We start from the raw sequence: 59,555 nt of genomic DNA on the forward strand, positions 1-59,555 counted from the left end.
GGTCATGGGATCCAGTCCCGCATCAAGCTTCTGACAGGGAGCCTGCTTCTCCCTCTGCTGTGTCTCTGCCTCTCTCTATGTCTCTCATGAATAAACAAAATCTTAAAAAAAATCTTTCAAAATGACTTATACCTGGAGTAGGGTTTCTCGACTTGGGCACTGCTGACGTTGGAGCGGGGTCTTTTTCTGCGGGGCTGTCTTGGGCTCTTTGGAGGGCTGAGCAGCATCCCTGGTTCCCCACCCGCTCCATGCCAGGAGCACCCCAGTATGACATCCACAGATGTCCCTAGACACCGCCCAGTGTCCCCTGAGACAAATCACTCCAGTTGAGAACCACTAGTTTAGGGGTCACCAAATCTTAGGTGCTGAGTGGACTCTTAAAAGGCCTCACGGAACTTGGCGGGATGAGCACTGGGTGTTATGCTATATGTTGGCAAATTGAACTCCAATAAAAAAAATTTTTTTTAAAGTATATGGAAATTTTTATAGCAAAACAAAACAAAACAAAAAGGCCCCACGGAAGGGGCGCCTGGGTAGCTCAGTGGTTGGGCATCTGCCCTGGCTCAGGGCGTGATTCCAGGGTCATGGGATCGAGTCGCGCATCAGGCTCCTTGCGTGGAGCCTGCCTCTTTCTGCCTCTCTGTGCCTATCATGAATAAATAAGTACAATCTTTAAAAGAAAAAAAAAAAAAGAGAAGGCCCCACGGAAGGCCGCCCACCAGGGACTGCGGAAGGGCCAAGCAGGACGTGGCCGTATGGACAGGGCCACCTGCACCCAGCCAGGGCGGTCAGCGGAACTCCCAACCCCACCCTAGTGGGACACCAGGTAAGAACACCTGCAGGCTCAGGTGCTGGGCCACAAAGCCTATTGGGTAAAGGGAAGGCGGGGCCTGATGGGGCGTGGCTTGGCGAAGGGGCGTGGCTTGACGCAGCGACCGCCCACAGACGTGCAGCGAGGCGAGAGCGCCGGAGCCTCGCGCAGGGGGGCGGGGCCTGGGGCGCGTGGCGGGGCGCGAGCGGCACGCGGCGCGGGGGGGCGGGGCCCGGGGACGTCACCGCCGGCGGCCCCGCCCCTTCGCGCCTAGGCCGGGCTCGCGCTCTGTGGAGGCGCCAAGATGGCGGCGGGTCGCTGCTCCGGCTTCGCGTGGGGCGCCGGCCCACAGTCCAGGTAACCCCCGCGCCGCCCGCGCTGGTCACGCCGCCGGCCCGACGGGGGCGCGACCCGCGGGCCGGCGTGTCGGCTGGAACGAGGCGAGAGGCGCGCTGGGAGGCCTGCGCCAGCTAAGATGGCCGCGCAGCCGGGAGGCCTGAGGCGGGCAGGGCAGCAGCCCTCGGGGCGGGGCCGGGGGCCGGGGGTGGGGGAGGGGCGGACGCCCCGGAGGGTCGCGGTGGCCGCGGGGGCGGGGACGGCCCTGAGGAGGCGGGAAGACGGAGCCCGGGCGTTGCCGGGTGGCGCACCGGCCTCTGAGGGGCGTCGGGGGAGGGGAGGACAGGTCGGGGCACGCGGGGTGTGCCGGACCCGGATGTACGCCGCGCCCCGCCTCCTCGGGGTCGGCCTCCTCAGCCTCCTCAGTCTCCTCAGCCTCGGGGGCAGGACCCAGGCGGCGCGGCGGGGGCGGGGGCGGGGGCGGGGTCGGCCCCCGCGGGGGGTCCGCCTCCTGCTGCGGCCTGGCCCACCCTCGGTAAGATGGCAGCATTGGGGTTCTGGGAGACGCTTCCCCGCAAGGACGCCGTTTGCGCCCCTGAGACGCGGGGGCCCGCTGCCCCGGGGGCCTGGGCCGCACGCTTGGGTCTCAGCGGGTCGAGCACAGGAGTGGAAAACTAGGGCCACCGCGCACCGCGTCGGGCGACCCTGCCGCCTCTTCCCTCTGGGATCCCAGGGACCGACCAGCGCTTGCTCGAAAGTGAGGGTGCTGGAAAGGGGGGGCTGATGGTTTCCGCCCTTGGAGCGGCTTCGGAGGTGGGGGGTTCCGACGGCGTCCGCGGCCTCTGCCGCACACTGCTCTTACCCCATCCTGTTCCCCCCACACCCTCAGCGCCGCTACCGCCCGCTCCCCGGACTCCCCAGTCGGCTGCGGTGTTGGAGGCTGCGCTTCACCCTCCGCCCGCCTCAAGCACTTCTTCCTTTTCTCTTTCTTTCTTTCTTTTTTTTTTTTTTTTATTTTCTCCAGCGCATTCTTCAGTCGTGCGTGGGAAGTCGCGCGAATGCTAGCGCTGTCTGTTAAGGTCACCTTCTGGGGGAGGGGCCTGCTGGCTCAGTTAAGTTGTGCAACTCTCCGTGTCAGCTGAGGTCAGAATATCACGGTCCTGGGCAGCCCGGGTGGCACAGCGGTTTAGTGCCGCCCGCAGCCCAGGGCGCGATCCTGGAGACCCGGGATCGGGTCCCGCATCGGGCTCCCTGCATGGAGCCTGCTTCTCCCTCTGCTTGTGTCTCTGCCTCTCTCTCTCTCTTTCTGTGTGTGTCTCTCATGAATGAATAAATTAAAAAAATCTTAAAAAAAAAAGAATATCAGGGTCCTGGAATCAAGCCCCAGCGCAGAGTCTGCTTGCTCCTCTTCCTCCCTCCCTCTCTGCTCCCGCTGTCTTTTTCCCTGTCATACATACATACATGCTTAAAAAAAATCTTACAGAGGAGAAACAGAGTATTTACACTGTTAAAATAAGTAGTTGCTGGGCTCCAGCGGGCACATCTGTCATTTATTTGTATTAGCATTGGTACACGTTTCAGCCTGGCTGTTGTCTGTATTCTGATGATTTAGGCGATACCCACCTGTAACTTAGGTTGGGAAACTACCCTGAGTGAAATGTCATATTAGTCTCTACTTTATTTTTTTATTTTTATTTTTATTTTTTTTAGTCTGTGCTTTAGAATTGTCCCCAAGAACATGTTATTCCTTAAGAGAGTAAGGGGGGGGGGCAGCCCAGATGGCTTGGCGGTTTAGCACTGTGGTCAGCCCAGGGCGTCATCCTGGAGACCCCAGATTGAGTCCCACGTCGGGCTCCCTGCATGGAGCCTGCTTCTCCCTCTGCCTGTGTCTCTGCCTCTCTCTGTGTCTCTCATGAATAAATAAATAAAATCTTAAAAAAATAAAAAGGAAAAAGAGTAGGGGTGCCCCGCTGGCTCAGGGTGTGGGACTCTTGATCTCAGGGTCATGAGTTTGAGGCCCACGTTAGGTGTAAAGATTATTTAAAAAAATAAAATCTTAAAAAAGAAGTAAATTTAAGTGAAACTGAAATGGGTATCATGGTAAAATAAAGTGCAGTCTTACAAAATGTTTGAAAGATACCATCTGCATTATCTGAATGACTTTAATTAGACATTTTCTTCTGGGGGAAGTGACTTGCTTGGAACCTTCTGCTGTTAGAGTACATATTTGTAATGTAGTGTGCTATGAGGAAACTAGTTAACAGATTTTGACATTGCACATCAACTTCATGGTAGCATTTGGACAATAGTATTTTCAAAGCCTGTTTCACAAATTGCCAAAGTAAAGACAACAGTTTTTTTCTTGGAGGAATTTTGAGTAGGTTTTCTTGGCTTTTAAGCTTGATAACCATAGCCCCAGATAGGAATATTCCTTACACTGTTGTCCATTATTAGGGTTGGGATTTGAACTTTTTGAGTTGTTGGTCAATAGGAGTTGGATGCACATTCACTCTTGAAGGTGTGAGAAAAGTTTAAAATTGTTGGTAATGATGAGTTTCGTTTATTGTATGTTATATGGTCTTTTAAATTTCCTAAGGCTTTATAGAGTTAGTGCTGCAGGTCTTCAGAGTGAAGGATTAATCCCATGTGGAAAATTGAATTTGACGGTGCTTTTCTTTTCTTTCATTTTTTTAAAAAAGATTTTATTTATTCATGAGAGACACAGAGAGAGAGAGAGAGAGAGAGAGAGAGGCAGAGACATAGGCAGAGGGAGAGGCAGGCTCCATGGAGGGAACCTGATGCGGGACTCAATCCCGGGACTCCAGGATCATGCCCTGGGTCAAAGGCAGGCGCTAAACCACTGAGCCACCCAGGGATCCCCTTGATGGTGCTTTTCATTAGTCCCAAGTGTGGTTTTCAGTGAGAGCAGCTCAGGAACTCCAGCAGGGTTCTATGTGTGTTTAAATCACTTTCGTAATGGAAACATCTAGAACTGGGAACTGAGCTCTGGAAGTCCATACTGGTGGAACAGGACAGGCTGGCCCTCTCTCGTTACATTTCCTTCCCTCTTTGTTTAGCAGTTTTGTGAAAATTCCACCTCTATAGTAGACCTGGCTACCTCACCTTCACATTCTTGTTCAATCTAAATAAAATACCTGCTGGATTTGGGGGTAATACTTGATTTCCCATCAGGAGAAGCTCTATTTTAATAAATGTTGAGAAGCTTTCTCTCTCTCTCTCTTTTTAAAGATTTATTTATTTGAGAGTGGGAGGAGGGACAGAGGAGGAGAGGGAGAGAGAATCACAAGCAGACTCCCTGCTGAGCAGGAACACAACTTGGGGGCTGAGTCTCTGGGCTTGGGAGTTCATGACCTGAGCTGAAACCAGGAGTGGGACTTGTAACCGACTGTGCCACCCAGGTGCTCCACCAGTGGCTTCTTTTTCATTTGAATGTCGTTGCTTGAATCCAGGGTTGGTAGTTGGACATCTGTTGTACTTGCTCATGAGAACCTCACGAGAACCTCACATTGGCTGTCTAGTCCTGCCTTTCACTCTGTTGACAAAGAGGTGCGTGTGTTAGACTAGTGTAGATGTGGCTGTGGAGGTTTCTCCACCCCTGAAAGCAGCAGAAGAGGGCTGGAACCACACGGGACCCCTCGCCAGCCCCCAGACATTGGCCTGTCACCAGTTGGATTTACAGCAATAGACTAGCGAGGCCATTGTGACCCCAGTTGGAAATTCTTTCGCTTGCACTTCTAGGAGGGCGCATACAGAATGCTTTCTCTTTGGCTTACTCAGCATGATCTCATCAAGACAGCATTTGTGAGCACCTGCCTGGTGGACTGACCTTGGGGCCACCCTCCATGTGGGCACCATGTTCCTTTGCAGAAGGATGGAAGAGATGCACTGCCAAGCACAGAATCTGGTTCACCTTGGAGGCTCGGGAAACACCTGTCGCCAGCCTTGGGAGTCCCTGCCTCAGGAATGTGGAGCAGCCCAGTGGCTCTGTCTTGAGGAGCCAGGCTGGCCCTGAGTCAGAGCTGGAGACTCCTGACTGCGGTTTCAAGAAGGTTGCAGTTGGGGGTGAGGAATGAAGTTCTGTCATCTTCTCAAGAGCCCGAGGATTTAGTTTATCAAATCCCTTTCTAGTATGTTGGGATGTTTTCTGGGGTATCTGGATCTGAAATGGGATTTCACTTGGAGGAGCTATATAAGGCTTTCATAATTTAAAAAAAAATCTACTAAAAAATCAGAATTGTAGAGCACTGGCTAGCTCATTGGGAAGAGCATGTGAATCTTGATCTCAGGGTCATGAGTCCAAGCCCCATGTTGAGTGTAGAGGTTACTTAAATAAACTTTAGAAAAATAAAATATTTTTTAAAATCAGAATTGTTATGAATGTGAATGTGTATAATGTATATTTTGAATATAAAAACCTTGCAAACCAAAGTGCCAAATGAGATGACCCCTGGGTGTTTTTTATGTGCATGTACACATAAAATAATATGGTCTTACAATAAAACAGATTTGGAAATGTCCTTTCTGATGAATGTGTTTAGTGACCATATTAGCAGTGGGTATTGTGGTTCACCGTGAGCCATCTAAACTCTGTTCCTCAGTCTTTGAGTTGTCACAGACCTGCCTGGAAAACTATGCCAAGGTCAGGGTGCTGGAGCCGTTTTCTCTCTCCAGCAATTCAGTGAGATTTCCAGCTGCTGGGTACTTGGGTATAATCTCAGTCGGGCTTAGTTTATTCCATGTAGGAGGAGGAGGAAGTAAATGAATAGGTGAAGAGCTGTGTTCTGGAAAAAAGGGTCCAAGGTATAAAAAGAAAATACTGACTGAAGTTTTTCAGCACTGTGATTGCAGGAAAATCTTTTTTTTTTTTTTTTTTTTTAAGATTTTATTTATTAATGAGAAACATAGAGAGTTAGAGGGAGAAGCAGGCTCCATGCAGGGAGCTGGATGTGGGACTCCATCCCCGGTCTCCAGGGTCACACCCCAGACTGAAGGTGGCGCTAAACCGCTGAGCCACTGGAGTTGCCCAGGAAAATCTTTTTTCCACTTTATTTTTTTTTCTCAGACTCTAAATGTTTCTAGTTTTGTGTGTGTGTTCCCACTGAGCATGACCTGTTGAAAGTTATATATGGAAGCCATCACTGCTCCAGCAAACCCAGAACATTTCATTACCTGCTGTAGGTTCCTCAGACCCACCTTTCTGAAGTGAGGTCTACATTCAGGGTTCCCTGTGTTCTTTTATGTTTGGCCTTTCAGGAGCAAGCAAGAGCATCTCCCATGGGAGAAGGAACCTGACCTTCTTAGACAAGTCCCTTCCATCTCCAGCCCTCCATGTCCCCATCAATTAGGTGACTGAGCAAAATGATACCAACGGGTCTTGCCAACCTTGCATTCTAAAATTTTATCTAGATGGTGTTCTCAAAAAACCCCCTGACTTCCTGAAACAAACATTTAGACCCAAAAGCCATTAGAAGATACTTGCCTTGATCCAAAGATGAGGATGCCAGGTAGGACTTAGGAATCCACATATTTAAGCACATAGATGTGCTTAAATACTGCATTTCCTGTGCTAACAGGTGCCCAGCGCTTTTCCCCCAGCTTCTGGTCTCAGGTTTTCTCCCTCCTGGGCAGACGGCCACAGCTGGGTCCTTGTTGTCATGGGATCCTCATTGTGAAGACAGCGGCCCTCAGCCTTGTAGTACAGTGGCACACCCTCTCCTTAAACAACCGGTGACTTCCAACAATAGCCTCACAGCTTAGGCTGCTGGCTTAAGGGGCGGCTTCACCAAGAGCAAATTTGTAGCTTTTTATTTTCTTATCCATCAGGAGTTGAAAATTGGCAGCCTGCACACCATGGTCGTTGATTCTTACAGCTGCCCTCTTTAGCCTGTGTGGAGTAGGCTTGTCGCTTGCTTTATTTGAATTGGTTACCAGCATTTAAAAATTGGGAGACTTTGGGGGCCTGGCTGGGTCAGTCGGAGGAGCATGTGACTGATGATTTGGGGGTTGTGAGTTTGAGCCCCATGTTGGGGGTCAAGATTACTTAACACATTAAAAAAATAAACATTGGGAGACTTTGCAAAAACCCTGATTTTAATTGGAAGATCTGCATCCCTGGACCTGCTTAAAATAGCAAGATCTGGCACCTCTGGACTGCATCGTAAGCTCTTGCCCGTGCCAGGTGTTGTAGCACTTGAGTTCCTGTTGAATTGTCCTGCCATCTCAAGAGGTGGATGTTCCCATTCTACAGGCGAGTAAACCAAGCGTAGGAAAAAGTAACTTGCTCAAGGCCCCAGGCTGCAGCGCAGGACTGGAAGCCATCCCTCTGGGCTGGGGCTCTCTTTCCAGTTCCTAATCCTGAAGCCTCTGTGACTCCAGCTCAGTCCTTAGGCAGAACTTTCTTATCCTCAGCCTCTCTTCTCTACCAACTTGCTTGAAGGGAATGTCTCACGTGTGCCTGTGGGATTTTAATCCCCAGAAGGGCACGCGAAGAGGTCCGTGCCCCTGCAAGGAGACTTCACATTTCCCAAGAGAAGGGGACAGGCCACGTCACACAGGGCCACGTAAAATTTGCCATTTAACTTCAACAACTGCTTTTTACTTCCCCTACCCCTATCTCTGTTCCAGTAGGGATTCTTAATCTGGGGCTTGTGAAGCCCAGGTGGCTGCAGGCAAAACTGCCATTTCCAAGGACTCGGAGGGAAGGAAGTCTCAGCTTCTGGCTGATTATTAAAAGAACCCAGAAAACTATTGGAAATTGAGAGAAGGCAAGGTGACCGATGACCTCCCATGAAGCGGAGCCTGAGCAGAGGTGGGGTGCTCTTCCTCTGGATGTGTGCCAGGAGCCTGGGCGAAAGAAAGTGCCTCTACTGCCCCCTTGGCTGCCTTTCTCCCCAAACGTTAGGCTCAATTTGCAGTCCCCAAGCTTGCAGTATCCTCACCCATTTTGGCAGGTCTGAGTTTCTCAGCAGCACTTTTGACATTGAGGCAGGTCACTCTGGGGTAAGGGCTGTGGGGAGTGGAGCAGCATCCCTGGTGACTGACCCAGTGCCAGCAGCCCCTGAGCTCCACCATTCTAGGGCAAGGGCAGCGGTAGACGGTACACAAACAAGTGGGCATGGCTATGTGTCATCGAAGCTTTAGTGTGACTCTGAAGTGTGAACGTCACATAATTTTCACATGTCACGAAATATTACTCCTTTAACTTTCTCCACTCATTTATTGATTCATTCATTCATTCATTCATTCATTGATTCATTCATGACAAACACAGGCAAAGACATAGGCAGAAGGAGAAGCACGCTCCCTATGGGGACCCTGATGCAGGGCTCAATCCCAGGACCCCGGCCGGGTTCACAACATGAGCCAAAGGCAGATGCTCAGTCACTGAGCCACCCAAGGGCCCTTCTTTAGTCATTTAAAAGTGGGAAAACCATAGTTTGCTGCGGGCCATACAAAAGCAGGCAGTGGACAGATGTGGCTGTCCCTTGCCAAACCCTGCTGAAAACCTTCCCGTTTCTCACTTCATCTCTCCCGTTGGGCCCCGTTGGGCCAGGTCTCTGAGAGTGGGTGTGAGATGCACAGCACATGCCCTCCCCGAGTTTGAGGGGGAGTCCATGCTCCACACCCTTCTAGAGCTCGCTAAATAAAAGTGAGGCAGCACTCTACTCTCCCAGACCATAAACACTCACAGGTGCCTTCTTGGTGTCGTGAGCAGTTACTTAGGATAAGGTGGGTCTAGTGTTCCCTTTTTTGGCCCACAGCCACCACTTTGGTCATTGTCACCACACATTTACTACCTTAGATTGCTCTGCAAAACCCCGTCGTGTTGGTAAAGCCCCGAAGGAGGAAGAATGGCTGGGCCAGCAGCCCTTCAGTTAGCAGGAGCCCTCTACCTCCCACAGCTGGAAGAGGCCTTACAGTAAAGGCCGACTGGGATTTTGATGGGTGGGCCTTGGACGTGACCCACTGGCCTGAGAGAAGGGCCTGGAATAGACACTGAAATGGAAGCAAAGTACAGGAGCTCACAGGGAAACTGCTGTGTGCCGAGGGACAGAGGATGTGGCAGGAGGCTAGACAGTGGGCTCGGGGCTCTCAGATACGAGGCAGAAGCTGCTTTTATGCAGTAATCAATGGGGAGTCACCAAGATAGCGCAAGATTTGTCCTGTTTGAGGATGGTAAGGTGATGCTGTAGGCTGAATTGTGTCCTCCTCTCCCCACCTCCTTCATATGAAACCCTAACCCCCAATGTGATGCCTTTAATGAAGTCACTGAAGTTACGTGAAGACACAGGTGAGTCTGAGGCAGCCACCCTGGCCCCATCCTGTAGCCTGTGCTTGGTTTGTGGTGTGTGGTATGGGACCCAGCCTGGATAGGAAGTCACGAGAGGGAGTCAGTGCAAGAAAGCATATGCAGAATGTACGTGAGGATACCTTGTAGCATTGCTTTACCTGCAGGAAATTGGAATTAATGTTTGGTGGTTTAAAGAGATGCTCAGCAGCTCTTTTATGCTCCTTTCTTCAAAAGTTGGGGCATGATCATCTGCCCTGGGGTGTGGGTTTGATTTAGCGTCTCACTTCTAACTAATGGAATGTGGCAACACTGCCATGTGACCGGGGTCAGAGGCTGGGTCATTACAAGGCCAGCTTCCGCCTGGGCCTTCCCACCCCCCAGACTCTCTCGATTCTGTCTGGGGGAAGCCAGGAGCTGTGTTGTAAGAATGCTCCAGCTGTGCTGGGAAGAACCCACGCAAGAGGACCCAAGCCTCCTCGCAAACGGCCAGCAGCAAACGGCTCACTATGTGAGGGAACATCGGGGAAGCATGGCCCACTGCCCCCATCAAGCCTTCAGATGATGCCACCCCAGCCAGCATCTTGTTGGCAACCTCAGAAAGACCGCCTAGAGCTCAGCCAAGCCATTCCTGAGTTCCTGTCCCACAGAAACTGTGAAGATTACTATTATTCAAAACCATGGCATTGGGGATAATTTTATGACTCAGCAGTACATAGAACTAGTACATGATATAAATGTCTACCAGGAGGAGGTTAGGCAAATGAATTGTGATCTATTCAAAGGACTAAGTAATCAGCCTTTAAATTTGGGTGGCCCAGGATGAAAGTACAAATGGGAGCTTGCATACCATATGTCTAAATATTTTAACATTATAAACCAAACTGGCAAAAATTTAAATACAGTAGGTTTTGGGTTTTTTTAAAAAAATACAGTAGGTTTTATCCTACCTACCTTGACAAATAATTCTTTCCAACAGAAAAAAAAAAGAGAGACTAAGATTTTTCTGTTTAGCAAAACATCAAAGATGATTGAGTTTATTTATTGTTGTGCATGTCTGGGCATTCTGTTGATCCGCTAGTGCTGTTTGGATGTCCTAAATTCATAAATGATTATATATTCTGTAAAACTTATTTTAGGTGCCTTCATTTCAGCATGAATGATGTTTGCATAACCAAGATTTACATGTTATTTGAGTTTTGTTACAATAATGAGGCAGCTGTCATGGGTGGGCTGACTTGTGTCCTCCTAAATTTTATATGTTGGAAATCCTAACCCCCAAGACCTCACTCAGAATGTGACTGTATTTGGAGATTGGGGTCTTTAAAAAGGTTATTAAGTTAGTGATTAAGTTAAAATGTAGTCACAAAGGTGGGCCCCAATCTAATCTGACTGGTGTCTTAGTAAGAGGAGATGAGGAGGGATCCCTGGGTGGCGCAGCGGTTTGGCGCCTGCCTTTGGCCCAGGGCGCGATCCTGGAGACCCGGGATCGAATCCCACATCAGGCTCCCGGTGCATGGAGCTTGCTTCTCCCTCCGCCTGTGTCTCTGCCTCTCTCTCTCTCTCTGTGACTATCATAAATAAATAAAAAATTAAAAAAAAAAAAAAAAAAGAGATGAGGACACAGACACACATAAAGGGATGACCCTGTGAGGACACAGGAGAAGACAGTGTCTACACACCCAGAAGAGACACCTTGGAAGGAACCCGCCCTGCCAACTCCTTGATCTTGGACTTCTGGCCTGTACAGTAATGTCTGTTGTTCAAGCCACCCCATCGGTGGGACTTTGTTATTTTTAAAGATTTTATTTACTCATTCATAAAAGACAGAGAGAGAGGCAGAGGCAGGGGAAGAGGCAGAGGGAGAAGCAGGCTCCATGGAGGGAGCCCGACCTGGGACTTGTTCCCCACACTCCAGGATCACACCCCAGGGCCAAAGGCAGGCACTAAACTGCTGAGCCACCCAGGCTGCCCCCATTGGTGGGACTTTGTAACGGCATCCCGAGCAAACCAACACAGCCCCTTAGATGATCAGAGTTCCACCTCACAGCTGCAGAACACGGGAGATGGTCAGAGAGTCGGAGAGCCAGAGTCCTCGAGGGACGGGCCACAAGCAGCGCCATTCCAGGCTCCCCGGCAAGTTCTTACCTACATGGATACCTGCGGGCAAGAGGCCTTCATTTCCACTGGGACCCCAGTTGAGAAAGGCTGAGCAAGAAGATCCAACCATAAGATGCAGTTAAAGCCAGAGTGTGCCAAACAGATATATTCTCATCAAAAATGCTGAGTAAATTTTTAAAAAATGCTGAGTAAATGTAAAACATGGAAAATCAACACAATTTTTCATGTGTTTCTAAAGGTTTCTTTCTTAAAATATTAAAAAATGGGCAGCCCCAGTGGCGCAGTGGTTTGGCGCCGCCTGCAGCCAGGGGTGTGATCCTGGAGACCCAGGATCGAGTCCCACGTCGGGCTCCCTGCGTGGAGCCTGCTTCTCCCTCTGCCTGTCTCTCTCTCTCCTTCTCTCTCTCTGTGTCTCTATGAATAAATAAATAAAATAAAATCTTTTTAAAAATATTAAAAATTTTCTGTTAATGTAAAGACAAACTATATGGGTGGGGATGGGGAGTGACAGGTAGTGATTGTGAGGTTTCTTTTTATTGCAGTTAAGTAGACATAAAATATACCAATGAACCATTTCTTAAGTGCATGGCTCAGCAACATCAACACACTCACCCTGCTGTGCACCCACCCCCACCACTGTCTCCAGAACTTCCGTCTCCCCACACGGCCCCCCGGCCCCCCACCCCAGCCCTGGCTCCCACCATCTCCTGTCTCTGTGGACAGACCTCCTGGGAGTGGGGTCCTGCAGGAGGTGTCCTGGATCTGGGTCTGCTTCCTGAGCCTGGTGTCCTCGGGGTCCGTCCGTGTGGGGGCAGGTGTCGGGGTCCCTTCCTTCCTAAAGCTAGACAATCTATTATATGTGTGTAGACCACATTTTGCTTTCATGTCCTAGAGCAAGAGGTGGGGAGAAGGGTCTCCCCAGGGCCTGAAGAGGGGTGGTCACAGGAGCAGGTGGGGGGCAGAGAGGCTTGTGTGCTTCTCAGTACAAGTGTGTATTTGTGATGAGGGGGGCGGTTCTAATGCAGCACTGCCCCACGGGACTTTCAGTGATGATGGAAATATTCTATATCTACGCCTTCCACCGTGATGGCCGCTAGCCACAGGTGGCTCTCAAAACCTAAATTAATTAAAATGAAACTAAACGTTGAATTCCATTCCTCAACCACTGGAGCCAAACTGTAAGTGCCTTGGGGCCACATGTGGCCAGTGCTGCCATATTGAGCAGCATAGCTCTAAAATGTGGGGCCAGGTCAGGGGCTCCTTAGCCCAAGTGAAGGGCAGCATGGGCCATAACAGAGTTAAATATGAAGGAAGCACAAGTATTTGTCTCATTCCAGTACCTTTGGAAAGCCTGGGGATGTTGGGGGTGGAGAAGCAGGTTGCGGGGGTACGATACATAATACGGACATGGCTTTACACACACTGTAACATTGGAAGACAGCACTGGGACATGGAAACTCCTTCCTGTGTAGGAAAGGATAAAAATAAGGGCCAAGCCCAGGGGAGGTAGGAAGGGGATCTGATGGGGGTAAGATTCCGTTTTCATTAAAGAAGTTCTGGAGCACATATGGCAAAACATGAAGGCTAATTACATCTCAGCGGTGTGCAGTCATTATGTTCTGTGCTTAAAAATTGTATAAGAAAGAAGTCCCAATGCCAGGGGATCCAGAGAGCTAGTCAGCCATTCGCTTGATCTGCTTTTTGACCAAGAAGGTCTCTGAGACGGTACACAGAGACACGTGAACCTCACAAGTGGCTGACTGGAGAAATCTCAGCGTTCCTTCATAGCAGACAGGGTGCTTCCATTTTTCCTGGGAGAGATGAAAGCATCTCAGGTTGTTAGAGGTCTGGTTTCCAGGTGGCGTTATAATTTTGCCGTAGGGCTGCAGATTTCGACCTGTTTGGACGGTGGCGTTGCACTCAGGAGTGGCCCCGGGGGCCCTGGTGGGTCCAGGATGCTGCCTTTGATTGGATCCAGAAAGATGCTGTAGATGGGAGCCGCAGGGGCCTCCCCCCCCTTACCTGAACACGTGCCCCCCAGGAGGCCTGTAAACACCTGCTCCCGCAGCTGTATTTGCTGAGCACCTGCTCTGCGCCAGATGCTCCTGCAGTGCCCAGAAAGACCTTGGGGGACACTGCCATTCTTGTGCCCCTGTGGGCTCATGCTATGGGGGAGGAGATGGCCAGGAGACAGACAGTTCCGAGAGGATCAGGTGGTACTGGGAAGAAAAATCCAGCAGGGCGAAGGGCAGGGTACTGCTGCTGTCCTAGACGGGCTCAGGGAGAGCTTGTTGGAGGAGGTGACATTCGAACAGTGACCATCAGGAGTGGGATGGGGCCACATCTCGGAGGCTTGGAGGGTTCTAAACAGGAGGGTGACACAGACAGGTTTATGCTGTGCTCTGGCTGCCAGGGGGACAGAGCCAGTGAGGAGGTGGACGGGCGCCCGGCAGGGGTGAGGCACCGGGCTCTGCTGGCCCCCAGCTCCTGTGAGCAGCGTTGGCACTTCACTCTGTGTGGTTGACCGTCAGCATTGTGCTCGGCCTGGAGAGTGCTCCCCATGTTGTGCCAGCTGGGCAGCAAGCCACTTAGAGGGACAGGGGCAGCTTGGCAGCCATCGTGTAGCTAGCTTTGGTCTAGAACATGTGCGAAGGTACATGAGCACCGCTGCTCTGGTCCCTTTGTACTTGGGCCTGCCTGCCCCAAACCACATGTGCACACCGGGCTCGTCCCCTGCAGGGTTTGTGGTGACTTTATGTGATCCATACTGGTACGGGGCTGAGAGCCTCGGTGACGCCCTTCCCAGACAGATGGACTTTCACCTTCTAGGACCATCTCCTCGGTGACGGCTATTTAGCAGAGTGAGGGACGCTTGGGTCACAAAGATCTAGGTCCAAATCAAGCACCTGCCCTGTGTCATGGTCCTCACAGATTTCCTCATCCAGAAACGGGACTGACGGACAGACAGATGGACACAGTTGGCACCGCCTCTGTGATGAGGAGGTGGAGGAGGAGACAGAGGTGCTGTGCTGCCTGCAGAGCAGACTGGTGATAAAACGAGTTCTGGTGACAACGAGTTTTTAGTTTCGTGTTAACTGATCTTCTGTATTTTAATAACGGGGTTGGGGGGTGATCCAGGATCCACTTGTCCCTCAGTTACAAAATTCCATTCAAGGCCAGCTTGCTTTAAAGAATCTTGATGTCCAGAAAAAGCTTGCTGCCCACACCGATGAGCTGAGAAGTCGACCAACGGGCTCAGGGCCTGACTTTGCCACTTACAGCACCTCAGTTTCCTCTCCTGTCAGTGGGGACAAGGAGGGCCTCTGACTCACAGAGTTGTTAGGACATTGTGTTAACTCATGGAAAGTGCTTAGACCCAAGCCTGCTGCCCTAGAAAGGTCTTAACAAACGTTAGTAGTCACAGAAAGGACGGGTTTACTGTAGGCGTCCAGAGCAGCCGACGCCCAGGGTCTGATGGAACTTAGGGTGTGTTCCACAGTAGTGTTACTTAGAATTCATCCGACGCAACCAGCTGTCATGTTTATCTGTGGTTCCAGCGCCCAGCCTCCGATGGCTTTTCCCCTCCCGACCGCTGGAGCCAGCCTTGCCTCGGGCCCCGCTGCTGGAATGGGTCCCACTATGACCCCACCGTTCCCCGCAGCCACCCAGCCACCCGGGCCTGTCACCCCAGCGGGATATGGCGGGTACCAGCTCCACTCTAGCCAGCCCCAGGAGCCCACCCTGGCACCCACCATGGCCTCCTCCTACCAGGTATCAGCCTTGCCTTTCTTTGGTTAGCACTGTTGAAGACACGGATACCATTGACTGGGCATGCACGCTGGGCAGCCCGTAGTGGCAGACAAATGGGGACACACACAGACTTACCTTCCTGCTCTTGTCCCTGCCCCTGACAGGCAGCAGGGGATGAGCTTGTGCTCATAGGGCGCTTCTGGCACTGATGATGCCATCTCCTCAACTCAGAGCTCTGAGCCTAGACATCTGGCTGCTGCATTTCCACTTGGAATTGCCAACATGTCCCAAGCTGGGCATGGGCCAACCCCCGAGCCTCTGCCCCCCACCACATGTACCCCTGACGTCAGCGGGTGGTACCATGGGCTGCCCAGCTTGCAAAGCTCACACTGCCTGCTTCTGCCTTGTTCCTCCCTCCCTTGCGTCTGAGACTCTCCTTCCAGGCCACCCCTAAACTCATGCCCACCCCCAGGGCGCTGCCTGGCCTCTCCTGTTGTCCTTGCCTGCATGTTGACCTGTTCCACGCAACAGCCCGAATGCCCCTTGGCATGGCACCCAGACCCTCCCCGAGCCCCCGGCCCCACCTGTCCCTCTGGTCCCAGATGGCGTGTGCACAGCCCTGTGCTCTTACCGCCCTCTGGTCGGCAAGCCCACCTGCTGCCTCCGCGTGCCGGCCCTGGCTCACATGTGCGCTGCCTGTACTGCTCCTCCGAGGAGCTGTCGCCAAGCTAGATACTCCTCAGAGCATGTCTGCTCTCAGATGTTAACAGTTCTACGAGAGCGGCTGTGTCCATGTCACTGGTCAGTGTGTCCCCAGCTCCTGAAATGACCCAGTTCAGAGCAGGAGCTCAGGAACCATGTGAACGTGTGCCACTTGTGGGGCGAGCGAGGGCAGCCCTCACCCCTGCCCTGAGGGGCTTTCCCCTCCTCTGTGTCTTTCTGGTAACACCCTTGCAGGACAGTTACCGCTACGGACCGTCGGCAGGTGCCAGTAGCTACGAGGACGGACAGTGTCACTTGCCTGCTTCCAGCCAGCCTCAACTCCCAGCCACCGCCATGCTCTGCCAGCCAGGTGGGCCTCTGCAAGGAGGCACTGGCCTTACGGTGCCAGGAGCTGCCGCGAAGTCACACTTGAAACTTTGCAGCTTCAGAGGAGGGCCAGGGGTCCCGTGCATGTCAGGGCTATCTTCCCGGCTGGGGGTGGGGCTGGTGTAGGACAGAGAGGGCAGGAAGGAAAGAGAGAGAACTAGAAGGGGCGCTAACCAGTTTCATCCAAGGAGGTGAGTTCTGCTGAGGACTTGGAGTTTAGAGATGGAAGAGAGGGTGTGGCCACCGGGGGTGTGGCCGCCACTGTCTGCTGGGGGTCATTCCAAAGGGTGGCTTTGCAGAGAGACTCTGCTTGCCCCCCAGGGATTAAAGGAACTTCCATCCAGCCCAGTGGAGGGGACAGCCAAGCCCTACAACCAGCGGCCACGGCCAAGGCAGGGCAGCCACCCGGCACCCTGGCCTCGAGCTGCATGGAGAACTACACCTACCCGCTGGCGACCAGCACTCTGCCCGAGGCCTCTGTCTCTGCCCTGCCTTCCTACACCCCGACCTCCTACAGCCCCACCTCTGCCCCGGACACGGGTGAGACGTGCTTCCGGGCACGTGCAGGCACAGGCCATACTTCTAATAGTGTCCTTGAAACCAACCCATATCCTCCTGTCTCCTTTTTCTCTCTGCTTCCTAGGACCAAGATACCTGGGCTATGAAGCAGCGGTGCACTCGGCGGCTGGTCCTCACTGCCCCCCACTGCCACCCCTCCCGTTCCCGGAGCCCCCGGGCTCCCTGTGGGGCGGCTCAGGGAGCAGTCCCGGTGCCAGTTCTGCCGGCAGCTTCTCTGGGAAGCTACTGGCTCCCCCCAAACTGCCAAAACCTAAGGGCGGCCCCAGGGAGCCCCCGCTTCACTACTGTGACATCTGCAAGATCAGCTGTGCTGGTCCCCAGGTCAGCTGCCATCCACCCCCGCTGAGCAGGCCCAGAGGACCTTCTGGGGACCGTCCTGCCCGCTGTGGGCTGGGAGAGCCCCCTCCCCCACCTGGCTCACCAGACATCTGGGTCATTGCCCCAAAAGGCCTGTTATTTAACTGGCAGTGTCAAGTGCACGTCAGAGTTGCCTTTCTGGCATGCTTGTGGAAGACAGAGGGCAGGCGTAGCACTGACTGCTGGCGGTGGGAACGTGGTCTGGGGGTTCCCTTGCCTGAGTGGGCAGAGACGGGCAGGGCCCCCTCTTCCACACCCTGATAGGTCCGGTAGGCGCAGTTCCAAGAGGCGCCTGGGGGTGGCGTAAGGCCCTTCGCTGCAGGGCCACCTAAGGAGGCCAGCGTGCGCTCGCGTGTGTGCCGTGTGTGTGCCTGTTGGTGTCTAAGAGGGAGATCCCACAGCCACACTCACGGATAACCCAGCTCTCACGCAGTCTGAGGTCATCAGACCCCAGGGCTCCCTCTTCACAGAGTACCTCATGCTAGTTTAGTTTTCTTTTTATTACTCTGAGAGAAAGCTGGAAATTGGAGGAGTGCATAGATTCCAGGATGGCAGGCTATCGGGGTGCATGGGGAGCCCTCAGTACCCCCATCCAGCCCCCACCTCCCTGGCCAGGCTGGGGCCCTTTCCTGCCTCCTGCTTTCTTTACAGGCCTCTTGATTGAAACTTCTGTGCGCTCTTTCCACTGTAAAATACACGTGCTCATTAAGGGGAGGTTAGTTTTCTCTGCTCTTGTCTTTACTTCTCTGCGGGATTTTTATTCTGCATCTCTGAGATTCTTGGGTCCTCTCACTTGCCAAACACAAGCCTCTGCTCCTAATTCTAGGCCCTGCACAGCACTGTGTTGAGCAAGTGTGGGGCGCTCCCCCACGAGGGGGACACATGCCTGCTGCGAGGTTGGCACCTGTTGGCCATGCCATGTGCCACAGAAACTTGAGCTCTTGTCAATGCCAGCTTTTTTGCTAAGGTTAATAGCTCTCTTGAAATTGGAATTTTTGCTGAGAAAGCTGTGAGTTCAGAAGCAGGTGTAGATAATGACTCAGAGATGTCCCTGTACCCCCTGCCCCGACTTCCCCAAGGCCACCAGTTTCCGGGCTGCAGTCAGTATCACAACCAGAGTGGTGACATTGATGCGACCCATCCTTCTTATTCAGATGTCTGCAGCTTGTCGTGCACATGTGCTAAGTCAGCACCTGGGCGAGCCCCTGCATCTGCCACCACCACCTCGGGGACCTGCATGTTCCCAGCACTTACCTACCCCCTGCCCTTCACTCCCATCTGCTACATGTGCAGGGCTTCGACCCTTGTACCTGTTCTCGGGGTGTCCTGAGGGCCTTTCTCAGTGGCCCCCAGTGGGCTATGAGGCCCCCAGGACTATGGGGACTATGGGGCCCCTGTGTGGCCAAGGGGAGTCCTTGGAGCTGCAGGAGCACCAGACAGGCCTCTTCCCTGGTCTTTCTGTCTTCACACACTGAATGCATGTTGATGGTGGGAGGTCTGGTGGCAGAAAGACAGTTGCAAACGTTTCTTCTTACTTTGAGCTTCAGATTCTGCGCCCCACGTCCTGTAGGTCATTTCATCACCACCTCCATGTGTCAGGGGGAGGCCTGGGGCCCAGAACCGAGGAACTCAGACTTGCCACAGTGATGAAGCCAGAAGTCAGACCTCAGATGGTCGAAGTCGTGAGGGTTAACTGGTGCGGTGCATGTAGGAGCAGGCCGGAGCTGCCTTACTTGCTGTACTTACAGCGGCTTTCCCTTTAGCACCATGGAGTCTGTCCTTCCAGGCTTTTCTCTGCCCCAGGCCTTTACCTGGGGGGTGCATGCGTGTGTGTGTGTGTGTGTGTGTGTGTGTGTGTGTTCTGTTGCTCAGGTAAATGCTCATAAGTTTCCTGAGCTCCAGAGAGTTCCTCTCCTGCTCCTGTTGCTGGCTGCCTCCCATCTGCCCCGGAACTGGCCTGTGTCACCGGCCCATGTCACCAGGGCAGGCCGATTCTTGGCGAGGTGGCTGAGTAGGCCCACTTAGAGCATGCTTACTGCAGCTGGCCTCATCTTAAGGACTCCCAGAGGGGAGTCTGGAATGCCCCGTAAGAGCTTGGTCACTTGCCAGATGCCATCAGATATTTCGGGCACGCTGGTGCAGCACGCACAGGCCGGTGACTCACGCAGCGTCCCTCACAGACCCCCCGGCGTGTTCGCCGCCTTCTGACAAGGAAGTGTGCCCTGTGTGATTCCGGTAGCGTATGTCTCGTGTGGTTCTTGAGGTCAGATTCTAAATAGCCAGCATGTTCCTTTGAAGTGGCCCCTGAAACTCAAGAAGGTCATTGATTTTCCGAGAAGAGAAAGAAAACTTATGTCTTTCAGGCTGAGCTTCTGGCCTGTTGACCAGGTCTAATAAAGTGGCGCACAACTGTCTGGGTGGCCAGTGAACGGGGGGAGGGGGGGGAGGCCTGGGTCTCCCCCATCACGGAACTGCACACACGGGCCTTCAGGCCGCTCTCACTCTCTGCCTGCAGACTTACCGCGAGCACCTGGAGGGACAGAAGCACAAAAAGAGAGAGGCGGCCCAGAAGGCGGGCACGCAGCCCAACGGCAGCCCGTGCGGGGTGCAGGCACAGCTGCGCTGCAGCCTGTGTGCCGTGTCATGCACGGGGGCAGAAGCCTACGCCGCTCACATCCGGGGGGCCAGGCACCAGAAGGTAGGAGCCCTCATGCCCCCCCCCACAATGGTGGCCTCCCAGGGGGCAGCTGCCCCACGACAGGAAGCTTTTCCTGTGGGGCCCATACGACAGGAAGCTTTTCCTGTGGGGCCCATGCGGCTGCATTCCTTGGGATGTTCTAGAAGTTGTACCCGCCCCCTGGATCGAGGCCTCGTTCATTCCCAGACCCCAGGGGAGACTGCTCTGGGCCTTAGGTATGTTTACCTGCTTATGGAAACGAGAGTTGGAACACGGATGAGGTCAAACTGCATGTTCACTTTGGGGTTCTGCTTTTTAAAAATAAGTAGATCAAATGAATACAATTAAAATGGTCAAGTTCCCATGTCAATTTGATAGCAGTGTTTTAATAAGTATGAGATTCTTTAACATCTGTGTTTTTTATATTTATTACTATGTTAATATCAACCTTTTCCTGTGGCCTTAAAGTGCCTTTATTATGTCAGCATATGAGAAACCAGTGGGATCCCCTTGGCTAGAGAAGGTAGAGAGACACCCACCTCTCTCCCTGGGAGGTCTCCCCTTGCTGGGCTCCAGAGGGAGCTTTTTGAAAAGCAGCAACCCTGCCCAAATGATATTGTTAACCAGCTAGGTAATGCTCACTTGCAGGGGGTGTGCCCTGAAGGCAGGACAAGGAATGCCCGGTGGGACACCAGTTTGGCGCCATATAGTTAACAGGCAGGAGAGTTAGGGAGGCCCCGGTCTGTGGGCCCCCACGGAACCCGCTCTGTGCTCCCTCCTGCCCCTGGGGCCTCTGCTCCTGCCCTGCCCCGCTGCCGGCCCTCCTCCAGTTCCTGTTGCCAGCTGGGCCACCCCAAGGTCACCTGCCCAAGGTCCTGTGTTTTCCTCTCCCCTCCTCAAGGGCCTTGTCCTCAGCCCAGCCAGGGCAGGCTCTCAGAAGCCTGAGCAAACCCACAAAGCCCACAAAAGGAGAGAGCAGATACCTGGGGGAAGGGAAGCAAGCAAGCAGAGGAGTGGGAAGAGCGGGTGCACAGGCCTGGCTGTGCGGGGCTGCAGGCAAGAGAGCTGGGACCCAACAGGGCTGGGCTGTTCCAGGGGCCAAGGAATCCTGCAGCCAGCTCTGGGAGGGGGCAGGTCTGAGCTGTGAGTGTCAGAGCAGCGGCACCCAAGCCAGGGCTGAGGTGGTTGTCAGCAAAGATACTGCAGGTGATGGGGTAGTCCTTGTAGTAAATGTATTGAGGGGGGTGCCGGGATGCCAAGGACAGGGTGTCACCAAATCCTAGGTGAATTGGTGTCCCTGGACAGGGATGCACAGTCCCAAGGGAACATGGAGGGTATCTGTGCATGTGGACCATCATACATCTTAGCAGGTGGTCCCTGTACCCATCTGGGGTGGGCACAGGACTGCTGCTTGGGATGCCAAAGACAGCTCTGTCTTTCAGCTGAGACCATGCCATTTGGACAGAGCAGTGGATGTCAGCAGCACAGGGTGTTGAGATGTTCTAGGTCCTGCCGGGGCATGACTAGTGGGCCTGGAAGCAGGAAGTGATGCTTGGGAGCCAAGGGCATGTCCCTGGGGCCTGGGATGGGACCTGCACCCCCCTTTCTCCAGGTTGCCTGCCTCCTACACCCACCCAGGTGCTCTTCTTTTAGGAGGTCTAATCAGACCTGGAGGTGGCCCTGACAGGGGGCCTGGGTTTGTTTCAGGTCCTCAAGCTGCACACTCAGCTGGGGAAGCCCATCCCTGCCATAGAACCAGTGCCAGGGGACTCCAGCTCGGCCCAGGCCACCTGTACCAGCAAGCCAGCCCCCCTTACCACGGAGAGTCCCTCCATGGCCTCTGCCAAGCCCACAGCCCCTGCTGGCCCCAGCATGTGCACCCTGAGCAAGCCAGCACTAGCCAAGAGACCAGCTTTGAAGGCCACGTGTGTGGGTACATGTCTGCGTGTCACAGCCTAATGCCCGTGCCCTGACTCACTCCTCATGCTGGAATTTCACGGAAGTGCTTGTCCCGTTAACTTGTGTGTATGTGTACAGCCATCACATCTTTCCAGAGGGACTAAGCTCTGGATGGAGGGTGGGGATGGTGAGAGGCAGGCCTTCTCTCCCGCATCCTGGCCACTTCTGGGCCACACCCTTGAGAGCCAGCATGGTGACAGCACGATTCACACCCCGGTGTTCAGGGTGAACGGAGCGGGCTCTGATGAGTTATGTGGGTCTCGGGGAGATTAAAGTGGGCTCCTGGGCCCCCCACCTGTGGTCCCACCTCCCCTTGGGGGGCCCAGGCAGTAAAGGCTGCCTGGTGGTGCAGATTGAGTGGCTAACAGCTAGGGTCGCGTGTGAGACTGTCAGTCCACTGATTGCTTCACGGCGTTGAAGTTTGCCCTCCATGACTCTGGAAGGTCGGTTCTGCCATAATCCCAGTTTGCAGAGGGAGAAAGAGAGGTGAGGTGAGGTCATGTACCTGGCCCTGGGCCCCCTCATACATAGCTCTTAGAGGTGAGATTCAGACTCAGATCTGGCCGACAGGTCTGCTCTCCACCTCCAGGCCTTGCCCAGGAAGGAGGAGGAGGACTTATTTTAAGCCTCAGCAGCTCTGTGTTTTGAATCACCACACAACATCGAAGACCAAACCAAAGAGCAGTGTGGTGACAAGACACGTCTCCCCTCTGAGGCCCAGTGACTTTGCCTCATGGGGCTCAGTTGACCGTGACCTTGGGTCCACTAGGACCTCCATCTTCGGGACCCAAGGGCTGCAGAGTTGGTGTGGCCGTGGGCTCCTCGGCGAGGGTCCTGCCTCTAGGGCTGCCCTGTGGATGTGTTCAGATTGGCACCAAACTGGCTGATGTCACAAGGGGGTGAATGGGCAGTGGGAGACCTCAGTTTGCATGGCGTTCCACCCTTCACACTAGCAGAACAGAAGCTGGCCCTGGTTCCCCGCTGGAGCAGGTCATGAGCAATCCAGCTTTTCTTTCCAGGGCCTTCCAAGCCGCAGGCAGCAGGCAGCAGACCCCCAGAGGGCAAGCGGGCACACCCCATACCAGACAGGCCTGGAGATCCACCCACCCGAGGAGGCTCTGCAGAAGCTTCTGGAAGCTGTGAGGCGCAGCCAGTGGGCCCAGGCTACGTGGAAGAGGTAACGCTGCCAGGCAGCTGCTGTGCCCTGGACTGTCGGTGTGCACCCTGCTCTGCCTCTGGGCTGTGGTAGAGGGCTCTGGCAGGGGTCAGGCTTTAAGACTGCACCCCAGTTCTCCATCTGACATGTACACACCTGTCCACGGGCAGACTCAGTGGACCATCTTGCGGGACTCACTGGAAGGTCCCAGCACTAGGTTTCAGACCCTAGGAGGAAGGCCTGAGACATAGGCACAGGACTCTTGGGCATTAGGAGCTGGTGTGTGGCCTCTGTGGCATCGCCCAGATGCCCAGAGCCCAAGCAGTGGCCCTGCACGGCCTGCCTTGAACAGCCTTCTAGGTCCTGATTTGGAAGCCGCCTCCACTGGCTGCTTCTATAGTTCCCAGGCTCCCCCTCAGTGGCTGAAAGGGAGTGTGTGACCATTTCTTCTCTTTGTTCAACCCATTCAGCATCTTCTGTTCTGTCCCTTATAAAATAACCACACCAGATAGGAGTTCTGCCGTGGGAAGCCCCATCATTTAGTAGTGGAGGAGATAAGGTGCATAAAAGCTGCAGGAAGCACGGAAGGGCCTGTGATGGGTGGAACTCGCCACAGAACAGAGGCAGGAGCTCTGCAGGACAGAGCCTGGGCCCCAGGTGTCTGCACCTGGGGTGGGGACGGAGGTGGGGGGAGGGGGTGGAGGCAGGGGAGACCCAGGGCACGGGAGGGTGCATTGGTGACATGCTGGCTCCCCTGAAGGCCTCTTAGCAGGCAGGAAGCCAGCACGCAGGCCTGGACGGCTCCATTGTCCCTTATCAGGGCCTCCGGGGGAGGCTCAGTGCCCCTGAGGGGACAGGGGTCCCCCTGCCCAGGGACTAGACACACTGCGTGGGCAACAGCCGACTCAGCAGGTCTCTGTGTCTCAGGTGTGCAATGAGGAAGGCAAGGTGATCCGGTTCCACTGCAGGCTGTGTGAGTGCAGTTTTGGTGACCCCACGGCCAGGGACACGCATGTACGGGGACGGCGACATCGGCTGCAGTACAAGGTATGTGGGGTTGACTGGCCAGGCTTCCCGCACCCTGCCCTGGCCCCCCCTCCTGAGTCTGAGCCCCTGCCGGGAGCTCCAGGCCCCATGGGCCTGTCAGGCGGTGTCCACACCCGCATTCCCGCTGCCTGGGAACCGTGGGAGGAGACCCAGCACTAGCTGTGTCTCCCGTGGTGTCTCAGCTCCTGCCAAGGAAGGTTTAGTGGTAAAACTCCGTGCCCGCTTATTGCGGGAGGGGGTCCTTGAAGCACATGGGACGGGCTCACGGATGCCGCCTCCTGTCCCCAGGCTCTCAGTGTCCGTGTTCTCTTCTGGTTTCTACCAGGAGCCCCAGCTAGTGTGCGGGGCTGAGTGGGGAGCCTGGGGGGCAGGAGGGTGTGATCCAGGGGCCACAGATGTGGCAGGAGTGCTGGGCTGTCCAGGCTGAGTGTCTTCAGGGAGCCAGTCCTTCGAGGACCCTGGGCTACAGGTGCTGAGGGCCTCCAGCGCCAGTGGGGCCTTTGTCCGTGCACTCCACTTCCCACCCAAAGGGGTGGCCTGTGGGCCTTTCTGCCCAGGGGCCCAGCCAGCGCAGCTGTCAGCTGCCCCCCTCAGCCTCCCTCTCACAGGTTTGCAGAGCGTGGGTCTTGTTACATGTGCACGTGGGCGACGAGCAAGCTTGTGCACAGCACACATGAGTGGCTCTCTCACAGGGCCCCTCCTTTCTAGCTGCTCTATTGAGACGTCACCCACACGCCAACAATTTGCCCATATAAAGGGTACAGTTTCACAGCTTTTACTACTATATATTCACACACTGTGACCATTTCCTCTCTCTAGTTCCAGAACATTCCATCACCCCGAAATGAGGTCCCATCCCCATTAGCAGTCACCTGCACACACTGCTCCATGGGCCCCCTTCCCATCCGTGCAGGAACCCATCCTGGACGTGTCATACACATGGACTCACACCCCGTGGGGCCTCCTGTGTCTGGTTCCCTCCCTGAGCGTCGTGGGCTCAGGGTCTGTCCCCGGGGTGGCATGTGTGGGCGCCTCCCTCCGCTGTTTGCAGCTGAGGGATGTGCCTGCGTCGGGGGGGACGTGTACACGTGGACCGTTGCAGGCAGTGAGTGCTCCCTAGACAGTGCTGCACTTTCTGGGTGATGAAGGAAGAGAGAAGCTGCAACGGTATAGAAAACTCAGATTGCTGGATTTCACGCAAATGGTGCTTCTACTGAATTTGCTTGATTAGAAATACACACTTGGGGTTGGCTCTGCAGCGACCGATCCAGGGTCAGTGAAGTGTCTCAAGGTGGTGCCGAATGCCCTTCTTCCTTGGGTGGCCGCACCCGGGTGTCTGCTGGGCAAACTCCCCCTGGAAGCTCCCTGTTTTGTGGCTACCAGTCCCAGGAGCCTTAGAACTCTGTGGGATGGAGCCTCGACTGTTGAGTCAGCGCAGGAGGCTGTGGGCATGGGGGCTCCTGGGGCTCCCAGCGCTCACGGAAACGAAGGTCTCCTGTCTCACGGCCCTTCCTCCACTTTCCAGAAAAAAGTGAACCCCGACCTTCCTATTGCACTGAAGCCCAGCCACAGAACCCAGAAGCTCCTGGAGGCCAGGCTGAGGAAGCAGAGGCAGCTGACCAAGAAGCGGCTTGAGGAGATGCGACGCTGGTACGTGTGGATGGGGTGCGCAGGGTCCCTGCCAGGCCGCCCCCACCCTCCCGAACACCCTCTGCTCGCTTCAGGCTTGAGGACCCAGGTGCTCACCCTTGAGAGGCTAGCAGGGGACACCGCCCTTGGGGGAGACGGTCACACTGAGGATCTGTGCTACTGTCACATAATAAATGCAGAACAGCGCAGCCCCCGTGACCACGGGGCAGGTGCTCTGGGCCCCCATTCCTGGCATGCTCTGTGTCTCCCTCTCTCCCCAGAGTACCTCTGACCTCCTGTGTCCTGATCTCTTGTCTCCCCTAAATCTTAGTGTTCCTTGCGTCCCCCGAGCACACACACATTTGTCATGTCCCCCTTCACCATCTGGAGCAGTTTGGAAGCCTTTTCTGACCTAGTGTATGATTGATAGAAGATTCGGGCCGTGGCTAAGCTGGGGAACGAAGCGCTGCACAGACCAGGAGCTGCAGCCGCCCCTGCCTTCCCCCGCTGCTGCCCTTGGCCTGTGTCCTCCCAGCCCACCTCGCCTCCATCTCCTGGGCTCTCAGGGCCCCGTCGGGCAGCTGAGGCCCTCCCTGGTGGTCCTGGAGCCACCAGCCTTGCTGAGCCCCACGACCAGGTGTGGTTCTGATGTGACCAGCCCGGTGGGGCCTGCAGCCACTTGAGCACCCTGTTCGCCCCTGGTTCCCCGGCAGGCGCCACGAGCTGTGCAGGAGACGCCTGGAGGAGGGGCCCCAGGCCCAGGATGAGCACCCCGGACCCCCATCACCTGACCAGCACCCTCCTTCCCTCAAGAGCAGGCCAGGGGCGCCTGCAGGCTCAGCTCTGGTGGGTGGTGGCCTTGTCTTGGTGCCATCATGCCTCCCTCGGTGGAGGCCCCGCAGGCAGGTGACCCTCTCAAGCCCTCGCTAGGACCTGAGTTCTCCAGGGTGAGAGACATGACTTTGAACCGAAACCCCCCTGAGAGGGGCCCGGCGGTGGGAGCTGGCAGGGCCTGAGAGCCATAGCCTGCCCACCCCATCACCGGTCACCCGCAGGAGCCCCAGGCCCAGGCCCCACCACCGGCCACGGGAGTTCCTTTGGCTCCGAGGCCCGGGCCACCACCTCCCTCCAGAGCCCTCGGCGTCCGTCCGTGCAGGCTGGGCCTAGGCTTGGATGGGAGCCTTCGTTCCCACCTTGCTGAGGGGAAGAGCCCCACTGAGTTGGCTGAAAAGCCTCTGGCTCAAAAATGTAAGAACGTCACTGAAGGGGAGCCCTCTGGCCCCACGCAGTCCCGTATCCCCGCTGTTCCACGCCTCACGGGTTCCTGTCCTCCCTTGGCCTGGCTCCCTGCTGCCACTTGCCTGTCACCCCCGAAGCCAGCCTGACTCCGGGGTTCCCTGTGGCCTCCTGCTGCATGTGCTGTGCCTCAGCAGGGCTGACCTGTCGCCTGCCCACCGGGCGCCTGGGGCCTCGCAGCCAGCCTGTGACGTGCACGCCTTGCCCTGTAGTCCATGTGGCGGGAGACCAGCGATGACCGGCACGTCCTGTGTAAGCACGCCGCCATCTACCCCACGGAGGAGGAGCTCCTGGCCGTCCAGAAGGCCGTCTCCCACTCGGAGCGCGCCCTCAAGCTGGTGTCTGACACGCTGGCCGAGGACAGCTCTGGGAGTCTGGAGCACGCGGGTGGTGAGCACAGGTAGTGGGGGCCACTCTGCATTCCCAGGGCCCCGGGGTGACTTGGCGGGGCAGGGAGGTCCCCTCGGGGAGAGGGTCGGGGTCCCAGATGGGACGTGGCTGGCTGGCAGGAGGGCAGAGGCAGCCTCACCCTGATTGGCTTTGAGCTTGCCCCAGTTTCTGGGGCTTTCCACCCGTGGGCAGAACATTCCCCAAACTGGCATTTCCTACGGAAGGTGCATCTAGAAATGTACTTCACGAAGGGCGAACCAGACTGTTCCTCTTCTGTGAAGTGGAGATTAGGGTGATTCTGACCCTCTTCTTCCTCTGGCCCCACCCCCGCTGGCGGGAGGATGCCCTGGAGCGCCCCCGCGTGAGTCACTATTCCGGTCGCTGTGACTGTCGGGTGGGAAGGCCCCGCTGCCTGTGATCTGAAGGAAGTCTGCCTTTCCAAGGCCTTTCTCTCCGAGTGGTGGCTTCGCTTCCTTTTTGAGTTGTTTGTATGAGGCTTAAGTACTCCACGTTCGTGCGTATGGTCCAGCGGCACAGGGGACACTCACGGGTTGTGCGCCCATTGCCACCATCTGCTTCCAGAGCTTTTCCGCCCCCTCATGCAGAAATCCGGCCCTGGTAAATTGGCTACCCCGGCCCTGGCACCCACCACTGCACGTCCTGTCCCCGTGCTCGGCCTGTTCCGGACACTGCACACACTTGCAAGAGGAACCCCTACAGGGTTGGCCCTTTTGCATCTGGCGGGTGCCACTCAGGAGCTTCTTGTTCTGCAGACTTGTGCCCTAGGAAAGTGCATGTGTGCCACCCATGAGTGAGCTCCAGGGGGTCATCCTGACACAAACGCCCCAGGGTTCCAGGGCCTCCCCCGGGAGAGTGCCCTTCCTCCACCTCGAGTGCTGGTGGAAGCAGGGGTGCAAAGAGACACGCTTTCTGTTCCCCACGGGCGTCCTCGTACAAGAGGGCAAAGTCCCGTTCCAGCTTGTTGGGGATGTGCGCACGCCCACCATGCTCAGCTCAGGACCTGCAGATTCGTGTGGCCCCCACGGCCACGAGTCAGCCTCCCCTAAACCTTGCAGCCGCTGTGTGCTTGAAGAACAAAACTCACCTTGTTCTTTTTAAAAAAAATTTTTAAGAGAGTGCTCAGGGATGAGCTGGGGGAGGGGCAGAGGCAGAGGGAGAAGCTGACTCCCTGCTGAGCAGGGAGCCCGAGGCGAGATTCGATCCCAGGACCCCGGGATCTGGACCTGAGCCGAAGGCAGACCTCACCCACTGAGCCCCCCAGGCGCCCTGACCCCATTTTAAGCTTTCACTTGACATTTATGTCACATCACGTGTTAGGTCTTTATGTTATTGTTCAAAAACACGGATGTGCCTTCTTTACACGGGATCAGAGTAGACAGTCATTTACTCAGCTGGGGGCAGAGAGTGTGTTCGTGTTTGGGGGTTTTCGCTTACTGTGGAGGGCCTGTCACATACACACAGTGAAGCCCTGGGGAACGCCTGGTGCCTCTCCCAGCTGATCCCTCAGAAGGGAGCTGAGAGGCCAGAAGCCCATCCTAAGCAGCAAGGGCTCTTGTTTGACTTAACAAAACCACAATGCCATTATATTTCAACAACAATCCTTCAACATCGTCAGATACGCAGGGTTGAAATTTCCTGTTGTCCCACAGAGGTCAGACTGTGGGTTTGGGGGTGGTTTTGTTTTACAGTGGGTATGAATTAGGATCCAGACTGGTTGGCGAGCTCTGAGTCTCTGTGTCTGCAGCCCCCACCACCCGCTTCCAAGCTCTGCCCTCCGTGGACCTCGGCCCCTCTGCAGCCATCTCCCATCTGCGTGTTGCTGGTGGCCTCTCAGCCCAGATCTTTCTGGCCATGTTGGGCTCCAGCGCACTGTGGTCCAGAAACCAACAAGAAATACATAAGGCACCTCTGTGGCTCAGTTGGTTAAGTGTCTGAGTCTTGGTCTCCAGGTTGTGAGTTCAAACCCTGTACTGCACTCCTCACTGTGAATGGAGCCTACCTAAAAAAGGTAGAAAGAAAAAGAAATACATAAATGGATTTGTAAAAATTGGAGCCCCTCCTATCCCGAGAAGTGTCAAACCAAAGGGTGGCAGCTCCTGAGCCAAGGCAGGGATTTGGTGAGGGGCCAAGTCAGAGGCCCACAGAGGGAGGCAGCAAAGCCGCGAGGGAGAGGGTGGCGGCTGGGAGGCCTCAGGCAGGGCTGGGAGAAGCTGGCGTGTCCCCCACCTGCAGAGGGGCTGCGCTATGCAGAGGCAGTAGTCAGGTTCACACGGCAGCAAGCAGGCCAGGCCTTCAGAGGGCCGAGCAGGGACCTGCGTCAGGCCGCTGCAGGTGGGGCGCCCCCGGCCTCGGGACCTGGGCCTGAGGGGAGAGGGCAGGCTCCCGGCAGAGCACCTGGCAGGCCTCCCAGCCAAGGAGCTGAGGTGGGGGCACCGTGACCCCAGAGACACTCGGAGGGGACACAGCCAAGGGCCCGTGTGGGTGGGGCCTGCCGGTGACCAGGGCCCATGGGGATGGCCTTTGGGGGCCTTTGTCAGAGTGCAGATTATCCGGAAGGAGTAACAACTGCCAGCCCATACTGAGCATGTGCAGCCCAGCAGCCTTGTCCCCGGGGCGTGTGCCCATTTCACAGGTGTGGAAGCTGAGGCAGAGGCTTGGCAAGGAGCCCGTGAGCGCCGGAGCCAGGAACCCTGGCGGCAGTGCCTCCTCCGCACCCCCCTAACCCCGCGGGTCTCACACCTCTGTGGGCTTGTCTTCACAGCGGGGGCTCCTCCTCAGCTCGGGTCCTGAAGGGTGTGATGCGGGTCGGCCTCCTGGCAAAGGGCCTCCTCCTGCGGGGAGACAGGACGGTGCAGCTGACCCTGCTCTGCTCGCAGAAGCCCACTCGCACCTTGCTGCGGAGAATCTCGGAGCAGCTGCCCCGCCAGCTCCCGGTAAGAGCCTCGGCTCCAGGCGGGATGACTTGTTTCCACGCGGTTCTAAGAAACGAGAGGCTTGGCTGTTAGACGCAAACCAGGTTGTTTTCATTAAAAGGTTGACAAGAGGGGGAGGAACGTCGGGGTTCCTTCCTAAGGTGACTTCAGGGTAAGGCCCAGCGACAGCGTCCCGTCGCGGCAGTGCCGACTTACCAGCCACTGTGGGGCAAAGGGAGCCGAGAACCTTATGGGGCCCTTCATGCTGGGGCAGCCAGAGCAGTGTCTGGGGCCAGCGGGAGGCAGCCCGGGCTCCTGGGACTTTCTCCCCAGAAACAACAGTTGCGGGAGGACTGAGATGGCCTTGTGATCTAAATGGATCATCTCAGGCTAAAAAAAATCAGTTCCGGGGTGTGTGTGTGGGGGCCCTTCCTGGTGTGTCAGCCTCCGATCCTGGGAAAATCCCGCATGGGGGCCGCGCAGACCCCGGCACATCTCCACTCTGGTCAGGACGCACAACCAGGGAGCACGAGAACAAGCTAACCTCCAGCGTGTCGGTGAAGAAGTGAAAGCCTGATGCCAAGGAGGGAGCACTGGCGGGAGCCGGGAGGCACATCACACAGGGTGGTGGGAGGCGTGCGTCCCGACGGGGTGGAGCGCTCCAGGCAGGAGCTAGAGACCGGGGTGGCCTTGAAAGGTGGGGGAGCAGTGTTCCCTGTAGAAGGACCTGCATCTGCAGTGGCCGTGGGGCAGGTGTGCCCGAGCACACGGGGGCCTGGACCACATCACTTCCCTGGAAGTGGGAATACAGGAGGGTTCTGAGCAGAGGAGTGATGTGCCCCCACTTGGCCACGTAAATACTCGTTTCTGTGGCTCAGCCGGTTAGGTGTCGGACTCTTGATCTCGGCTCTGGTCATGATACTAGGGTCATGGGATCGAGCCCTGCAACGGGCTCAGTGCTCAGCAGGGGATCTGCTTGAGGTTCCCTCTCCCTCTCCCTCCTCCTCTGCTCTCCCCCGCCTTGTATGCCCACATGAGCGGGCTCAAGCTCACTCACTCTCTCTCTCATAGTTAATCTTTAAGTAAATCAGTAAATACTTGTTTCCTTCACTGTAGTCTCCAGCTCACTACTGCAGGGGTGCAAGCATGGCTCATGTGCAGCCCCAGGAGGATGGCCTCGGTCGTGGGCAGTGCGCCCCACTCCAGCAGCGTGGACAGGCCGTCGGGGCCACCTCAGCAGGAGGCCCTGAGCAGAACAGGGGAGCAGGCAGGAGGAGGGTGCGTTTCAGGGCTAAGAGTGGCCTCAGGCATATATACAGGTGGTGTCAGAGGGTGATGGACGCTGGGTGCTGGGTGCACAGCTCTGTGCTGGAGGCCCCAGGCCCCCTGAGGTGGGCTGGGCCGTGGGCTCCCTGGTCCCCACACGAAGATGTGGAGATGTGACGGGGAAGCATCTGAACCCACTGCCTGACTTGGGCTCGTCTGTGCTGGCCAGGTGGGGGCCAGGCGGCTTAGCCGGGGCGTGGAGCGTGTCCAGGGGTGCAGACACGGCTGCCTGAAGCTCCAGGCCAGCTCGGGAGCACCCTGCCCAAACAAGGCGAGGGGTGCAGTAAGGCCTCTTGGGGCAGTGGGCGTTGCACCAAACATGCCTCGGTTGTGAAATCTCCCTGGAGGCCCTGCGTGTGAGGGTGGCCGGCTCAGGGCCCCCCCCAGTGAGAGGCAGGGGCCGTGCCTGGGCCCCTGTGGCAGGTAAGGGTGGCGACCAGAGCCAGAGGGCGCCTGGGTCTTGCCTGGAGGCAGGACGTGGAATGGGCTCTCCCCACGCTTCCCTGGTATGCCCACCTTGGAGCTTGTTAGACCCGCTAAGTGGTCTTGCCGTTCTCACTGGGCAGCACCTCTTGGGTCCAGTTGCGTAAGCTTGCTTAAGGAGCGTCGCCGTGTCGTGTGGCCGATGAGCATTTCACTGCTGTCCGTCCATCACTGGAGGGCCCCGCCCGTGTAGTTGGACAGTCAGGCCGTTTCCGGTGCGCTGTGTTACCAGCGAGGAGATGACCTTGTACGCATGTGAGAGCTTCTCCCAGGGGCAGAATTGCTGGGCAACATGAGGCCAGATGCTTCTGGTGCACGTCTCCAGATCAGCCTCTGCCAGCAGTTTATGGGTGCTTAAGGGGTTTGCCAGCCGGGCTGCCCCTCAGACTTCTTGAGGTTTGTCCTCACAGGTGACAATGGCACTTCATTATAGTTTTAATTTGCTTCGTTCTCACCATGGGAGGAACCTGTGTTGTTGTGTAAAGAGGGTCCTTTCTGTTTCTTTTCCACAAACTGCCTGTTAGGTTACTCACCAGTTTGTTTCTTTAATTGGATTGCTCATCTTGTTATTGAGCTGTGGGCATTCTTTACATATGAAGGTACCTACATGTAGGATCCGTTATCTGTATGCATTGCTACATATTTGTGCCCCCGCAGGGTGGGGGCGATGTCTCGGTCCCTTGGAGGTTCCAGACGCCCAGCCCGGGGCTTGTCACTCGAATCCATCCTTGCTGGTTTCCCTGTGCTTCTCAGCTGCAGTGACACGGACTCCTGTTGCCTTTGCACCTCACAGATGGTGACAGAAGATAAGTATGAGGTCTCCTCTGACTCTGAAGACAGCGTCATCATTTCCTCCTGTGAGGAGCCCAGGATGAAGGTCACTGTTTGTGTCACCTCGCCCCTGATGCGGGAGGACTCCTCTGTGGACCAAGGTGTGGCCGGGCCCCTGCGTCCCACCCACTCCCCACATTCCCTGGTAGCTGAGGGCAGCATCTGCCTGTGTGCGGGTGGGGTGGGGGCCGCGGCCAGGGATGTATTCTGTCAGCCCTGGATGCTGCCATCGGAGAAGAGCTGGGCCTCAGGGCGGCTGCCAACAGACACGGGCCCACAGCTGGTCGTTCCTTTATTTTTATTTCTTAAAGATTTTATTTATTTGTTCCTGAGAGATGCAGAGAGAGAAACAGAGACACAGGCAGAGGGAGAAGCAGGCTCCCTGCAGGAGGCCCAGTGTGGGACTCAATCTCAGGACCCCGGGATCACACCCTGAGCTGGAGGCAGACGCTCAAACGCTGAGCCACTGGGCATCCCAAGCTCCGGTCATTCCTAAAGCCCCTTCTGCTTGTTTCATCAGAGCTGAGGAACCCGAACGTCTCACACTGTTCTTTAAATCAGTTCACTTTTGTCACTTTAATTTTTTAAGAGTGGCACCGTTGAACCGTTGGTGGAAAACATTACCAGCTGTCACATTCAACTAAAAAATAAACTCGGGGATAAAACACCATTAAATTGTAGCCGAAGGCCCCATGAGGCTTTGCTCCAGCACACGAACAAGGGGCAGACGGGGCAGGTCGGGAAGTATGGACGGCCCAAGTCCACTAATGGCGCAGGCTTGGGGGTGGCCCCTGTGTCCCCAGGGGTGTCCAGGCCCCAGCTGGCGGTCACCAGAGGGGGGGTCAAAGCCCCTCCTCGAATACACCCCTGGTGCCTCTGTCTCTGCCTGAGAGAGCGGTTGGCCTGACACCCACCTTGGGGACATCTATGCACAAGTGACGTGGGTCCCACTGCTGACCTCTGTACCCGGGGCCTCCTGGGGCGAGGAGGGCGCATGTGAAGCAGCAGTCAGAGGGTGTCTCCCCGACGCCGGGCCTTTGCCATCAGCGGTGGCATCTGTTTGAATCTGACCCTCCTGCTCCCTTGTTGGGATACACTTGGAAGTGTCTGGAAATCTGGCTTCATTTATCGTTTTCCACCTGATGTGGAATTTGCTCACCACGGGAGTTTCCCCTCGAAACCACAGGGGGAGAGGATTGTCTCTGGCCCTTGCAGTGTCTGGAGGAAGGTGGCCGGTCTGGGGCCCTGGGAGGCAGGGGGTGGGAGGAGGGGTAGGGGCACCGTGCCCACATGCCCTTTCCTTCTAGAAGGAGTGCAGGTGCCTCAGCCCAACCCCGACGACGTCCTGAGCCCAGAGAAGTGCCTGCAGTCACTGGCTGCCCTCCGCCACGCCAAGTGGTTCCAGGTCAGGGGGCAGGGGCAGGGGGCCACGTGGGTCTGCCCCACCATCCAGGAGAGCGGGCTTTGAGTACAACCGTGAAGGGCAGCGTCTGATGACGGCTCCCTGCCTGGCGTCGGCCCATGTCTCCTGGCCAACATTCCCGGGTCGGCCCTTGTTCCCCACGCCTCACGGGTTGGCTCCCTGAGCTCACGGGCGCCTCTTCCCCCAAAGGCTCGAGCCAGCGGCCTGCAGTCGTGTGTGATCGTCCTCAGGGTCCTTCGTGACCTCTGTCAGCGTGTGCCCATCTGGGGCGCCCTGCCAGACTGGGTGAGGCATCCCCAGGGGCCCCGCTTTGTCCCAGACAGACGCTCCCTGTCCCAGGGCTGGGCTTTTCAGAAAGGGGCCACTGAAGCCCGAGCAGCCAGGGAAGGTGGATGGGGGGCACGTCTCAGGGGTCCCTTGGGACCAGGGGAGGCCTGCCACGGAGCACCTTAAACCCATGCCTCGCACATAAAACAGGAGCCTGGCCCGCGCCCTCCCTCCTCTGACACCCCCCGGCAGTCACCCTGGAGCCCATCATGGGGAAGCGGGGAGAAGACACCACGGGGCACACGTGCACCCAGGCCCCGAGGTGCCGTGTTGGGAGACCCCCAGCCCCCTGCCCTCTCTGGGCTACTCCCCGCCTCACACCCTCCTTTGGGATCACGCCCACACCCCTGCACCCCTACACCCGAGGGCGGGTCTGAGTCTGTCCCTCCCTCCTTTACTTTGGGGACAAGTTTTTCTACTTGCAGTTCTGCCCCCAAAGCCTTTCCCCGCGCCCAGCCCTGGGCCTTAGCCACCAGGGTTCTTGTGCCCCCTCTTCAACCTCCACTTCCTGCTGTGTCCAGGGGGGCACCGCTCTTGACACCACCCCAAGGTGGACATGGGGTCCACTCCGAGAGGGCTAAATGCAGGAGGGTCACAGAGGGCGTGACGGGGGCAGGAGGCCAGGCTCCGGGGAAGGGTGGGTGAGAGGCAGAGAGCTGGGCGGGGTGGGGGCGCCTCTCAGCCCAGGGTCGGCTCTTGTTGGGGTGGGAGCCAGCGGCCCAAGCGCTCTCTTACACCTCAGTGTCTGTCCTGTCCCCGCACCCCAGGCCCTGGAGTTGCTGGTGGAGAAGGCTCTGAGCAGCGCATGTGGGCGCCTGAGCCCTGGGGACGGCATGAGGCGTGTCCTGGAGTGCGTGGCCTCGGGGACACTCCTGCCAGGTCAGTCCCACCAGCCGGAGCCCAGAACGCTAGAGCATGTGGCAGGTGCAGAGGGAGCTGCTTACACAGGCTCAGGACGGCGGCGCCTGCGAAGGAGAGCGGGAGGGGCCGCACAGCCCTGGTTCTCAGGGGCTCCCCTGTGTCGGGAGAGCCCAGGAATCTTGCCCAAGGAAATAACCGGCGGGACAGTGGGCTGCGCGCCGAGGTGCTCACGCGGCCTATGTTACGGGTGCCGAGGGCGTCCCCATACCCACTGCAACGTTGAGGTGTTAGATGCAGAAATGGGGTTTCCTGGTCCTTCTGGTGCTGCGGGATGGTGGCAGGTTAAGAGAGGGGAGAAGTGATGCCGTGGGCCCGTCCTGTGGGCCCTTCATGTCACTGCGGTCACAGGTGCATAGGGGGCAGGGGCGGACCCCCTGGAACCCGCCTAGGCCCCCGCATGGCCCCGTGGCCATGGCAATGTTTCACCAGGGTGCTCTCTCCTTCGCTGCCCCCACCTCCCCTCACCAAGATGGGCCTGGGCTCCAGGATCCCTGCGAGAGAGACCAGAGGGACACCCTCGAGTCCATGACCCCCCAGCAGCGCGAGGACCTCACGGCCACTGCCCAGGTAGGACAGCCGGTCTCTGCGGCACACACGGCTCTGAGTGGAGTCCAGCCCCAGCAGGCAGAGGGTGGCACCCAGGTCCCAGCAGGGCTTGGTGGTTCCACAGATGGTTTGGGGCTTTCCCTCCACTCCCCTTCCCTTTGCGGAGATGGGTGGCCTGCAAGTGGCAGGACCATTCCCAGGAGCAGGACAGCCCAGCTGCCATGGCGACGAGGCACCCACCTGGGCCCTTGCTGGCTGAGACTTTCCTGGGCGCCCCTAGGCCCCCCTCCCTGTGCTGTGAAAACACCCAGCCATGGCCTCGAGCTCAGCTGGCCCCCAGCACAGCCCCCGCCTGTGGTTTCCCTTTCGTCGGCGAGTTTATTTATAAGAAGATCTCCCAGTGGCACACAAACCGCATCGGGCCTGGCACTTATGAACTGCCCCTGACAGGAAGAGCCCAGTTGCTCTGGATCAGAGGCAACAGCAGAGGCAGGATTTGGGGTCCCCGCAGGGAGGCTAGAAGGGGCTGACGCCCCAGGGGCTCCCAGGCAGCGTCCTGCCATCCGCGCCCGGCGAGCCCCCCACACCTCTTCACGCCTAGTGTGCCCTGGGCTCTGTGGTTGGCAGAAGGCTGCTGTCAAGGACACCCCTGGAGCCCCTGTGCCCGCGGTGGGCTGGGCCGGGGCTGTGGCAGGGGAGGCCGCGGGTGGGCCCTGACTGGCTCTCTGCCCCCAGCACGCCCTGCGCCTGTTGGCCTTCCGGCAGATCCACACGATCCTGGGCATGGAGCCGCTGCCACCCCCCAGGAGCAGGCCGGGGCCGCGCTTCCGGAAGAGGCTGCGGGAGGAGGTTGTGGCCTCGGAGTGTGAAGTCCAGAGGAAGCAGGGCGGGCAGGGCAGAGAGGGACCTGCGTGAGCAGCCTCACCCCTGCAAGTGACGTGACACATGTCCCCGCAGCTGGAGGACAGTCGTGTTCTCCTTTCCAGAAACGCTCCGTGGGTTTCTTTAAAAACAGTTGTGCTTAGATCTTCAGTGAAACCACGCTGTTGGGAGTGAGAGCCGACTGGGGCAGCCCCGCCAGCCCAGGCCCCCCCCCCCCCCCCCCCCGGCCGGTAGGAGGTACAGCACACCGATTGTAAACCCTGGTGTTTCTCACTGGCTTTCAACTCGCCCGGCGGCCTGCTAGGCACGTGGGGTTCGGGAGCGCTTCCTTGGGATGCCCCAGCCGTGCGAGGACTGGAAATCAGGCAGACAGGCCCCCTTGGCGGGGGAGGCAGGCCAGGGGGCACTGGGGGGCAGGGGGTGAACCCGAGGCACTGCCAGGCCTGGAGCCGGGCTCCCCAGGCCCAGCCTGCTGCCGACCCAGCCGACCCCTCCAGACCCCCAGCCTAGAGAAGCCCCCGACCCCACAGCCAGAGGCCTGCAGGCCTGAGCTGGGCTGGTGTCTCCCCCACCCCACCGACGTCAGCCCTCAGAGAGGGTGGTGAGGATGCAGGCTGGGCACCCCCTCGCCTCCCAGCCAGTCCGTGACCCAGTGTGCCCTGACCCCTACTGCCAAGTGCCTTCTAGTAATGCTGCCATGTGCAGCTTCTCATTCGGGGCTGGGCCTTGCCCTCGGCCCCCCGCTCACGTGCAGCTGTGGGTGGGCCTAGGGCGGGGCCTGGTGCAGGAGCGCTGGTGGATGTGGGGCACCCCCCAGCCCCTGCCTGCCCCAGCGGGCCTCCCTGCTCGGGGTTCTGACCAGCTGCCCCGTGACCCTGAAGGAGAAAAGTCTACAGTCACTTGGTCCTTTTAGTTTCACCTTTGTGTTTAGGGGACAGTCAGAGTGTGGCTTCGTGTCTCATGTCCTTGTAGGGCTACCCCAGAGTTTGTGGGGAGCGGGAGTAAATAAACAGCATCTTTTGCTGTGCACTGTGCAGTCCTTTGCTCGGGGTACAGGCACGCCTGCGGGGCCCCCCCACTGCTCCCTCGGGGCTCTGAGCAGGGGCACCTGACCAGCCAGCATTGGCCTCTGGGACTCAGGCCTCGAGAGTGACCAGTGGGGAGGTCTGAGGAGCTGGTGCTTCCTGGAGGCTGCACCCTGATGTGTGGTCCCTCAGGCCATCCCCACACTTGGGGACCCTGCCCCAGAAGCACTCCTCTCACACCTGCCCCACGGCTGCTCAAGGAACCCGTCTTGTCCTGGTCCCAGAAATGAACAGTGGGGCCATCAGCACGACGGTCAAGAGGCCCAGAGGGCTTCCTGGAGGAGGTGGCGGCCAGGCGGGGTGGGTGGGGTGGGGGCTCTCTGCCTGCAGGTCTCCCACCAAGAGTTTGCTGGAGTTTTCCCAAATCCTCACTGTAGACCTCCGGGGGGTGGGTAGGGGGGCTCACATGGGGAGACCTGGTCACGGGCTGAGCTGCTGACAGCCTCAAGCCAGGGCCCCCCGGGCAGTGGCTCAGGCAGCAGGGAGGGGCCTGGAGGGGAGGGGGCACGGTGTCCAGCGGGAGTGGCCCTGTCGTAGCACGGGCAGGGCGCATGCCAACCAGGGTGGGGAGGTGCCAGGACCCCCTCTCAGAGCCTGGCCGGGGGGCCATCAGCCCCTCGGGGAGAGGGCGAGCCTCATTGTAGCCAGCCCGCGCCTAGCCGCCACCACTTCCCAGAGGGCAGGCGGCCCCCCGTCCCCCACCCCCGCTCCCCACAACACCAGGAGTCAGAGCCAGCCCCTCAGCTGGCCCTGATTGCAGCCACAGGTGGGCACGGGGAGGGCGTCCCCGCCTTCTCCACCTCCCGCAGCAGGCCTTCGCCCCTACGCTCCCCGTCCAGGGCCCTGCCTCTCACCCGGATGCCCCGGCTCACTGCCGCCTGCTCAGGTGCAAGCCCCCCTTCTGCCTGCCGTGACAGTGGCCCTCTGCTGCTTCAGACCTCCAGACCTCAGGGCTAGGCTCAAGATAAAACCATAAAGCCCCACAAAAGCCCGTCTGCCACCCTCTTCCCCCATAATCCCATGTCAGACCCAGCAGTCCGTGCTGTCCTCAGCAGCCAAGCCTGCCCTTACCCCAGGGCCTTTGCACATGCTGTTCCCACTACCCAGTAAGCTCTTCCCTGACCTGTAGGGCCCGCGACTCCTCCCTTCCCTCGGGTCTCAGCTCAGGTGTCACCCCCTCACAGGAGACTCCTCGAGCACCTCACCTGATGGTCACATGACCGTTTTTCTGACTACCGCACACCCCTGCTTAGAATCACATGTTCCCCGCCTTCCCCCAGGGATGTGACTTCTCTGTGGGCAGGGAGCGCGTCCGCTCCGCTCACCACGGTATCCCCCAGAACAGACCACAGACACCGTCGTAGCCCAATAAACGCGTTAGGCGGCCTTAGCCGTGCTCTGCCTCCGAGATGCGGCTCCCTGTCAGAGGAAATGCCTCCTGGCAGTGAGGACCCCGTTTGTGTCCATCTCATCCCAGGAGGCTGTTGGAACAGGTTGGGGTGAGGCCTCAGCTGCGGCGGTGGGGGGGTGGAGGGGTGGCAGGAGGGGGGGAGGTGAAGAGAAGGGAGGATGGCTTGGCCTCCACCATGCGGGGTGTTCGTGGAAAGCCCCACGGGCGCAGTGCCTGGCAGGGGCGACCCCAGAAAACCCCATAACCCACTGTTCTCGCTGGGGACGACGATGGCATCCTCACCACCGGGTGCTCTGAAACCAATGTCGTTGTCGGGGAGGCAGATCTGCACCCCCCCCCACCCCGCCTCCCGGCAACTCCACAAAGATCAAGCAGTTGGCTAGCGAAGCGTTGGGTCCAGATGGATGAAGCATCTGGACGGAGGTCGTTGCAGCCCTGGGCAGGAGACCCCTGTGCAGGCCGGCGGCGCCCGGGAAGCCCCCCTAGACCTCAGGCTGCAGGATGCTGGCGGGCAGCCGGTTGCTAGGAGACGGCGGTGAGTGTGGGAGGGATGACGCGGGCCGTGTGGGCAGGGCTGGAGCTGAACCTGGCAGCCTGTCCCCAGAGACAAAAATGGAAGGGCAGGTCTGCCAACTTCATCCAAAGTCCCTGCTGACCGTGCAAACCCGCCGTGTCCCTTGTTGGGGGATAAGTGGCGCCCCAGGGGCAGCGGGGGCATCTCCAGAGGCCCTGCGGGCGGGCGGCTTGGGCCGGAAACGCCGGCTCCCTGGGCTCCCTGGGTGCCTGTTAGTCGCAGCCCGGGCGGGCGGGAAGGTGTTCCGGGCGCGCAGGTGAAGGCTGCGCTAGCGGCTGAGCCAGAGGCCCGAGCTGCCCCTTCGGTGCGGACGGGCCCTGGGCTGGGGAAGTAGTGCCCTGGTTACGTCAGCCCAGGTTCTGCCAAAAAAAAAAAAAAAGAATTAGGAAGCAGGTATTTGCATCCCCATGTTCCCAGCAGCATTGTCCATGGCAGACAAAGGGTGGACATGACCCACTTGCCCATCAACAGGTCAATACACAGTGCTGCCCGTCCACACCCGGGACACGACCCAGCCTCGGGGAGGAAGGGGCCCCGACACCTGCCCCAGGACGCACTGACCCCCTGCCCCCCTCTCCACCCCTGGCTCCCACCACCTCCTGTCTCTGTGGATGGGCCTCCTCTGGGGACCTCCTGGGAGTGGGGTCCTGCAGGAGGCATCCTTCTGGGTCTGGGTCCCCTCCCCGAGCCTGGTGTCCTCGGGGTCCGTCCACGTGGGGGCCGGTGTCGAGGCCCATCCACAGAGACAGAGAAGAGGTGGTGGGAGCCGGGGGTGGGGCAGGGGGCAGGGGGTCAGTGCTTCCTGGGGACGGGGTCTGTGTGTGGGGAGATGGAAGGTTCTGGAGACAGTGGTGGGGGTGGGTGCATGGCAGGGTGAGTGTGCTCCACGCCCTGAGCTGGGTGCCTAGAGGCAGTTATGATGGTGAAGATGGTGAGTTTTACGTCCGCTTTACACTAAGGAGCTTGAATGCGTTGGGCTTTCCCATTACAAAGAACTTGAAAGTTCCAGAACAGTGGAAGAGCGGGATGCGGTGGACCGCTGCGAACTCGGGTTTCCTTCCTTTCCCGTCTCTCATGCTCTCCTGGTCCGGAGAGGCTCTTTATACCATCGTGATTCCTGCTTTTCTTCACTTGACGCTGTCACAGTGTGGCTTTCTCATGTGTTTTAATGTGTTCAGATACTTTTTCTTATACTTCTGCAGACCTCATGACATAATTTTTTAAATTGAGCACATAGTGTAAAACTTAACCACTTCATTTCAAAGTGTAAAACCCAGTGGTTTGGGGTTTTTTTTTTTTTTCAGAGGTGTGCAACCTTTACCACTGTCTCATTCCAGAACATTCCATCACCCCAAAAACGAAACCTAGCCCCCTCATCTGTCACCCTCAGCCCCCGGCCCCCACGAGCCCCGTTCCCGTTCATGGACGAGCCCATCCCGGACATGTCACACATGTGGACTTAACACCCCGTGGGGCCTCCTGAGTCTGGTTCCCTCCCTAAGCGTCGTGACCTCAGGGTCCAACTGTCCACAGGGCAGCGCGTGTGGGCGCCTCACTCCTGTTCGTAGCTGATATTCCCACGTGTGGGTGGGTCACGTCTTGTTATCCACTCATCCACTGATGGACATTTGCGTTGTTTCCAAAACTGGAAATAGCCACTTTGGGGCTATTACGAAGAGATAAAAATTTTAATAGCTGCATAATATTCCATAAAATAAACATACCGTCATTTGCTTAACCATCCCCCCTACTGTTGGACACTTAGATTGTTGTTGTAGGTTGGGGTTCTGTCGCTGACCCCCATAGGTGTCCAAAAATGGAGCTTCTCAATCTAAGGGCACGAGCATTTTAAGGCATCCGAAACTTCCATGTGCAAGATTGTGTTCCATCAGGTTTTGCCAGTGTCCCTCTCGCTGTAACCGAAGGAGCCCCAGACTCCACCCCCAAGGCAGGACCCTGTCTTCTCATGTCCCAAACGTTTCTCTCCCCGTGGACAGACGTGTAACAGTTCGGTTTCCTCCTGTGTGATGTCTCACATCCCACACCGCTGTTCTTTCTTTTCCTCAGTTATTCAACACAGTGTTCATCGAACTACAGTCACTCGCGTGGCTTCCCCATGGCTCCCACCAAGAGTGTTGAAGTGTGTTCAATATTCAATCAGCAAGCACTCACCGCCTTCCTTGAGGGGACCCAAAGACGACTCAGACCCTGTAACTCGTGCAGGGAGGGTGACTCCGGGCTCTAGTCTCAGTGTGGCCCTTGAACATATTAGCTGTGGGGTGTCACCTCCCCGAGCCTCTATAAAGCTGAATTTCAACTAGTAGCACCCAGCTTGCAGAGCTGGGGGGAGAACTCAGTGATAAAATGCATTTTTTCACACCTGCTGCCCAGAAAGGGTCAGCCTCAGAGGCATAGGTGTGGCGGAGGGCAGGTGTGAAGGTGGAAACCAGCATCGAGATGAAAGTCAGAAAGTCACACGTGGAACAGTGGCCCCTTCATCTTCTAGAACACCAGCTGCGGGGCTGTGAGAAAGACCCTGCAGATGTTGCTGGTGTTTGGGACTCGCCTACAGTGGCTAGTGCCTCAGACTCAAACCAGAGTGAAGCCACCCCAACGGCAAGGGGCCCCCCTGCCAGCTCTGCAGCACATGCCTCAAAAATTCTAGCAGCTAGTGAGAGACTAAAACCCAAAAGGAGAAGAAAAAAGTAACTTATTGGAGGAAAGAGACAATGAGTTGCAGAGAAACCCTCGTGTAGGTTAATCCTCAGGTCGCAGGAGACACAACGATCAGGAAGCGGCCTTTTGGAAAAAGAACACCCAGGGGTGCCTGGCTGGTTCAGTCGGGGGAGCATGCGACTCTTGATCTCAGGAGAGTGGGTTCAAGCCCCGCGTTGGGTGTAGAGATGTCCTAAAAATCTTTAAGAAAAAGAACATTCGGGGGATCCCTGGGTGGCGCAGCGGTTTGGCGCCTGCCTTTGGCCCAGGGCGCGATCCTGGAGACCCGGGATCGAGTCCCATGTCGGGCTCCCGGTGCATGGAGCCTGCTTCTCCCTCTGCCTGTGTCTCTGCCTCTCTCTCTCTCTCTCTCTCTCTGTGACTATCATAAATAAAATAAAATAAAATAAAATAAAATAAAATGTAAAAAAAGAAAAAACATTCAATGGACAAGAAACAGCCCTTGGAAATTAAAAACCTGATAGTCAAGATGGAAATGTTGACAGGCTTGGAAGAAAAAGTAGAATGAGGAGACAAAATGATGGGGATCCCTGGGTGGCGCAGCGGTTTGGCGCCTGCCTTTGGCCCAGGGCGCGATCCTGGAGACCCGGGATCGAATCCCACATCGGGCTCCCGGTGCATGGAGCCTGCATCTCCCTCCGCCTGTGTCTCTGCCTCTCTCTCTCTCTCTGTGACTATCATAAATAAAAAAAAAAAAAAAAAAAGGAGACAAAATGAAAAAAAGGTAGGCAAGAAAATTAAAAGATCAACCCAGGAAGGCCGACATGTCAAAGAAGAGTTCCACAGAGGAGACACCGAGGTCGAAGATATCACCAGTGATGTCATTCTAGGAAGTTTGTGGGGAATGGAAGACATGACACAGCCCCACTAAATATCCAGCACCACAGGTGAAGAAAAGACCCACACCAAACCCACACTTTGAAAGTGCAGGATGAGGAGAATAAGAAGATTCTACAAGCTTCCCCAAGAGAGAGAAGACAACATGATGAGCAGACAATGAGGAAAGAGGATTGGCTTCAGGCTGTTCAACTGCCCAAGACTGGAAACTGGAAGACACAAGGCAAAGGCAATTAGCCACCACCCAGCACAGCGTCCTCAGCCAAACCACCATCACAGAAGAGTACGGAGAGAGAATACCTTCTCTGGAAATGCCTAGAGGGCTCACATTCCCAAAACAAGGGCACAGACCAAGAAACAGGGAGACCCGGACCCAAGAAACAGGAGCTACATCCCAGAAATACCCATGTGCCAAAAAAGAGAAGGGCCAGGGGTACAGCTGGGCTGCAGCTGGCCCCGAGTGGAGAAGTTTCTTCCATCGGAATGGCTGGAGGTAAGAGAATGTCATAGATACACAAAACAAAGGCAACTATTAACTCCAGGAAAATAACAAAGCAAGTCCTAGAAAATAAAAGTGCTCTTATGTGGACGTTGCTCCGCTGTGAGCAATTCACATATAATAACATAAGGGTCTGCTCTGTGCCAGGCTCCGGAGATGAATGATTGACCAAGCCAGAGACAGTCCCTGCCTTCGTTCATGGAATATATATATATATATATATTTTATGAAGGGGGTCAGGGCAAGTCAGGAGGGCAGTCAACAAGAATGAGTAAGACACGATAACAGGCAGTGATTTGGGCTCAGATGGTGGGTGGCCATTATGGGTGGTCAGTAAAGGGTCTCTCAGAGGAGCTAGAAGTGCTGAGAGGGAGCCAATCTTGAGAGTCGAGCCGGGAAAAGCAAATACTAGGAGGAGAAAACAGCCTGTGCGAAGGCTCCAAGGCTGGGCAATCAATGCCTAGAATGTTCGAGGAACAGGCAGGAGGAGCAGAGAGGAGGTGGTAGAGAGCCAGCCCAGGGAAGTGGAGGGAGCTCGGAGCAAGAGGTCACAACAGCCAGACCCAGCTGGAGACGGGCCGCAGTGAGGAGCCTGGGTTTACCCTAAGCGTGGCAGAGCCTTAAAACAGCAAGATTTTAAGCCAAGAAGGGACCCAGACCCAGTTTACACGTGTTGAACATGCAAGCATGGCTGGGAAATGACAGGCCCAGCTCCATCTATGGAACAAGGAAGGCAAAGTGAGGGATGTGGGAGCAGATAGGCTCTACCACCCGACCATCCCTGGCACCCCAAAGCAGCAGAGCAGAGAATGGCCCGTCAGGCCCCACCTCCAGCTGCAGAGCGAGCGATGCAGCAATTTTCCTCGAAAGAGCGGAGTGTTCCTCCGCCGAATCTCCAAGTCCCCTGGCAGGGAAGGGAAAGCTAAATTTAAAGGTGTACTAATTGGGGCAGTCTGACCTGGCCACATGCTCCAGCGGAAGATCCACTAGGGTCCTGGCAGCTCAGCTGTCCCTACACCTGGCTGCCGCTGGCCGGCCTCACCTGCCCTCTATAAAACTCTTCGGACGGGTGGTCTCTCGGATGCTTGCTGTGCAGCTGGCGTGTGGGGCCCTGGACCCTGACAGCCCTGGGTTAAAAAGTGCAGCCTGCCTACTTCCTGTGTCCTGGGGTGAGCCGCAGAACCCTCTGAGCCTTAGTTTTTCATGTCTGTAAATGGGTACAATGAAAGTGGTCAGCTCACAGGTGTCATCACTGCCGTTACCTCTCCCCTCCCTGATATTCACTGGCTTAAAAATAAAACAAAACAAAAAATAGGTTCTGAGCATCTCCTGTGTGCCAGGTCCAGAGGCCACAGCAGTGAATGACACAGTCCAAAATCCCTGCCCTCGGGGGAGCTGATGTTCGAGAGAGGATGCGGCCAGGAAACAAGAAAAAGAAATAGCGTATATGGTCAGTTAGACTACGGGAGCTCTGCAGAGCTCCAAGGGGCGGGGACCTGAAGTGTCAGCACGTGGCAATATTCTGTAAGGTATGTCTGGGGAAGTGTCGCCGGCAGAAGGCACAGCTGAGGCAAAGGCCTGAGGTGGGAACAGTCCTGGGGGCTTTGAGGAAGCTTCTTTGCCTCCCCCTGTCCTGCCCTGCCACGCTGTAAAGACTACATTTCCCAGCTTCCCCTGCTACTGATTTTGGCCACGTGGCTAAGTTCCATCCAGTGGAATGAAGCAAAGGTGTCACCGTGAATCTTCCAGGAAGAGGCTTTATGTTTTTTTTTTTTTTAATTTTTATGTTTTAAAGATTTTCATGAGAGACACACAGAGAGAGAGGCAGAGACACAAGCAGAGGGAGAAGCGGGAACCGGATGCGGGACTCGATCCCAGGATGCCGGGATCAGAACCTGAGCCAAAGGCAGACGCTCAACCACTGACACACACACACACACACACACCGCCCCGGGTATCCCCAGGAAGAGGCCTTAAGGAGAAGAGGTGAACCTTTCCCCCCCCCCCCCCAGTTTCCTGCTTCCTGTTGGCTGGAATGCACATGGGAGGGCTGGAGCTTGAGCAGCCCTCTTAGCACAAGAGATGGAAGTTCGCGTGCTACAAAAGGCAGAGCAGCAACACGGCAGGAGCCCCGGTTCCTGACATTGCCCAGGAGCACACCCCTCAGAGATTTACTTTCTGTCTAGTTCAAGCCTCTCGCACTTGGGGGTCCTCCGTCCATAACTGACGGATGCACTTTGTGAAGGGCAGGTCACATGACCCCCCCTGTTCATTGCCTACATTGACCTTCATCCGTATTAGTAAAGAAGAAGAAATGAGCTCTGCCTTTGAGAAGCTTACAGGCGCCTGAGTGGAGTCCGCAGGCCTGATGTGTAGCCCCGGCCGGCTGCGTGAGCAGGGCCTAGTCGCTTTGCCTCGCTGGAACTCAGCTGCTCCAATTCTAGAAGGACGGGATCGGCCCCCCAACTCCCCACCCAAATCGCTAGGAGTTTGGAGAACAGGGGGTTATACAGATCGCAACAGCCCAAACAGGAGAAAGGTAGGATGGAAGCAGAGCGAGATTTGGATAAAGAAATAAAGAAGGAAAGGCGTTCGGGAGGGAAAGGGGTCCCGGGGGGTCCCTCTGCCGCAGGTGAGGGATGGGTGGCGGGCAGATTTATGGAATCTTGGGAGGGCGCGCCCAAGAGATCCCGCTTCCTGACTGGGTTGAGGGAAATCTAATCAGCTTCTCCAATTCCTCACCCTGGAGTCTGCCCCTTTCCACCGCCCTACTTCTGGCCCCGTTTTCGGTATTAGGATTCCTTCTGCTTGCAGGTCGCGGAAACCCGCCTCAGAAGCAACCCAAAAAGCAACCAGTGGCTTCCAGCACTAGTCGTAGCGTGACCTCTGGTAGGATCCAAGGATTTGTGTTCTTTCTTCCTGCAGGATTCAGCCCCTGACGTCTTGCTGAAGTAGGGGAGACGTGAGGGTTCGAAGCCGACGGCCCACAAAGAATCCTTGAGATGTCTTTGATGCAAGAAGGTGGATTATTTATTAAAGTGCGAGGCCCGGGGCCCGTGGGCAGAAAGAGCTGCCCATTATGGGGTCAGGAGGATGGCCCATGATACACTCTCAAGCTGAGAGCGGGTTAGGGAGAGTGTAAGCCTCCCAGGTATTTTGGGAACAAGGTTTCCCAGATCCCGAGGGGGCTAGCTATTGTTGGGAAAGATCATTTATTATTATTTAGTAAAAACTCAGTCATGAGACCCTTCAGATAGACGTCGGGGGGGTCATATGCTTGGCGGATGATCGCTCGGAGGGTGATATCTTGGGGGGTAAAGATAAAGGAAGTTTCCAAAGGGATTTTTTTTTAAAAAATAGAGGACAGCCTCTTTTTTTTTTTTTAAGATTTATTTATTTATGATAGACATAGAGAGAGAGAGAGGCAGAGACACAGGAGGAGGGAGAAGCAGGTTCCATGCCGGGAGCCCAAGGCGGGACTCGATCCCAGGACTCCAGGATCGCGCCCTGGGCTGAAGGCAGGCGCTAAACCGCTGAGCCACCCAGGGATCCCCCAGATTTTTGTATGTCAGAGTAGATGCACAGGGTCCTGGGGTCAGGCTAGGGCTGCCTGTTGTCCTTGGCAGAGCGTCACATCGAGGCAGCCGAGTCCCTCGAGGAAGGTCGCTCTGCCTGTTGCAAGGACTTGTCAGCGGGCTGTAGGGAGTAAGGAAATGGAATAATTTCCTTCTGCCTTTGTTTCCCACATCACTGGGACTGGGCTCCTTCCCCGGTGGGCCGAGGGCTCGGTCACCAAGGCCAGGTCCACGGCCAGCACGACACAGCGAGACCAGAGGGCCAGGGCCTCCCACAGGGGGTCTTCCCGGGGCCAGGTCTTGCTGTGAGCAGGGCGGGGGCATCCAAGAAGACTTCACCGACATGCTGCCAGTTGGGGGGGCATGAGGGGGGGAAACCGGCCGGGCGAGGTGGCAGGGCACTGCAGGCAGAAGGGACAGGTGGCACAAGGGGACGCAAACTCCTGCACGGGAAGAGCTCTGAGTGCCAGACCCAGCGCCTCGGTGGCGGGGAGCTCTGGGAGGACTCATGGCAGGGCCCGGGGGCGTGCGGTCACATCTTCATCCTTGGGCACGCAGCAGAAGGTGAGTGATGGCAAGGAGAAACACTGGAGGCAACTGGGGAGCCCGGGGGGGGGGGGGGCTTCTGTGTCACCAGCCTGCACCAGCGGGTGGCCTGGGGCATCAGGGATTTTCGGCAATCACGTCGACAGGACAGAAATATGGGGGGTGAGCAGCGCGGGGCTGGGTAGCTCTGGAGTCCAGCCTGCTGGTGTGGCTGCCGCCTGGCTTCAGGCTGGCAGAGGAAGGGGCAAGTCCCCCAAGTCCCCCCACACCCCGCTCCTGGCAGGAGGAGGAGAAACTAGGGGTTCCCACCTCTGAGGCCTGGAATTCCCATCTTTGTCTTTGAGATTCAAAGTGGCCAACGCTTGAATGCCTTCGGGGATGGGGAGTTCACCCCAAATAAGCCATCGACTCAAGCCTAGCTCCCTGGAGTCAGGTGCCTGTATGCTGGGGGGCCCCCTGCACCCCAGGTCATCCCTCCTTGGAGATTGGGGAACCTGGTGCTGCCCACTGAAGTCTTTCTCCAGTCCAGCCCCTGTGGGCCCTCTGATCCCTCCTTCTGGGGTAGGGCCTTCCAGAGTGTGGGACAAGGGTCCATGGGGTGCTGGGGAAGACGCGGGTACCACTCAGACACCAAGTATTGATTCACTGAGGGAGCAAGCCAGCCCCCCTCAACCGCTCCCCATCTCCCTGACAGCGTCAAGGAGAGAGCTTCCCTGGGGTGCCAGGGCCTCCTCCAGCTTTACACACGGGCTCCGTCCCCACTGAGGCGACAGCAGGTGAACCCCATCGTGGGATCTCTGACTCTGGTCTGAATCTACTGGTGTTGCTGGGCTTCCTGTGGCTATTTCGATGTTTCTATTTCAGGCAAGTGATGATGCTTTGCCATATATGGTGGCCCCGTGACCCAGCAGAATGCTGGTGGCAGGGTCCCCAGCCCTGGGTCCGCAGCAGTGCCTGTGGTTGGGAGGTGGGGCGAGACCCCAGGACTCCCAGCAGCCGGCCCTGGGGAGCCCGGGAAGCCTGGGGGGCCCTGCTTATTAGCAGGAAGATGCTAGGGCACCCTCCCTGCCAACACCACCACTTCTGGGAGCTCCACCACCTGGAAGGAAAGGAAGGACAGCCTCTTCTCCCTCCCGGGGCTCCCCTCCCCCGCCCCCTGCCCTCGCTGGGATAACCCTGGTGCCGGCTGGAGGGTCTCCTTCTAGAACTTTCCCCGTGGACTTACGCTCTCCTGTATAACACGACAGGGTGGTGCTGTCTGGGTTGTGTCACGCCGTGGGGGTGGTGGGGGTGGTTTTCGACAACTGTTGATTCTAGAACCTTGATACACATGATTTCCTAGTTTTTGTTCTATAATATTCCATAATAGGGATGTTTTGTAATTCTGCAACTGGGCCTCTATTCTGAGAAACCACATGATGCCTTAGAGCACAGACATTTACTTAGCCTTTTGGGCAAGTGGGCATCTTGGGGCCACAGGACTCAGGCTCCCGGGCGTCCTGGCTCATCACCGCCTCCCGCCAGCTCCCTGCTGGTCCAAGCGGACTCCCCGAGGAGAAGCAGAGCTCGCTGGGCGCCCAGGCCAGGCCCAGTGCGCGGCCCCAGATGGGCAGCGAGTGAACCGCTGCGCGAGGTCGCCAGGTCGAGGTCGAGGTCGAAGCCGGTGCCGGCCCCGCGGAGGGAGGTCGAGCCCGGCACAGCGGGTTGACCGGGCGGGCTCCACTGCGCCCTCCGAGGCGGCCGCTGCAGCCCGAGGCCTCGGTTCCCCGGTTCCCCGTGACCTTTCTTCCGGGGCCCCACATCCCCTTGCTGTTGCTGGCGATCCTGACAGCGCTGGTGACCAGCCGCATTTCTGAGCACTTCTTTGCACCAGACGCCAACGACCCTCCTGGCAGGGAGGTGAGCGAGCGCGGTGGAATCCCTGCGGCGTCCGGGCTCTGCGGCTTGCTTCTCTCCGCGGACGGGCAGCTCACTCCCCCGTGCCCGCCTCGCCCCCCGCCCCGTGCGCGGCACCCGCCCCGCGCCCCGCGGCCTGGGCTTCCAGGGTGGGCGGGTGCGCGCCCCGCGGCACCGGGGCGGGGGGGGGCAGCTGGCGAGCGCCCCGGCCCCCCCCCCGGGCGGGGCGGGCTGCGCGGGGGCCTCGGGCGGGGCGGGGCGGGGAGGGGCCGCGGCGGCGGCGGCGGCGGCGCGCGGAGCAGACCGCAGTGCGGCCGGCGCTAGGACCCGCGGGGGCTCCCGGCCGCGGCGCCTCCCGCTCCCCCGCTCCCCGGGCCCTGCCCCCCCACCCCAAAATGAGGAAACGGAGCAACTTGTTCCAAGTTGTGCAGCCGGGGCTGCCTGGGGGTGCGCAGCCGGCGCGCGGGGGCCCTCCTGGGTGTGGGCGCGGGGCGCGGCCCGGGGGCGCCCCCTGAGCAGGTGAGCGCGGCGGCGGGGGAGGGGGGGCCGCGGCGGGGGGCCGCGGTGGGGGGCCGCGGGGAGGGGCGCCCCGCGCGAGTGTGCGCGGCGGGCGTGCGCGGCGGGCACGCGGCTGGGGCGGCGGGTGCCTCGCGGCCATCGGGCGCCGGGTGGGGGCTTCTGGGCGCGAGCGTGCGCGGCTGCGAGCTCCCGGCGTGTGTATCCGCGCGTCCACGTGGAGGGGCGCTCGCGTGTGCGCGGCCCTGCGTGCGGCCCTGCGTGCCCCGGTGGCCCCGGGTCTGGCGCCCAGGTGTCCGATGCGGGGCTGCGTGTGTGCTGGGGGGACAGGTACCCGCGTGGCTGGCTGGCCGAGTCTGTCCGCGTGTACACGTGTGTAGAAGTGTACACACCTGTCTCTAGGTGAACGTGCTTTTGCTTGCATACCCGCGCCTGTGGGCACCTGTGTCCACCTGTGTCCAAGCCCCGTGTGTTTCTGTGTGTGTTCGTGTGTACATGGATCAGTATGCGTGTGAGTACACGGGGCGGGGGGCTGGGGACTTAGGGGGGCAATCCTGGAGGGGCAGAGGCTCGCGCCCCCAACCCTCGCCGCAGCCCAGCCACCTGCTGTGGGGTCCGTGCAGGAGGAAAGGCCTGGAAAAGCCCCCACCCAGCAGTGGTGAGACGCCGCGTGTCTGTCCCAGGTTGGCATCGGGACTGGGGGGCATGGGAGAGGTTCAGCCGAGGGCCAGAGGAGCCCGGCGGGGCTGCATGCCCCCTCCCCCCCCCCCCCCCGGCCCCACCCTAGGTTCAGAGATACTTGGGAATGACCTTGAATCATCCTGTTCCCTTGCCCTGCTCCTGCCCACTTAGCAGAAAAGAGGAAGAACCAACTCGATTAGGTGGCACCGCGTCCCCCACCCACTGTGTGCCTGCTGGGGCCTGAACGTGGCGCTTCACCCCTGCCCACCCGGTGGCCGCTTGCTCCGTGCCCACCCGGTGGCCGCTTGCTCCATGCCCACCTCAGGCCTCCGTTTCCCTCTCGGGACCGTGGCGGGGCTAGACTCTGCGGTTCCCTCGCAGAGGTTCCATGGCTGCGACGGTGATAAGGAACCCCTGTGGGTAGAGACCACCTCCCCCAGGGGGCTTGGGGAGCCACCCCCTGGAGGCCCCCACGGGGATGCCCTCCTGCTTGCCTCCGCCAGGCCTGGGCGGGAAGTGGTTAGTCAGGAATGGCCCCGGGCCCCAGCCGGCCCCCAGTCTGGGCTCCGCAGCTGGTCTCTGCAGCTGGTCTCTGCCCGCCCCCAGGTGAGCCCTCACTTCCTCCGTGCCTGGCACCCCACGCGCATCTCAGCCAGGATGCCAACGGTGAGTACCCCAACCCCGGGGCCTGTGTCCCGGCTGGTCCTCCGCTCAGTCCCCCCCCAGGGACCTTAGCCCCCTGTCCCCGGGCTGCACTCAGTGACGCCTGCCCCCTTCGGGAAGACGCTGCCTGCTGTAACATTGTCGGTTGGTGTGACACTTGTGTCACCTTTCCTTCCTGACTTTCTGCGCTGGGCACCTGGGTTTGTGACTGATGTTTCTGCCTTGGCTGCTCCCTCTTGATTTCTGCTCCTTCTGTCTCTGCCTTGCCGTCTTTTGCCCAAATCCCCTGTCCTCCTCTCTCTGGGCCTCCCCCTCATGCCCCTTTGACCCCCACCCCCTCTCAGAGGCGCTGGGCCCCAGGCACCCAATGCATCACCAAGTGTGAGCACACACGCCCCAAGCCGGGAGAGCTGGCCTTCCGCAAGGGCGACGTGGTCACCATCCTGGAGGCCTGTGAGGTGAGCGGTGGCCAGAGGGCCTGGGCGCGCTTGGGGACACGTGTCTCTGCCAGGACACCCCTGCCCTGACACACACACACACACACACACACACACACACACCGACTCCTGGCTCCCTCCCTGGCAGAGCAAGAGCTGGTACCGCGCGAAGCACCACGCCAGCGGCCAGGAGGGTCTGCTGGCAGCGGGGGCGCTGCGGGAGCGAGAGGCCCTGTCGGCCGACCCCAAGCTCAGCCTCATGCCGTGAGTCGCGGGGCGCCCCGGGGCGGGCGGCAGGGGGGCCTGGCCGACCTGCCCATCGTGCCCTTCCCGCCTCCGGCCGCAGGTGGTTCCACGGCAAGATCTCCGGGCAGGAGGCCGTGCAGCAGCTGCAGCCGCCCGAGGACGGGCTGTTCCTGGTGCGCGAGTCAGCGCGGCACCCCGGCGACTACGTGCTGTGCGTGAGCTTCGGCCGTGATGTCATCCACTACCGCGTGCTGCACCGCGACGGCCACCTGACCATCGACGAGGCCGTCTGCTTCTGCAACCTCATGGACATGGTGGAGGTGCGGCCCCCCGGGGCCCGGGCCCCCCAGAGCCGTGTGGTCTGAGCTGTGGAGATGGAGGGACCCCAGGGCCCCCTGTCCTGTTGTGGCAACCGGGTGGGCCCCAGGCACCCGAAGCCGCATGTGTCGCAGGGTGGGAAGGAGGGGCTGTCTCCACAGCCCAGCAACCCCACAGGTGGTCTGAGTCCTCTGCGTCCACCTCTAGGGCTGGGCTGGGCTGGCTCCTCTGGGGACCCCTAGGAACCTCCAAATTGACACTAAGCCAGAGACCACCGCCCCACCTTCCCCAGGATCCTCCTGTTTCCTAGCATCCTCTCCGTTCCCATGGAAACCAGCCCAACTCCCCCAGTGGGAAGCAAACCCCTCTCCTCCCCAGCTCCTGCCCACCCCATTCAGAGAGCACCCCCCGGGGAGGGGCGCAGAAGCAGGGTCCCCCGCACCCGGGGCCGCCTCACGGCTCCCCCGCGCTGCCCCTCCCTGCAGCACTACAGCAAGGACAAGGGAGCCATCTGCACGAAGCTGGTGAAGCCCAAGAGGAAGCAGGGCACCAGGTCCGCAGAGGAGGAGCTGGCCAAAGGTGCGGGTCCGCCCCCCACTGGGCCCCGGTGCCTGGCACTGTGAGCGGAAGGCGGGGGGCAGCCCCCGGGCCGGGCAGGGGCGCCCACAGATACCCATCAGCCCGAGGGAGCGCATCCCCACGCCTGCGGCTGCTGGCACATGCCCGTCATCCGCCAGTCGCCTGGGCCACGGGCCGCCTCAGCCCCGGCCATCAGACCACCTCCTCCCTGGGGGGCACTCCCCTTCCACCCGACCCCTGCTTCGGTGCCCCCCGAGGGGACGTTCTACGGTGAAAATCCACCCTGCCTTCTAGAACCTTCCCTCGTGGCCCAGCCATCTTTCTTGGTTCATGTGCAAGGCCCGTCCACGGCCACTGCCCTTGACCCTTGAACCCGGTGGTCCTGGCTGCCTCCTTGGAAGCACGTCTCTCCCGTCTCTCCCGTGTTGGGGTCGGGCCCGAGGGGAGGCTGGTGTCCCGGTGACTGATTGCAACTAAGGCTCGAGATGTGGAGGGGGCGCTTTGGGGAGGAAGGGGAAGCGGCCCGTGGAACCTACTAGAGGAGAGAGGCTGGGAGAACACGGGTACGTCTGAGGCATGGGTCAGGGAGGCTGGACCACAGATGACCACGTAGAGCATGGGAAGATTCCGGAACCTTTGTCGGAAGACTCCAGAAGCGTTAGTCTCCCTGTTTGCTGTTTTGCTGTGTCGGGGTGGCCAGAGCAAAGGACTGTAAAGGGAGGAGCCCCTGGGGTACGTGGAGGGCCGCGGTCCCCAGGTAGAGAGGGGCGGCCCTGACGGGGCTGCCAGCACGCCCCGGGCCGGGTGGGCGCTCCTGGGGAGCAGGGCTGGGGCCTTACCCTCCCCAAGCCCCTTTCCTCGGGCCCTGAGGCTCACGGGCTCTGCTGCTCTCCAGCCCTGGACGGGGTGTCCCGGACTAGCCCTTGGGCCACCGCCAGGAGCAGCAGCCACCCGAACGGGGCGGGGGGACACCACCCGGCCCCTCGCTGTGGGGGGCCGTTCCCCTCTGAGCCCGTCCCCACCCCACAGCCGGCTGGTTACTGAACCTGCAGCATCTGACGCTGGGCGCGCGGATAGGAGAGGGTGAGTTTGGAGGTGAGTGGAGGCCCGGGTCGGGGGCTGCGGGGGGTGCGCTCAGGTTTAGGGGTGGATTAATCCACCCCGTGTCACCACCTGCTCCGGGAGGGGGGCTGGCGTCCGCTCGGGGCCGTGGGGTGCCTGCATGCTTCCGGGCCCCGCGCCTGGAAGAACACTCCCGGAGACTGTTCTGGAAGGCTCTGGGGCTTGGAGCGGGGCCTGAGCGCCACGGCCTGTGTCATGTGTGTCCAGCTCTGCCTCTGTGGCGGGAAATGAACGGGCGCGGCCACGTGCCGATAAAACTTTATTTCTGGACGCTGAAATGTGAACTTTGTGTAAATTTTCATTTGTTGCAAGTATTAGTCTTCTTTTGATTTTTTTTCTCAAACATTTAAAAATGCAAAACCCGCTCAGAACTTAGGGGCCCCGCTGTCCGGGGCGGCTCTGCCCAGGGCTGCAGTTTGCAGACCTCGCCCCGGTGATTCTCTGAGCAGCGCGGGGGCTGAGGGGCTCCCCACTGCTGCGTCGGTGTACGCGGGGTCGGGGCAGCGGGTATTTCCATCTGTCTGTCCCCACGCCCCGCCCCCCCAGCGGTCCTCCAGGGCGAGTACTTGGGGCAGAAGGTGGCCGTGAAGAACATTAAGTGCGATGTGACGGCCCAGGCCTTCCTGGACGAGACGGCGGTCATGACGTGAGTCCGGGGGTCGCGGGGTGGGTGGCGGGCGTCCCGGGGTAGGGGTCCCAGCCGCGCCCTCACAGCACGCCTGCCGGCCCCCCAGGAAGATGCAGCATAAGAACCTGGTGCGTCTGCTGGGCGTCATCCTGCACCAGGGGCTCTACATCGTCATGGAGCACGTGAGCAAGGTGGGGGTGGGGCCTGAGGTGCCATCAGGGTTTGGGGGGCCGCAGAGTGGCTTGAGGCCCCCAGACCCACTTCCCTTCCCCACAGGGCAACCTGGTGAACTTTCTGCGGACACGAGGCCGGGCCCTTGTGAGCACCTCCCAACTCCTGCAGTTTTCCCTGTGAGTGGGGTTCCCAGGGGCGCGGGGACGGGGGCCCTCCCAGGTCAGGGGGAGACTGGGGCACGGAGCGGGGCCGGCCTGGCCTGGGGCGTTGGCAGCGTCGCACCACCGCCGCAGGCACGTCGCTGAGGGCATGGAGTACCTGGAGAGCAAGAAGCTGGTGCATCGAGACCTTGCCGCGCGCAACATCCTCGTTTCCGAGGACCTGGTGGCCAAGGTCAGTGACTTCGGTCTGGCCAAAGCCGAGCGGAAGGGGCTGGACTCAAGCCGGCTGCCGGTCAAGTGGACGGCACCCGAGGCTCTCAAACACGGGGTGAGCGCCCCTCCGCCCCCGGGACCCCTGAAGCCCCAGTTCTGCCCACTGTGTGACCCTGAGTCTGGCCTCTTGCTTGTGGGACCCTCTGGGCCTCCGTCTCCCCGTTTCTGAAACAGACGGGCTCCATGCCAGGCCAAGAATAACAAGGACACCCCCCCAACCCCGCACGCAGTCCGAGTCCCCTGGGCAGGGGACTGGTGCACAAGCCCCTCAGGGCCCTCCTCACCCCAATCCTGGGCCCCACAGAAGTTCTCCAGCAAGTCGGATGTCTGGAGTTTCGGGGTGCTTCTGTGGGAGGTGTTCTCATACGGCCGGGCTCCATACCCCAAGATGGTGAGTGGGGTGTCGGGGAGGCGCCGGGTGCCCCACAGGTCTGGCCGCCGAGGCCCTGACCCCCGCCATGCCGGTGTGCCCTCTGCCCACAGTCGCTGAAGGAGGTGTCCGAGGCCGTGGAGAAGGGGTACCGCATGGAGCCCCCCGAGGGCTGCCCGGGCCCCATCCATGCCCTCATGGGCAGCTGCTGGGAGGCTGAGCCTGCCCGCCGGCCGCCCTTCCGAAAACTGGCAGAGAAGCTGGCCCGGGAGCTGCGCAGCGTGGGGGCCCCGGCCCCGGTGGGGGGCCAGGACACGGACAGTTCCCCCTTGCCGCGCGGCCAGGAGCCCTGACCCTGCCCGGGGGCCGCAGGCCCCAGAGGAGAGAGCAGAGGGCACGGGGCGGGTGCAGGGCGGGCGCGGGGCCAGGCCTCGGGAGGGTCAGGGCTGGGGACCCGCCCACATGGGGCTCCGGGCAGCCCGTGGGCACCCCACACCCAGGGAGGCCCGGGGCAGCGCCTCCATAAAGACTGGTTCCAAGGACTGTGGGTGTCTGCGTCTCTCTACAACCCTTGGCGTCCTTCACCCCAGGGGTTAACCCCAGGGGACCCCCATCACTCGGCCCGGGGCCGATCAGTCCCCCAGCCGGGGCCTTGCAGCCGCCGTGGGCACACAGGTGCGCAGGGATGGAGCCCCCGGCCAGGACCACAGCCCCCCCACAGGCCTGCTGTCACCTGTGGTTCCCGCCGTCGTACCCTCGGGAGGTCCAGGCTCCAGCACCCCCGCCCCTGCCCCCCAGGGTGGGCCTGTGGGAGCCTGGGGAGCCTCTGCCCCGCGGTGGCCTGCCAGGGGGTGCTCAGTACCACCCAGTGACTCGGGGGGAGGTGGGGGTCGGGCTGAGGAGCACCGGCCCCGCCCCCCGTCTACACCCACTCGGGGGCTGGGGCCTAGGCCTGCACCCCCGGGTCTGAGTCTGACTCACCCTCTGCTCTGTGGCCCTGACCCCGACCTGTGGCAACCAGCCATCCCCAATGAATAGCATTTTGGGGATGGGGGACACATGGGGGTCAGTCCCCCCCCTGCACCCCAGCATCCTCGGGGTTGGGGTAGGGACCTGAAGGCTCACCCCAGCGATCCAGCGCACACAGCTGGTGCTCAGTGTACCACATCACCCCCACCCCCTGATGTTCCCAGGGGTTCCCTCATCCCAGGAACCCCCCACGCCGGAAGGGGCCCCACCCCACAGCACACCCTCCCACGGTGGCTGACCCGCCTGCGCCTGACACAGCCTCAGCCAGCGACTTTCCCAAGGTCACACTGACCTCCTGCAGTGCCCCCCTGAAGTCCTGCCCCCCTCTGGGTTCAGTTTCCCCACTAGCCCCTTCCGGGTGGAGGGATAGGAGGCTGAGAGTGGCCTGACCCCCAGCTAATCCAGCTGGAGGGGACACCGGGCCCCGCCCCACCCCGCCCCTAATCCGGTCCTCTAAGCTGACACAGCGTCTGCACCCTCAGCCGCACCCGCTAAGCCAGCAAAGCCCCTGCGCCTAACGCCCGATCCTCCTGCAGCCTCTTAACCTCCCCGGGCCAATTAGCTAATTGGGGCCTGAGAACAGAGCAGCTCGTTAGCAAGGAAGCAATTAGGGAATCAGGGAGCCTCCCCCGCCCCCCACCCCAGGCCTCGTGCCCCTGGCCCCCGAGCCCCCCTCACCGACGGGGCAGGTCCCAGGGAGCCTCGGGGAGCACCTGCGGCCCTCCCGCCCGGGGCAGGGTGTCCTCCAGGGCCTCCTTGCCTGCACCCCCCCAGCCGGACCCACAGCTGGTTCTGCATCCTGGCCGTGCAAGGCCGTGGACCCCCTCCTGGGCCCGCCACCCCACCGGGTGTGCGGGTGCACGGGGCGCTGCTCCCTCCCGCGGGCCCCTCCCTTCGAAGCCTCCGTTAGGGCAGGTGCCTTCTCCCCGCCCCACTTGCTCCCTGGCAGGTGCCCTCTCCCCACCCCACTAGCTCCCTGGCAGGTGCCCTCTCCCCGCCCCACTTGCTCCCTGGCAGGTGCCCTCTCCCCGCCCCACTTGCTCCCTGGCAGGTGCCCTCTCCCCGCCCCACTTGCTCCCTGGTCCGTGCTCGGCCTCCAGGGCCTCCTGCCTCGCGCCAGACACCGTCTCCCTCCTGTCCTCCATGTCACTAAATCCATCAGACATTTTCTTGGCCCCCCCCAGGCCCCCACCTCTCCTCTCCCCTCCCCCTGGGCCCCAGGCTCTTTTGGGGGGAGTAAATCAGGCTCAGGGGCTTCCATGGAACCTGCTCAGCCTCTGGAACAATCCTGTCATCCACTTGTCCCCAAAACAGAGGCCTGGGTATCACCAGCTCCTCCCTCTTCCCCGAACTTTCTCCCCGGGGGTGTTCCCCTGCCCCCCATCCCCCCACTTCCATCCCCACAGCCCTCACCCTGCTCAGGCCCCAGCTTCCTCCTGGCCTCCCATCTTGCCCACAATACATACTCACCCAAAATGCCATCTGACTGCGTCCCTTCCCTGCTCCACGACCTCCCATGGCTCCCCAGTACCCTCCCCTTCCACCCCGTTGTGTCCACAGTCTTAGCCTCCTGCTCCATCCCCCATTCCAAGGCCTTTCTCTACAACAGCCCACCCTCTGTTCCCCCTTCCCTCCCCTGCTTGCGTTTCCTCGCTAGCCTGTGACCCCCTGACCCGCTCTGCATCTTATTTGCTGGTTGTCTACCTCCCCTACTAGGATGTCAGCTCCAAGTCTGTGTGTGTTGTGTTCACCGCTGTGAACAGTTCCTGGTGTACAGCGCGTGCTCAAGAATGTCCACTGAAATCAGAGTGAACTTCTATTCATTCCTCAAAACCCAGCGACAATGCCCCCTACTCCCTGGTCAGCTCACTGTCCGGGGCCGACGGGAACGGCCCCCCAGCACCTGTGTGGCTGAGAGCACCTCTCTGGCCCCAGCTGATAAAACCAGTAGCAGTGGACACTCCCCGAGCACGCCCTGTACGCAGTCACGGCGCCCGCTCCCTCATCCCCCCTTGCCCCGTG

The 59,555-nt window shown here is 58.7% G+C and overlaps 2 protein-coding genes across 18 annotated transcripts; both read left to right on the plus strand.

Annotated features, from left to right (window-relative positions):
- Positions 1-1,041: 1,041 nt before the first annotated feature.
- Positions 1,042-43,374, plus strand: ZFR2 (zinc finger RNA binding protein 2). 12 transcript variants are annotated; one of them, XM_072721766.1, is made up of 19 exons: positions 1,042-1,168; positions 15,134-15,347; positions 16,284-16,398; positions 16,737-16,955; positions 17,059-17,315; positions 19,867-20,049; positions 21,736-21,961; positions 23,007-23,164; positions 24,071-24,190; positions 25,716-25,840; positions 26,533-26,665; positions 27,328-27,515; positions 30,288-30,459; positions 33,041-33,179; positions 34,389-34,483; positions 34,691-34,786; positions 35,596-35,707; positions 36,179-36,316; positions 42,315-42,709. In XM_072721766.1, exons 1-19 carry the CDS (start codon positions 1,116-1,118, stop codon positions 42,566-42,568), a joined length of 2,997 nt encoding a protein of 998 aa, XP_072577867.1. In that variant the 5' UTR covers positions 1,042-1,115; the 3' UTR covers positions 42,569-42,709. The 12 variants fall into 12 exon arrangements, with proteins under 12 accessions (XP_072577867.1, XP_025875162.1, XP_072577869.1 ...); XM_026019377.2 differs by having other exon boundaries at positions 1,043-1,168; positions 34,386-34,483; XM_026019384.2 differs by having other exon boundaries at positions 1,044-1,168; positions 34,386-34,483; positions 36,219-36,316; positions 42,315-43,374.
- Positions 43,375-50,120: 6,746 nt separating this feature from the next.
- On the plus strand, positions 50,121-57,047 carry MATK (megakaryocyte-associated tyrosine kinase). Of its 6 annotated transcripts, XM_072721777.1 has the most exons (14): positions 50,720-50,855; positions 51,476-51,535; positions 52,140-52,199; positions 52,541-52,654; positions 52,782-52,897; positions 52,980-53,199; positions 53,683-53,776; positions 54,806-54,871; positions 55,445-55,544; positions 55,633-55,717; positions 55,803-55,876; positions 55,994-56,189; positions 56,439-56,525; positions 56,618-57,047. In XM_072721777.1, exons 3-14 carry the CDS (start codon positions 52,191-52,193, stop codon positions 56,855-56,857), a joined length of 1,401 nt encoding a protein of 466 aa, XP_072577878.1. In that variant the 5' UTR covers positions 50,720-50,855; positions 51,476-51,535; positions 52,140-52,190; the 3' UTR covers positions 56,858-57,047. The 6 variants fall into 6 exon arrangements, with proteins under 6 accessions (XP_072577879.1, XP_072577877.1, XP_072577878.1 ...); XM_072721778.1 differs by lacking the exons at positions 50,720-50,855; positions 51,476-51,535 and adding an exon at positions 50,121-50,339; XM_072721776.1 differs by lacking the exon at positions 51,476-51,535 and having other exon boundaries at positions 50,627-50,855.
- Positions 57,048-59,555: the final 2,508 nt, after the last annotated feature.

The sequence above is a fragment of the Vulpes vulpes genome, chromosome 9, assembly GCF_048418805.1.
Source record: "Vulpes vulpes isolate BD-2025 chromosome 9, VulVul3, whole genome shotgun sequence".
NCBI classification, from domain to species: Eukaryota; Metazoa; Chordata; class Mammalia; order Carnivora; family Canidae; genus Vulpes; species Vulpes vulpes.

Excerpts from the sequence above, each read along its gene's own strand:
- ZFR2 (XM_026019377.2), top strand. The coding sequence starts at position 1,116 with ATGGCGGCGGGTCGCTGCTCCGGCTTCGCGTGGGGCGCCGGCCCACAG. Across the intron at positions 24,191-25,715 it reads GACATCGGCTGCAGTACAAG|AAAAAAGTGAACCCCGACCT; the intron begins GTATGTGGGGTT and ends TCCACTTTCCAG. Across the intron at positions 25,841-26,532 it reads CTTGAGGAGATGCGACGCTG|GCGCCACGAGCTGTGCAGGA; the intron begins GTACGTGTGGAT and ends GTTCCCCGGCAG.
- MATK (XM_072721775.1), top strand. Across the intron at positions 52,200-52,540 it reads TCTCAGCCAGGATGCCAACG|AGGCGCTGGGCCCCAGGCAC; the intron begins GTGAGTACCCCA and ends ACCCCCTCTCAG. Across the intron at positions 55,718-55,802 it reads TCATGGAGCACGTGAGCAAG|GGCAACCTGGTGAACTTTCT; the intron begins GTGGGGGTGGGG and ends CCTTCCCCACAG.